Source organism: Prunus avium, chromosome 2 (genome assembly GCF_965620075.1).
Source record: "Prunus avium chromosome 2, drPruAviu1.hap1.1, whole genome shotgun sequence".
Classification (NCBI taxonomy): domain Eukaryota; kingdom Viridiplantae; phylum Streptophyta; class Magnoliopsida; order Rosales; family Rosaceae; genus Prunus; species Prunus avium.
Window position 1 is genome coordinate 25,363,929 of NC_142285.1, and position 72,089 is coordinate 25,436,017.

At 36.0% G+C, this 72,089-nt stretch overlaps 4 protein-coding genes and 1 pseudogene across 7 annotated transcripts; 3 read left to right on the forward strand and 2 right to left on the reverse strand.

Moving 5' to 3' along the window:
• Window positions 1-7,333: 7,333 nt before the first annotated feature.
• LOC110751478 (LEAF RUST 10 DISEASE-RESISTANCE LOCUS RECEPTOR-LIKE PROTEIN KINASE-like 2.2) lies at window positions 7,334-15,551 on the reverse strand. The gene is made up of 6 exons (XM_021951952.2): window positions 14,731-15,551; window positions 9,646-9,678; window positions 9,153-9,182; window positions 8,935-8,967; window positions 8,795-8,824; window positions 7,334-8,645 (listed from the first exon to the last, which is right to left on the reverse strand). The coding sequence occupies exons 1-6, from the start codon at window positions 15,497-15,499 to the stop codon at window positions 7,522-7,524; spliced, it is 2,019 nt and encodes a 672-aa protein (XP_021807644.2). The 5' UTR covers window positions 15,500-15,551; the 3' UTR covers window positions 7,334-7,521.
• A 277-nt stretch (window positions 15,552-15,828) lies between these two features.
• Window positions 15,829-18,311, forward strand: LOC110751477 (rust resistance kinase Lr10-like). Of its 2 annotated transcripts, none has more exons than XM_088247863.1 (3): window positions 15,829-16,752; window positions 16,916-16,942; window positions 17,039-18,311. In XM_088247863.1, exons 1-3 carry the CDS (start codon window positions 16,062-16,064, stop codon window positions 18,142-18,144), a joined length of 1,824 nt encoding a protein of 607 aa, XP_088103989.1. In that variant the 5' UTR covers window positions 15,829-16,061; the 3' UTR covers window positions 18,145-18,311. The 2 variants fall into 2 exon arrangements, with proteins under 2 accessions (XP_088103989.1, XP_088103990.1); XM_088247864.1 differs by having other exon boundaries at window positions 16,615-16,752; window positions 16,861-16,942.
• Window positions 18,312-25,671: 7,360 nt separating this feature from the next.
• On the forward strand, window positions 25,672-26,070 carry LOC110751479 (uncharacterized). The gene has a single exon (XM_021951953.1). The coding sequence runs from the start codon at window positions 25,672-25,674 to the stop codon at window positions 26,068-26,070; it is 399 nt and encodes a 132-aa protein (XP_021807645.1).
• A 16,586-nt stretch (window positions 26,071-42,656) lies between these two features.
• On the forward strand, window positions 42,657-43,572 carry LOC148296722 (zinc finger BED domain-containing protein DAYSLEEPER-like; annotated as a pseudogene).
• A 2,670-nt stretch (window positions 43,573-46,242) lies between these two features.
• On the reverse strand, window positions 46,243-49,818 carry LOC110773273 (uncharacterized). 3 transcript variants are annotated; one of them, XM_021977779.2, is made up of 3 exons: window positions 49,698-49,818; window positions 47,075-47,438; window positions 46,243-46,974 (listed from the first exon to the last, which is right to left on the reverse strand). In XM_021977779.2, the coding sequence occupies exons 2-3, from the start codon at window positions 47,435-47,437 to the stop codon at window positions 46,435-46,437; spliced, it is 903 nt and encodes a 300-aa protein (XP_021833471.1). In that variant the 5' UTR covers window position 47,438; window positions 49,698-49,818; the 3' UTR covers window positions 46,243-46,434. The 3 variants fall into 3 exon arrangements, with proteins under 3 accessions (XP_021833471.1, XP_021833470.1, XP_021833469.1); XM_021977778.2 differs by having other exon boundaries at window positions 49,680-49,813; XM_021977777.2 differs by lacking the exon at window positions 49,698-49,818 and adding an exon at window positions 48,409-48,547.
• Between the last annotated feature and the right edge of the window lie 22,271 nt (window positions 49,819-72,089).

Consider the following 72,089-nt stretch of genomic DNA (forward strand, 5'->3'; position numbering starts at 1 on the left):
TTGATGTTTTTCTCTGAATTTGCAGGAAGAAATGCGAGGTGCTCTTCTACTTCACCGAGATGAGTTTAAATAGACTTATGCAGATGAGGGAGCCGAAAGCACTTCGGATCTCGAGGGTGCTATCCTGTGCTCTTTTCTCTCGGATCCCTTCATTTCTGGCGCAAATTGCGAGCGCGTTTTTTTTAAAGGGAGCATGTCTACACTTTCACTTACTTTTGCCTCCCTGTTTTCTGATTGCTTTGTATTTTTGTCTGTTATTTCCAGTCATTTTGTTTTTCTTTTCTTTTGTTTAAGTTTCGAGAAGTGTGTTTTCCTTTTCTTTTTATTTTATTTTATTTTTCTTTATTCATTGTTTTTCTTTTTAATTTAAAAATAACTTGTTTTCTTCTTGTTTGACAGGTTTCTTAATAATGTAGTTGGAAGAAGAGACAAAATTAAAGATGCGTCTTGGACACCTGGTGCAAGAATCCCAACTCTTCTTTTAAATTCTTGTTTGAATTGCGTGTTTATTTCAGTTTATTTATTTATTTTGTTTTTTATTTAATTAGGTAGTATAATTTAAAACTCATAGGATATTCTTTGAATGAGCTAAATTTTTGGTAACTCCAGTGAGCAACCGCAGTCTACACAGTGTCTAGGAGTTCTTTAAGGCGACACCTTCGGTGTCTAAGAAGTTAGGGTTTTAAGCGGGACCATTGTGACCCCTCCAACCTTCCCGGAACCCCTGGCTGTGTTTTCTGAGGCCCTTAACTGGTCATCCTTAAGTTTTTCTCTTAAAAGAAGAAGCAGTTATTTGTGTATTTACTTAACTAAAAATAAAAAATAAAAAAATCTTGTTTGGGTCTTCGTGTTTTTGTTTGATTGTCGTTCTTTAAATTTAGGGTCAATCGTTTCTTTGAGATAGCTAACGTTTTTATTAAAGAAAAAAAAAAACACAATACACTTTAAAATTAAATAATAAATAAAAACTGAAATCATTTCTTCTTGGCGCTCGGTGTCTCGACCATAGGAGCTTTGAGTTTGGCCCTCTGGCTGTCCTCTTCCGGGGCTTCACGCACAGCCTCTTGGGGCTCATCACTTGAGCTCCCAAAGATCGCAATCTTAGCTTGAGCGTAACTACTCTCGCGATCCGCTTGCTTGCGTTTACCCGGTCGGTCTAGGTCTTCCAGTTGCTTTCTCATGTCGCGAGAGTACAACTCTACCATCTTTGATATATTTTTATTCTCGTCTCGCAATACTTCTAGCTGGTGTCGATTCACCTCCACAATCCTTGACCTCTCCCTTTTCAAGCTTTTTATAGCACTCTGACAGTCTTCAACCATACTTCGCTCCGCCGCTAACTGAGCTTTCAGCACCTCTACCTCATGGGACTTCGCAAGTAGGCGATGACCCAAACTTGCAACACATGCTGTACTCTGCACGCTCAGTGCCAGGGCATCACTCGTGACCCGATTGTCATCCCTTGTCCCAAACACACGTATATCTTTGGGAGTCACTAAATTTCTGCCAACTCCAATAGCAACATCGTTGTCTAGGAGTATTGAGTCATTGACAGACACAGGCCCCCGTGAGGAGCCAAAGTAGGGCATCCATACTGGTGCTACTGCTTGGCCTCGTGTCTGAGTCGGTGGAGCTAGGTTGAGATCTAACGAAAAGGGGTAGGAAGAAGCCATTTGATTTCTCACTTTTTTTTTCTTTTTCTTGCTTCTTTTCTCTTTTGTGTTTCTGAGTTTGTGTATTTTTTGTTTTTTTTTCCCGTCTTTTTCCTTCTTATAGATGTAGTCTTTGACAAACCCTAGCCGTTGCAGCGTCTAAGCGTTTTCTGAATATCCAGCGTTCCTCGAGTCCCACAATCTTCTCACTTTCCAACCGTTTCCAACTCATTTGTCACGACTTGCTTTGTCTGAACGGACGCGTTCAGCAAAGTCGTCGCGCCTTTCCATGGCCCCGTAATTTCTGCTTGTGGAGTCTGCGGCGCCTCTTTGCGTCGACACGTGTCTCGCCCTGTCTGTTGGTCCCTTACACTGAACCGAGACAAAATTAGGACCCATGTTTCAGAATCCAATTTCACGTTTCATCTTAAATTTAAAAAAAAATTATAATTAAAATTTAAACGTGTGGGCTTCAGATTTCATTTTGGGTCGGGTTTTACCGTTGTTGGGTTAATTTCATTTTGGGTTGGGCTTTCAATTGTTTGGGTTTCAGTTTGTGTAAGACTATCTGTTAGGGCTTACTGTTTTGAGTGTTTTACTGTTTCGTGTTTTTTTTTTTTTTTTTTTTTTAAATTTTTATTTTTATTTGATTGTTTGTTTTGTAATTTTTATTTTGTAATTGTTTTATTTTATTTTTGTATGTTTTGTGATTTTTATTTGCTTTAATACCCTTCATTTGTTGTTATGACATTGTTTGTGGCTAATTTTTAAACATTGAGGACAATGTTCATTTCTAGGTTTGGGGGTATTGGAGTTTAGCAAGTAAATTTGGTTTTTCTTAAAATTAAAAAAAAAAATTAAAAATAATAATAATTGAAAAAAAAATTTTTTTTTTTTTTTTTTGCTTGTTTTTATTTTAAGTATTGTTTTGTTTTGTTTTTGTTTTGAGTCACTTTCCGAACACTTATGATGAGATAGTGATAAATGTTTGCATGACTTAAATGAAAATTGGATTTCATTTTATTTTAGTGTTTTTTTTATTTATTAAAAAAAAATTAAAAAAAAAATTGGCATTGTTCTATCATGATATGTTCGAAACCTTTGCACTTGCCATTTGTTTCATAATTTTCCAATTAAAGGATTTGCATGACCCAAAGAATTGTATCAAGCACAAATTAGACTTATATAACCATATAAAGTGAGCTTTTGAGCCTTGTACTTCATTTCATGAGTGTTATATACATACTCTTATTTTCTTGTCATCTAAGTTGTTGTTTGATCTCATTATTCATTGATTTGGTTGAACACTTAAAAGTCATTCATTCTTGTGCAATTTGACTTCATGACATTTAAAGAAATGATATTAAGGCCTTCTTTGGATCGTTTGTGCCTTTCAAGCTAACCTTATGCATGCTTAAGCATGATTTTCCATTGTTAACCATTTTGAGCCTACATGTAAACCTTTTTCTTTCATTTACCAATTATATTTCCTCGCATTAGCCTGAAAAACAAATATTTACCTTTCTAAGGAACTCATGAGCTTTAATTGAGATGTGTTTTTCACACTAAGTTTGGGAAGAGGTGTTACATTTCGAAGAAAAAAAAAAATTCACACAATTGGTGAAAGAAAAGAAAAAAGTTGTGGTTGAATGAAATTTCATTTTTGGGCCTTCAAAATAAATTGGTGTTTGTTGAATTAAAGGAAATGAGTGAATCAATGTAAATGAAGGTATAAGGAGTTTTGATCATGTAAAAGAAAAAAAAATCTAATCGTGATGATTCGAAGTCTTGTAAATAATTATTTTATGCTCTTACATTGCGAGTTCCTTGGACTTTGTATTATCCGTACCTTTCATTTCTTACTCACCTTACACCCTTGGCCCAATTACAACCTATGTTAAAGACCTAAATTGATCTTAAATGTCATATGGTTGAATTGCATTCATTTTTCTACTTTTAAGTGTTTGGCATCCTTCTTGAGATCATATTAATGCAAGTTCTTCATCTTTCTATTTCGAGTTAAGTCCTTATGGTTTAACTCTATTCTCATGTTTATAACTGAGTGATGCATTATAGCCCTCTTCTGAGTGATTCATTTGTGAGAGGACAACTTTGGTGAGATTTGAAGTTGAACTTATGCTTTGTATGATTTTTGAAATTGTGTGAAAACTAAGATTGGGGAATTTGTTGCATTTGGCTATCACACTACTACACTTTGAGCATATTGTGTTTAGAACTTTGCCGCTTTGTAAATAATGTCTAAAAATTGAGCTTTTATTGTTAAAACGTTTAAGTCATGTGCATGAGTCATTTCTCTTCAGAAAATGTTCGGAAAAATTGTTTTAAGTTCTTTGTGTTTTTTGTGTTTGTTTTTGTTTTTAGTTTTGCTTAAGGACTAACAATCTTTAAGTTTTCTAATTACTTTGTTTTACAGAGTCAGTAAAACGTTTGTGGGTATCGTATCTGTTAAACCCTCAGGAGACACAACTCCTCCTACTAGGGATGCCTAGAGGTTTAAAGGCTTGTTGCATATGCTAAATGCAATCGAGTTACCTACGAAAGTGGTTTAGTTAACTTCTAGTTTTGTTTTTAACTTTGTTTTGTGTTGTTTTGCTCGAGGACTAGCAAAATCTAGGTTTGGGGGTATTTGATCGGTTCATAATTGTATATTATTTCTTACCCTTCTAGCTTATGATTTGGTTATGTTTTTGAGTTAAACTTGTGCTTTTAATCCTTTTTGTGTTTATCTTTCAGTTAATTGAGCTTTAGGTAACAATGATGGCTTTGGAGAACATAATTCATGCAATTCAAGCATGTTAAGGCCTAATTTGGATGAATTGATGAAGAGCTTAAAGACAAATTCATTATGGCTACAGCCCCCTGCCAGTCCAGTTCCGTAGGTCATATTGCAAGCTTTGTTTCAGCCACCTACATAGCTCGGATGAGGCCGCATTCTTCATGAAAGTTGTTCCAATGGGTGTGTACTATAACATATCCAAATTTCAGGCCCATTGGATAAATCTGGAGTCCGTTACCTAGCAAACACAGAGCCATGCTCAGGATGGATTGTTTTCAGCGCGGAAAATGAGTTAGCAATTTGTTTTGGCCTTAACTTCTTACTCCGACCTTGGATTGGCCCAAATAACATATGGCTGGAAAGAAGACATTCTGAACTTCAATTTCAAGTGCTTAAAGTCCTAATTTGATTAAGAGAAGCCCAAGTTGTAAGCCCTTGAAGTTGCTGGTCATGCTGATCTCAGCATGTGCTGGTTGGATGCTTGGTCATGGTGAGCTAGGCATGAGCTATCATTTCTGGTTGGAAGCTTGGTCATGGTGACATGAAGATGAGCTAGGGCTGCTGGTGGGATTTATTGGGGAAGTGCATCAACCATTAAAGATTTTCTAATACAAGTGCATCACCCAATTTAGATTTTCTAATACAAGTGCATCAACCATTTCAGATTTTATAAAACAAGTGTTGTATGCATTAGCCATATTGAATTCAGATTTTTACTTCTCCTAGGCCTATAAATAGGGAGGTTCTCTAAGCTTGTAATAACACCCCAAGGGGGGGAGCTCTCAAGCACTTCTCTAGAGCTCCCTTCCCTTCTCTCCCTCAAATTCTCTTAGTTTCCCTTTGTAGTTCTCAATTGTTGTAATGAGATCATTCTACTAAATTTTCTTTCTTCTAAATTCTCAAACACTTCTCCCATCCTTCATCAAATTCTCTAAACTACTCAAACACTTTCTCTTCCAAAATCCACAAAGTTCCCAAACACCACTTTCCTTACTCTTCCAATATTCTCTTCTTCAAGTCTCCATGTTCTTCAAACACTTCTCCACATTCCTTCATCAAATTCTTCAAATTTCTCAAACACATCTCTCTTCTCTTCTCCTAATCCTCAAAGCTCTCAAATACTTTCTTCTCCCTCTCAAAGTTCTCAACACTTTCTTCTCTTCCTCAAAGTTCTCTTAATTTCCTTAATGTTTTCGTAGTTGTAATTTATTTTTCTTGTAATGTACATTCTTTCTTCTTGTTTTGTTTCTTTTGTTTTTATTTATGTTTTGTGTAGGAAAACTGAATTGGATCATTCAATCACCAATCCCTGTGGAATCGACCTCGCACTTACATACGCTAAACTATCAACGGTTCGTGCACTTGCGAGTATCACAAGTTGAGGATGCAGTTGAGCCCATTTTGGTGCAGCTGAATCTACGCAACACACCACTTAACCATTCTATCCACATTCAACCATCTCGATGCACGGTAGACCGTGCTGGCACGCCCGCGCACAACCGCACCGCACCCAAAAGCAGGACGCCGCGTGTCGAAGCATATCCCCTCAGCCCGGCTACCCATGCCGCGAGATCTGCGCGGTAGACAGAGCCTTATGACAAAAATATACCCCTTACACTAGTCGATTCAAAGAGAATGACATCACGGGTAAAACTCATAGCTTTGACTTATGGGCTTTTACGGGCATCCGAGATCGTTTACTAGCCTGAAATTCAGTTTTAAAATTTTTACAGCTTTTGGAAACTCTGTTATTTTCCTATTTTAATTCCTTTGTTATTCCTAGGGTTTCTAGGAGTATTTAAACATACTTTACCCGTGGTTAAGGTTATGTTTTTATTTCCAGTTTATCAAATAAGCCTGAGGTTCTCTCATATTTCTCGATGGATTCTAGAGTTACATTTTTTAGGCTAAGGTTTTAGCTGATCAATTGTCATGATGCGTCAGTACTATGTAGAAGAGATGACGGAAGCAATTAAAGAGAAGTTGAAGAGATGCGCGCACAAAAGCAAATCGAGTAAGCTGCAGATTTGGCCTCCGAGCTCAAAATTGGGCCCATGACCAATCGATTCGAAGAGAATGGCGTCATAAGTAAAACTCATCGCTTTGCCATGATGTATGGGATTTTTTAAGCATCCGAGACGTTTATAAGCTAGAAATTCAATTTTAAAGTTTTTACTGTTTTTGGAAAGTTTGTTATTTTCCTATTTTAATTCCTTTGTTATTGCTAGGGTTTTCTAGGAGTATTTAAACATACTTTACCCTTAGTTAGGGTTATGTTTTTATTTTCAGTTTATCAAATAAACTTGAGGTTCTCTCATATTTCCTTATGGATTCTAGTGTTACATTTTTAGGCTAAGATTTTAGCCGATCAATTGTCACGTTGCGTCAATACTGGTGTATAAGAGATGGCGGAAGCAATTGAAGAGGACCTAGAGTGACACACGTGCAAAGGCAGATCGAGTAAGGTGTAGATTTGGGCTCTGAGCTTAGAATTGGGCCCATGACCAGTCAATTCGAAGAGAACGAAGTCATTAGTAAAACTCATCGCTTTGCCATGATGTATGGGATTTTTCTGGTGTCCGAGATTGTTTACTAGCCTGAAATTCAGTTTTAAAGGTTTTACAGTTTTTAGAAACTTTGTTATTTTCCTGTTTTAATTCGTTTGGTTTCTAGTTGTATTTAAACATACTTTTCCCATAGTTAGGGTTATGTTTTTATTTCCAGTTTATCAAAAAAACCTGAGGTTCACTCATATTTGCTGGTGGATTCTAGGGTTACATGTTTTAGGCTAAGGTTTTAGCCAATCCATTGTCACGCTGTGTCATTAACTTTTATAGTGAGTTAGTTTTTCCTCAAAGAAAAAGAAAAAAGATGCATTTTGTTTAATATTTTCCACGTAATAGTAGGAAGCCAGAGTTTAACAATAAATTATTCCATGCAAAGGAGCCACTAGTGTAGTGGTTTGAAACAATTGCTCCCTTAGGCAAGGTCATTGGGAGTCCTAGCACTGGTGTGTGTAGGTCCTCCCACAAAAAAAACAATAAATGATTGCATTTTCTAAAAATTTGATGATCACCTAGCTGACAAAGTCCATGTTAACTCCCCGTTGGAACCTAATAAGTTCAAATTTTCTTGAACATCACCTACATGCATCTCCTGTGGATACAGAAAAGGTCTGATAGGCATTTTTAGGCATTCAACATCTCCTCTTAGCATTTCTATGACTTTGTTCATGGAAGGCCGATCACTTGGCTTCATTTGAATACACCACAATGCAGTTATAACCATCTTTTTTATGATTTTCTTTTCCTCCTCATTAAAATCTCCCATCTCCAAGTCATTTCCCTTGTCATATTGGTCGTACGCCCATAATGGGAAGTAAGTTTGGCTTGAACGCCCTCCCATTGAACTGAAATTCTTCCTTCGGCTTGCCATTTCCATAAGCAACATTCCAAAACTATAGACATCAGCTTTGTATGAAACATCTCCAATATTTTTGTAGAACAACTCAGGAGCAATATAGCCCATTGTTCCCCTTGCTGCCGTCAAAGAGACAATGCTATTATCTACGGAATATAATTTCGCAAGCCCGAAGTCAGAAATCTTTGGGTTAAAGTTCTCATCAAGAAGAATGTTATGAGGCTTGATATCAAAATGTAGAATTTGCATGTCACAACCTTGATGCAGATATTCAATCCCTCGAGCCACTCCGAGAGAAATCTCATACATTTTCTTGCAACTTAAAGGCATGTTTTCCTCTTTGGAATAAATATATTTATCGAGAGAGCTATTTGGCATGAAGTCATATACTAGAGCACGATTTAATCCCTCAACACTATAACCAACAAGTTGCACCACATTAGCATGGTGAATCCTTCCAATAGTAGCCACCTCACTTGTGAAGTCTTGCCCATTACCTTTGGGCTTGCCCAAGAGTTTAATTGCTACAAAACGGCCACTGCGCAACTTTCCTTTGAATACAGAGCCATAACCACCTTCACCTAACTTGTCCTTAAATTTACCAGTCATCTTTTTAATTTCTGAGTAAGAGTACCTTATTGGCAAGAAGTTGCTATCACTTTGTAGAAAATCTTCTATGATGCTATAACTCGACAAATGTCTTCTTCGCCATTTATAGATCACGAACGCAATCAGACATGGAACCCCAAAAATTAGTCTTGCTGAAAAAAATAAACCTGACAAGAGATATATACCAAAAAGAATCATGAGAAAACAAATTTATTGGTTAGATCAACTAATGCTTTCAACATTTTTCTTGTTGTTTTGTTTCAGAAATATGTATTCTTTGATGTCATTCAAGGGTAATATATACAAAAGCTCTTACCCAAGCAAATGAGTGGCACCCATCCACTTCCTGCAAGAAACATAGCAAAAGTGGGGACAAAATCAAAGACTTGACTATAGGTTTTCGAAAGGTGAACAAAATTCAAGAATTGATTATATGCAATAAATACAAGATCTTACTGATGTTTTTGAACGGAAACCATCGAGGTTTCCCTGCAAGAAATACAACAACGAATGTAAGTAAAAACAAAGACTTGACTGAGTTTGAATTGACCTTTTTTTTTATATTTATTTATCACAAGTTCATTAGTATCTCACAATTGCCGTGATGTAATTGACAAGAAAGAAAACGGAAAAGAAAAAGAAATAAAAGAAACTTTTGGGGAGAAAGTCCTTACCAATGTACACGTGTCCACGAAAAAAGAAAGCTATAGTGACCAAAAAAAAAACCAAAAGGAAAACCAAAAAAGAAACAACATTAGCACATCAAGTCATTACAATTTGAAATACCTCTATTCCAGCCACAAACTGCATCATTGATCATGGAGGAATTGTTTTGTTATGTCTTGTTTTGAGCAATGTTCTCTTCCGAGACAAATATTTATGTTGTTAAATTGTGAATATGAACACTTATGAAAGAGTCAAATTTATGTATGGAATTCACAATCTGACGAGATAAAGCGGTTTATATTGCCATACAATTTAGAAAGAAAATTACATCTTATTTTAAACTTTTAATTGAGGATTTTGTTATAATATTTGGTATCACATTTCCTAGTGGAATCAAGCCTAAATTGAATTGGAACATGGGTAACAAGCTCCTTTTGTAGGTTCATTTTACACTAAAAAAATAAAAAATAATATATTGCCAGATAGAGAGAGTGCCTTTACCATAAATAGCCTCGCATAGAAATCGAAAGAAACCTACACAAACAAAGAAGAAGAAAACATATTAGCACACCAAGTCCTTGAACTTAAGGATCAATTACATTTTCCATTCTTGTGGTTTGATATACGTACAATTTGCCTGCGTCTATTAAAAATTGGCAAAAACAACCTTAAAGTTATGAAAGTGCTCTTATAGCAGTCACTATTACTTACCCTTGCCCTTTACCAAGGCACCATGAATGAAAGTGCTCTTATATGAATATTAGATTGATGTCAAGTGGGCCATTTTTCAATCCTCTTTTTATTTGTTGTCCCAATGACATATGGTGATCCACTAGAATGAACTTGGCTCTACGTAAGCAAAACATAAGCCGCAAGCCAGCAGCTATACCGGAAAAAGCAAAGTTTAACTTGAGGGTGCGTAGTGACTAATGATGTAAGAATTCTTAATTTAGGGTTTTCAATGCTAATTTTTTAAAAGATTGCTGTTCAGCTTTTATTATTTTTCTTGAAATTTGTTACATCTTAACCCAAGGAAAAAAAGTTTACCAAAGACTTCCTCTGTACCTGATAGTTTGATTATCTAGTAGTATCCAATGAGAACTTTATCATGTGCTGTAAGTTTATATATAATCAAAAATTTCGTAACACATTTAATTATGAGGTACATCGAGGAATTGTACCTCAAGTAATTAAAAATATTTAACTACTTGTACCTCAAGTAGTTAAATATTTGAAACATAATATATTAAATAAACTTAAGAAATTAAAAACCTAAACCCTAGCCGCCGCCATCCCAACTCCCTGCCTTCTTCTGGTTCTTCACCCAACAGATCACATCAAACTAAGAAAATCAACTTCCAAGAAATAAAATCAGAAAACCAAACCAAGTAATCAAAAGAATCATATCAAAAATCAACCCTCGAAACCAAATCATACCCAACCATTCTTCAGCCACCCAACTTTCTCTACACACTGGACACCAGTTTCACCACAGCCCCCACCCCCAGTTCAACCGCAACTTCCTTCCAACCACCATCGAGGCCACCCCCATCCAATCCCTCACCCCATCACCCCAAACCGACCCAAGATTAATCTCCCCATCCAAACCCTCACTGTGGTAACTAATCAAAATCAATCAAAAAATTGAAAAACAAACCCACATCTCAAAGAGAGAGACGAAGAGATTTGTGGGTATGTGGATTGGATATTTGGGAGATGGGTGTTGATTCAAAGGTGTGGGTAGTTTGGTTATGGGGTTTGGATCTGGTATCAAATGATGTAAGTTGTTATGGGGTGGGGGTTATGGGGAAGAGAGAGAGAGAGTGGCAGGGCAGGCCTGTTAGAGGTGGTCTGAGAAATTGTTGAACCGAAGTGACAATGCCAGCGGGATTCAGGCGGCCATGGTTGTTGTTTACTGGGGTAACTCAGGGTGGGGGGCCTGGAAAGAGAGAGGACGAGAGATTTTTTTGGTTCTAAATTTTGATTTCTAATGAATTTAATTTAATATGACAAAAAAAATATGAATTAAAATTATAAAATTGAGTTTTTAATTTATAATTAATAGTTTGACTGGAAATTGTTGTCCTCCCTGGAATTCAGACTAACTGTGATAAATATGCGTGACAAAAAAAAAAAGTAAAGTTAGACAAAACGAGTTTCAAAGCAAAGTGTAAAAATTTCAAAACAAAACTCCATTGTTTAAGCCTCAAAATGAATCCCAAGAATCAAAACCCTAAACTAGAATTCAGTTGTTAAACAGTAGTGTTTAGCCACCCCATGAATTTTATAAAAATACCTAGCTTTCCAAAAATTGTGAAATTTCATAAGCATAAGTCAGAGGTCTTAATCTACGTATTTTACAAATATTGAGTCATTTTATTATCGAATACTAGCCCAGTTAAGACTCCCAATCTGTTCCTGACTACAGCTATTAAGACATCCGATCCTGACCCAATCTACTTCATAAAGAATATGTAAAGAGTGTTGCTAAACGAACCCTAAAATTAACTGAGTACACCCTACTGTCAAACTATTTATTGAATTACTAATTTACCCTAATATAAAATGACCAAAAAGGATATATTAAATTGTGTACCCCAATATGTACACCATCCTTAAGACTTGACGCATGTCCATTGTTATAATTATGGTCAACTCTTTAATTTTAATCTTTTAAAGTATTTAAAACCAAAAAATAAAATAAAATTTTAAAAAGAGAAAAAAAGCTCTCTCTCCTTCCCGACCCACCTCACTCTGAGACGAGTTGAGATATGCTGTCCCCAAATTCCCAAACTACCAAATCTCCCTAAATTAGATTGAAAACCCACACATCTCTCGAAAGATTGAAGACAACATATTTAATTAAGAATTAAAATCTTTGTTTTATTGCTTGAGCTTTTGAACCCATGCCTTCAAACAAATTGACTTAATTTTTAACATACAACTCGGAATCCAGGAGAAGTGTATTGATCCCAATTGATTTTTGTATGCATAAAACTTAAACAATCAATAACACAAACCAAGTGGTGGTGGTCGCACAGGAGAGAGATAAAAGAAGATGAAGAAGAAGAAGCAAGAGAGAGAGAGAGAGAGAGAGAGAGTTTTGTTAAAATATTATTTTACTTCATTTGTTTATTTTAAATACTTTAAAAGATTTAAAATTAAAGAGGGTGTACCATGGGTATTTTTGGTAGTTAAATAGAGTGTACTTAGTTAATTTTACATTTTAATTTAAACATTATGGTGTACTTAGATCGTATGGTGTACTCAGTTAATTTTAGAGTTCGTTTAGCAGCACTCATATGTAAACGTCCCCGCAAGATTTTATAGTAGCCTTAACTTTTTACATCATATCAAAATTTGAGGTCAAACGGAAGAATATATTAAAAAAGTAAAAAGTCACTTTTTATCCCTATAATTTGCCACTTTTACAACTTTAATCCATATAGTTTCTATTTTGAACAATTCAAGGATAATCAGGAATTTTTACGAAAGATGTCTAACTTCTGTTACTTTTTGGACGTGCTCCTCAAATGAAGGGGCAATTGGGTCCAACCTTACCATACTCGGGATTAAAACTTGCGATGTGAGGTCGGCAAACCACGTAAATATCCCACCCTAATCAAATACTCCCGCCTATCAAGCATTTTGACTTCTCATTTCCTATTCCCTTCCGTTGTATCTCTCCTGAAAAGCTCCTTTTTTTCTTTTTATATGTTTTCCATCTGAACCTTCACTCCTCCCCACCCCATGATTGACCTCCCTTTAATTCTCACCTACAGTACACTTTTTTTTTTGGCTGGTCTGAATCTTCAGTCTTCCCGCTCCCTTTTTAATCTCAATTCTTTGGGGATTACAAAAGGCTTGGGTTTTTACAACTTTTCAACCCAAATTTGTCTTCCAATACATATTCACAAAATTTAGATAAGGATTTTTTAGAGAGTATTTGGAGGAGGGAGTGGGAGATGTGTTGATATGAGAGAGAGAGAGAGAGAGAGAGAGAGAGAGAGAGAGAGAGAGAGAGAGAGAGAGTACTGGGTAAAGAGAACCGAAGGGAAAAGGAAAAGGAAAGTCAATCATGGGTAGGGAGGATTGAAGTTTCAGACTAGTAAAAAAGAAGATAAAGTTGAGTTGGCGGTGCCTGTGGTGATGGATGATGATGATGATGATGAAGCATGAGAGAGATTGAGGTGGATAGGCTGGTGCTAAGAGCAAGTCCACCCCAAAAGGCAAGGTAAGGGCTGCCACTATTTATGTGAATAGTAGCAGCCTTGCCTTTAGTTGGTTCCACCCCCAAAAGGCTAGGGTAAGGGTAAGGAAAGAAAAAAAAGAAGAATTATGTAACAAAATATAAACAATTTAGAAATGCACAAAATAAAATGATTATGGAAGAAAAAAAATAAATATAGAAGAAAATATAAACAATTTTACAAATGCAAAAAAAAATAAAAAATAAAAAAATTTACAATGTACAAATATTGGAAGGAGAAGAGTTTGTATGAGGATTTGGTGTGGAAAGTGAATAAAATTGTTATGTATTTATAAGGAAAACATCCATAATTTTTTAGTATTTTTTTCAATTTTTTTGCTCGCTGACATCAGCGCCTTCGGGCTGAAGCCCAGTCAAGATCTGCCTGTGGGCTTGCCCAGGCTGGTGGGTCCCATGCCTTGCGGGGGCTGTGTTTTGTGCACTGGAGGTCCAAACCTTGTTGTGTAGCACTGGACTTGCTCTAAGGAGAGCAAGGTCAATAGCAGTAAGTGGTTGGACCAAATTCCCCCTCCATGTGAGAAGTACATGTGCGAAAAGTAACAGAAGTCGGACACATTTGACAGAAATTCCCAATTATTCTTGAATTGCTCGAAATACAAACTATATGGACAAAATTAGAAGACTAAATGATAAAAATGAAACTACAGTGATCAAAAATAACTTTTTACCATTAAAAAGTAAGCCATTTAATTATTTGACAAAAACTATAAAGTTCGTACTTTCTTTATTCTCCTGCTTAAGTGGCTTGCATTGTAGGTGTTCGACGAAACTCCCAAACCAAAGTCACCTTTGTTTACACGCATTGTCTGATGTGTTAATTTATATATGTTGATCGTGGAGTATGAGGTGTTAATTTATTATATGTTGATGGTTGTTGAGAAAATTTCTTGTTGGGTGCAGGTGCCTCAGGTATCTTTTATCAATTGAAAATTTTAAAATTTAAGTTTAGGAGTAAAAGATGCATAAATTCAGAAATTTCAGTTTGTTTCTATCTTGAGTGGTAAAGTTGAAAAGCTGAATTAATTCTAACTGAGAGCTTCAATTTTTGTACTTTAGTTTAAAGTGCATCATTCTCTTGCTAGATTGTCTGACATTATTATTTGATACATTGTTAAATGTGCGAATAAGAATCATTTGTAATGTTTATTCTTTCTTGAATGTGTAGATTAGATTCATGATTTGACAACACAAGTATGTTCTTAATACTTCTAGTCAGGAGAAGTCTGAATTCCCCTAACTTCCTTCTATGCATTCTCATAAACTAAAAGTGCAACAAATTAGACATAGTCAAAAGCCATGGCCTAGAATTCACGTACCTGGGATGGTGTGTGGAAAACATTTAAGATTAGAACTCCATTGGCCATGGCAGATGGGAGGTATTTCATCAGGCCAAAATACTCCAAGCTCAAAGCCATACATGAGGGCGCTGTGTATGGATTCATAAGAGGTATTGTAGCCCTTAGAGTAGTTCAAGAGCGCCAAAGCCGACCACTCTGCACTGCAACCCTCGTTCAAATCCCCCACTTCCATAACCCCAACCTTCACATAACTGTACGTTTTTTGTTGAACCAAAGAAGAAGCATTGATATTCAAGCACGGAGCAGTGTCCACGTACAGAGAAGAATTCACTGGATTCGAACACTTGATGTAAAATACAGGTGTCGAAAGCAGTGCAGGTGTCGAAAGCAGTACACGTGTCGAAAGCAGTAAATCTGATATATTATGTACACTATATGGATCTCTAAAAAAAGGTGGAAAATTTTGAGGCATGGAGGAGCAATTGTTGTTCTGGAGGCCAGGATCTACGAGTCGGATTGTTTGGGTGTGGTAGTTGATTGCCTGGACATAGTACTTTCCTGAAGGAGGTAGGTCTACAACAAGTGTAATGTTGTTCTCACAGGACAGAGTATACATTACATTGCCGCAGTGCTTTGGATCATGTTTTAGTCGGAAAGGATAGCTTATGTGGATATCGCCGCAGGAAGAGGCACACTTAGTCGCGTTACCAGTTTCGCCGGATAACCCAACAACAAGAAGTGCTACTATCAAAACCCACCTAGACAAGGCCAAGAACCTGCTCCCCATGGAGAGAGAGAGAGAGAGAGAGAGAGAGAGAGAGAGAGAGAGAGAGAGAGAGAGAGAGAGAGAGAGGGGAGGGAGGGGGGGGGGGGGGGGGGGGGGGGTGGGTGGTGTGGTGTTGTTTGGCATTCAGACTAGCTTTATATTTAGACAGTTTCTTATAAGATATGGTAAATGTGTGTATGAGCACACTTTCAAATTTCCTATTGGATAACATTTGAAACATATCAAAAGAAAAGTCATGCACCAAGCAAGCAATTTAATTATTAGAAGCCTAGGTAAGCCATGACGTTAGAGAGTCAGTCAAATAGTCGACATAAGTTGACTGAAAATTTTATTGTGCCATTTCAGCCCGGTTTTGTTGACTTCTTGAGTTTGATTTTCCTTCTGTTTTGGTCCAAGTTTTGGCCTTGATTTGTATATTCATTTATTTACTGTAAAAGCGCCAAGCTTGTTTCCGATTTCTTGTGAGTGGTCGATTGAACAAGGTCAATTCATTGCTGTACTCGACATATCTATCCAAATACATCTGCTCAGGAAAAAAATCCAGTGCCACTTTATCTCAGAAATGCAGCGATTCCTCATCTCTTGCCTTTGCATACTATATATGGTTTTCGTCAAAGCGGTTGGAGCAGGACAAGATACGTGCACAGAATCTGAGTGCAGTGATGATCATGGCCTGGCTATCCATTTCCCGCTCCACCTCAGACATCATTGTGGTGGTCCTGGGCTTGAATGCAGTAGCAGACAGGAGAAGGTTCTTGAGGAGCAAGTAGCACTAATAAAATTGTTTGTCAAAAGCATAGATTACAAGCGTGGGCTAATCGAAGTATATAACACAGAGGACTGCCTGCTGTTAAAGCCCTTAGAAACCCCTAACATTCCAATCTCCCCCTTCCACTTATTCGATTTCGGTTCCATCATATTTAACCTTACCTTATTCCATTGTCCTACTCTTGCTGGAAGAGATACACCTAGGTTTCAAGTCCCCTGCCTCAGCGGCGGCCCTGGCTACAGAGTTTACGGCTTTTCTTCTGATTCTAGTTTGTTTTGGACCCTTCCGGCCCTACAGTCTTGTACAAGGATGTATGATGTTTTATCAGTTCCATTCGGGCGTTGGAATGGATATGGCAGCTATATTCTTCGCTTCAAATGGTCTGAACCAAATTGTACCAAATGTGAAGCGGAGGGCAAGAGGTGTAGATTGAACAAGAATGGCATCAAAAGTGAAGTTGAATGTATTCACTTGAGGAAAGCAAGTAAGGATTTGTTTCACATATATTCTGCTCAATTTTGTAGAGTTTCCAAAGTAAATCATATTTGCAAACTTGATGACCAATATAATAATCTGCTACCTGCTGGTTCAGGGTCATTTTCAGAAACATGACAATCTGATTTTGAAATTATGTTTATGTTTTATAGGCAAAACAATGGAATTCGTGGCAACGGGTGAGTTATCTAAGACTGGTCTTTTCTTTTGCTTTGTTTCATGTCGAGAAGACGTTGGAAGATGTGTGTTTGCTCAAGGATTGTATTTACTTGCAGGTGCAACGCTGGGTTCATCCCTTCTTTTAGTATTGCTCATTGCAGTGTATCGTATCTATAGCGCTGATCAAAAGGAGAAAGAGAATCAACTGAAAATCGAAAGGTTTTTAGAGGATTACAAAGCTCTCAAGCCAAGCAGATATTCATATGCAGATATTAAGAGGATCACAAACCAATTTAAGGACAAGTTGGGCCAAGGAGCCTATGGAACTGTTTTTAAAGGAAAGCTTTCTTCTGAATTCTTTGTTGCCGTGAAAGTACTTAACAATTCTAAGGGAAATGGGGAAGAGTTTGTAAACGAAGTGGGAATGATGGGTCATATCCACCACGTCAACGTAGTTCGCTTGGTTGGCTTTTGTGCTGATGGATTTAGACGAGCTCTTGTTTATGAGTTCTTCCCCAATGGTTCGCTGCAGGATTTCATTTCATCAGCGGATGGCAAGCACAGTTTCCTTGGTTGGGAAAAGTTGCATGATATTGCTGTAGGCATAGCCAAAGGAATTGAATATCTTCACCAGGGATGTGATCAACGAATCCTCCATTTTGATATCAAACCCCATAATGTTTTGCTAGACCACAACTTCACTCCAAAAATTTCTGATTTTGGTTTGGCCAAATTATGTTCCAAGGATCAAAGTATAGTGTCAATGACTACAGCTAGAGGCACCATGGGATACATTGCGCCTGAAGTGTTCTCTAGGAATTTTGGAATTGTGTCTTACAAGTCAGATGTCTATAGTTTTGGAATGTTGTTGCTAGAGATGGTAGGAGGAAGGAAGAACATTGGTTCAAGCACAAAGAACACAAATGAAATTTACTACCCAGAATGGATCTATAATCTTCTAGAAGGAGGAGATGACCTACGAATCCATATAGGAGATGACGGAGATGGTAAAATCCCGAAGACACTTGCAATTGTAGGGCTTTGGTGCATCCAATGGCACCCGGTGGATCGTCCATCTATGCAAATAGTGGTTCATATGTTAGAAGGAGGAGATAACTTGGTCATGCCTCCTAATCCTTTTGTCTCTGCAGGTCCTACAACAACACATGCAAGCATCCCAGCAAGACGGCTAGAGTTAGAAGCAATTCCTGAATTAGAGTAAAATGTATAAGTATATGTATACGCACCAATGTAAGTAATATTAAGGCTGCCTAATATTGACTACATATGTGCTCGAACTTGTTGAACATGTAATAATTCTAGCCTAAATTGAGGGAGTTGGATATTAGATATTTTATTCAAGAGACATAAGTTTTATTTTTTTGTTTTTTTTGTTGAGAATTTGGGAATCCTATCATTCAATAGAAAGGTGGTCCCCATAATTCTTATACTCTTTAAGATACCCGAAAAGGTCACTAGAGCATTCCCATTGGAGAAAAACTTCATTAGGGAGAGCCAAGCCATGTAGCAGATTGACTGGCAGGTTATACCAAGTTTTTAGAAAGTGTATATGTCACTAATCAGGCGATAAGCTAAGGAATTCCCTACCCAAGTTTTTCTCTCCAATTGATTTTGAGATATCGAAAACTTTCCAAACAACTAGCACTCCAACAACATCAATGGAGACCAAACTAATTATTCGGCAAAACTTTCTTTCAAATTTTAATTGAAAAAACAACACAAATCTTTGTTTTTCAAAGAAAGTATACTTTGAGGTTGGAGATCATGAATCTAGATTGATTTGAAAAAGTTAAAAGTCTCACTGTTAAAGAGTTTGGGTTACTCAACACTCCTTCAAAATTAGTCCAGAGCCAATAAAAAAAGATATCATATCAATTGCTTTCCAAAACTTTGGAATTTTGTTTACTTGTTAATGCTCTCTTTTAAGTTCTTAGGAAAATAAGGCGTAAAAGTTGGGATAATGTAATTTCAACGACTTGGAATTTTGGACTTTTCCTTTATACTAAGAGCAAGTCCACCCAAAAAGACTAAGGCAAGGGCTGCTACTATTCAGGTGAATAGTGGCAGCCTTGCCTTCATTGAATGCTTCTATAGTGAGTGGAAAGTTATAAGGGGTGTGTTTGAGGGGTATCTAAGAGCCGTCGGATAAAATCCAAAGGTGAATTTTCAATGTTGTCTTTTTGGTAAAACCGGGTTGAAATTACCCATACCCAAAGAGGCAATCCGAAAGTGCACAGCACGCTCTTTCATTTTGGTTAACCCTCCTTCCCCGCAAGCCACCCACTCTGCAATATGTCACCCACTCTGCAATACTCTCTCTCTCTCTCTCTCTCTCTCTCTCTCTCTCTCTCTCGCCATCTCTGGTTTGTGGTTATCAAAGAACCAAAATCCATTCGGCAAATATCTTGCAACCAACACAGACACAACGGAGGGTTTTGAGTCTTTTTTTATTATTGACACTTTATCACCTCAAAAATTCATTTTCTGACGCCCAAGTTCTCCTAATTCCTATCCAAGCCGCCGCAACTCACGACCTCAGTCGTCGACCTCCACAGCAAAGCCACTATCGCGACTCCACAGCCAAGCCACATTCGTGACCTCCATCGTCGTTCTCCACAGTGGTGAGTTCTGATATTGGTTTTGTACTCTCTATCTGTTATAAATTCGTTGATCCCCCTTTCTTATTATTGCAACAGTAGGGGCATTCATGGCGCCGCTCCAACCTTCTCTCCTTTGCTCTCCAACTGTAAGTCCTCTTCTTCTCCATCTTCAAATTTCAGTACTCCTCCTGACCTGAACCTCCTACTTCTCTGGTTCTCTTCTTCTTCATGTCATTCAATTTCAATTTTTTTTTCCTTTCTAAATTCTACTTTAGGGATTTAGGAATTAGGGATTCAGTTGGGCATTTAGAACTTGGGGGTTAATTTTAGAAATTCTAATTTAGGGATTCATTCAATGCCTAATTTATGAGCTGTGGCTTTATGAATTATCAAGTGGACTACTTGTTTTTAATTGATCATTGATAATGGTATTATTGTATTTTTTAATTGATCTTTGCATATTTCAGATTTTAGCCTTACAATTTTAGTGCCTGGGTGTGTAGACAGGTTATTAAACTCTTCTAGTATTAATGGAAGTTGTGTTACTAAATTACCAGTACCTACGCTCTTGGTTGACATGGTTGTTCTGAATTGTAAGATTAGCTTACTATTCGATGGACCCACTTGCTGATATTAGGAAATAGAGTTATTAATTGAAATGAATGGGAATGTGCTTGTTTCTTATGCTATTAGATTTTGTGTGAGTGTGATGCTAATCATCCATTGAAATACACATCTTTTGGTGTTAATATTTGAAGTATTGGAACATGGGAAAGTTGAAAACAGGCATCTTCATGAGATGCTTGAGCAAAATTTGAAGTATTACAAGAGCATTAAGTAGACCCCCCTTTGTATGGCTTGCTATAAAATGTAACATATGGATCTGCATTCCTTGTTATAAAGGTGCCCCTGTAGATTATTTGTTTCAATTCATGATTCTCTTACACCTATATAGAAACATAGGATTGGTTTGTTTTTATTTTATCAGGAATTGTTTGTTTTTTAGAAAATGGAGAATATTGGACTGCTTCAGAACATTTTGGTTGTTCTGTTCACTATTGCCTTTTTTAGGAAGCTTATATAAAGTGCATGTGGAGCTTCTTGAGTCAGACAATTCCACATTGCCCCATTTTTTGCCAAACCATCTGATGATTTTTTAATGGTTCTTTTTGTTCCTAATCATGTTCCCGTCATATCACTTTGTACAGGAATAGTTACTTTTCTTCAATCTTATCAGATTGGAATGCATCTGTTTTTTAGTTTCATTGTTCTGTGTATTGCTATTATGGATTTTGTAGTTGTATCTGGTTCTGTATTGATGTTATGGATGTTGTTTGGTTATATTGATTATTGGTTGGTTGATTAAGTTCACCCCTTTAATTATTTATTTACGATTTTTTTTATGAAAAAAAACAAAACAAAACAAGGATCAAAATGGACAGTGGTGCAATCACTAGAGGACAGTCAGTCAGCCACACTGATAGCGCCCATTCAGCTTCCGCCATGTGTCATTCCATACCATTTAATAATAATTTCTACGATTTAACTTACAAAATTCATAATAAATTAAATACAAATCCAAAAAATTCACCGAAAATTGGTAGGAACTCCTTGTGACATTCTTTATGCCCCAAAACTCCAAAAATATAATTTTGACTTATAAAATTTGAAAATGATAACAAAAACTCAACTTTGTTTCAAAACAAACCAAAACACTAAATTATGTTCCATAAAAGTAATGTATATTGGTGCGTCTATATTGCATGTCTGTTGCATCTATATTGCTTGTCTATTGCGTGCATATCGTACATTTATTGCGTGTGTATTGATTGTTTGTTGCTTACGAAGGAAATAAACAATAATACACAGGCAACAGACAAGCAATATACACACAACAGACAAGCAATATACACGCAATAGACATACAATATACACGCAATAGACATGCAATATACATCACTCCATAATTACACCAACCATAAGGAAGTCGTATTGATTAGGAAATTCTACTTAACAGTTGTTCTTCCTACTAAAAGAAAGAATAAGGACTGTTTCCCCCTTAAATATAACTCCTTAAATCTTACTTGAGTGGTACTTTTGCCCTCGATAAACATGCAATATTGGAGCAATAACATGCGATATGCATGCAGTAAACAATCAATAAACCTTCAATAAATATTCAATATCGGTTCAATAACATGCGAAATACATGCAGTTAACAATCAATAAACCTTCAATAAACATGTAAACAATCAATAAACCTTCAATAATCATTCAATATCGGTTCAATAAAATGCGAAATACATGCAGTTAACAATCAATAAACCTTCAATAAACATGTAAACAATCAATAAACCTTCAATAAACATTCAATAACATGCGAAATACATGCAGTAAACAATCAATAAACCTTCAATAAACATGTAAACAATCAATAAACCTTCAATAAACATTCAATATCGGAGCAATAACATGCGAAATACATGTAGTAAACAATCAATAAACCTTCAATAAACATTCAATATCATGCGATATACATGTAGTAAACAATCAATAAACTTTAAGTATATGCAAATAAACAATCTATATACACTGAATAATTGTGCAATTTTCAAAAAAATGTATTGTCTTATTATTGCATCGTATTGGCCTTGTATTGTGATTTTATCGTCTTCGTATGACTTTATTTTTTTAAAGTCAGTCTTTGAAAGTTTTTGCTGGGTTTCAGGCAAATAAATGCTTTTGTTTCAAACAATAATTTAAACTCAATGCCAATCCACCTATTTCAAGAACAAAAATTACAAAATGGGTTTGAAAACTCATTGGTGGTGCGTGCAACATGTCTTTTTGGGGAGAACTTTTACAATTCTTGAAACCGTACACTTAATTGGTCATTAAAAGAACAAATAATATGACAATTGATACAAGTAATAAAACTAATACCAAGTCCTTAATGGACTTCATACGTGTCATCTTGTTGTTCTACTTCAGCGGAGGTTACATCAACCCATTCGAATCCATTGCAACTGGTGACTCCCTAATTGCAGGCATCACATATGCAAAATAATTCTGTCAGAGTTAGACCTAGGTTTTTTTTCACCCACATACATATTCTGGAAATGAAAACTTACATAGGAGGTTAGACACTTCCAAAATGGCTTCCCTCGATTTTTATCTGATTTTGAAACCCGAAGCACCATTGCAGCTCCACAATACTAACACCTCTTTGTTTGAGCGGGAGATGAAGACGAAGACATGTTGAATCTTCTCACTTGTACCTCTTCTCACTCAGATCTTCTGTAAGGTTTTTATTTGAACCTTTATTGTATTTTGGCTCTTCTCTTAAACCAACAAAACCCTTGTAATATTAATTAGATTCTAGGTTAGAATCAGTGTGGGTTGAAGGGCTTCCAAGTCTCCTCGTTGCAGTTCAAAAGGTAAAATCATATGCATAGATAACTTGGATTAATACATTCTCACTTGTATTAATCCATTCTGCGTAAGTTTTTAGCTTTGTCTGATTCCTTTATTGCATGGATATTTCTTATCTGACCAAAGTATGGGGTTTATTATATTTATCATTGACTATCTTTACAAAATATTAAACTCCTTCTTTCTAAAAACATCTTGATTTTTATACTTTATCTTTTCTAAAAGGATGTTTTTTATTTCATGTCATACCTTTGAGAATGTCACTTTATGTCAAAGCATGCATGAGTTGTCCGCTCATTCCTTCCTTTGAGCACATATCTAGTTATTTAATATATCTTGCTTTAGACATTGACGTATGGGTTGAATACTTTTATTCAACACCCATGTGAGAAAACTTTCTCCACATTTTAATATAAAGCTGCCGCTCCTTGTTCCTAGTCTTCAAATCATTGTTGGCTTTTTTATTTCTCCTCATCAAAGCATGCGGGTCCTTGATTCCAAATTCATCAACATTGATGACTTATTTTATTAAAAGCATGTAAGATAAACTTTCTCTACTTCTAAGAAACATGCGGCTCCTTGTCCCATAACTTATCAAGTTGATGACTTGTTTTATTTCTTTTATTCTTCTTGAAACTGTTTTCAGAAGAGAGAATATTTTATTCCTTGCAGATGCTTTTATTCCCAACGGTTACATGAGCATGGTTTAATTTATTTAATCTTATCTTGTGCTCATTGTATGGGTAGATCATTTTAAAACCTTCTTTTTTCTCCTTGAGCAGTCCACCTCCATCCTTGTCTGCTGCTGTTTTCTAGTCTATATACTCTCATTTTAAAACCTTCTTTTTTCTCCTTGAGCAGTCCACCTCCATCCTTGTCTGCTGCTGTTTTCTAGTCTATATACTCAAGTCCTTGACTGCAAAGATGGTAACTCATTCATTTTAGAAACTTTTCTGCATCTCACTTTCTCCTTGCCTAGCAGAATTGTTTCAAAGGTTTTTGAAAAAACTTCTTATGTGCATCTAAGCATTCAAGAACCTATTTTACTGGTTCAGCCACTCTTGAACACTTGAGGGCTATGTGGATGATTGCATACACATAAACACTTCCCCGAGTTGATTTATACTCTTTACGGCTGAATGTTTTTCATTGTTTGAGTTCTTTATTATTTGTTCAACTAGTATATGTTACTTGTGAGTATATGATTGATTGTATACATATAGCTTTCTCCAAGTAAACACTTACAAGATTTCGGTTGAACATTTGTTTTGTTTCATTGTTGTTATGTTGAATTAAACTATTTGCTTCAAGTTCATTACTTCTAGTTTAATCATCACAACACTTAGGTTTCATTTGTCTAGCTCAATCATACTTTGTGATTGAGATAGATGAATCTGTGAAACCATAACTCACTTCATACATCAATCTACATGCAACTTGAGCTTGGTGCTCTTGAGAGGATTTGCTGCTAAGAGATAAAGAAAAGGTGCTTGTTGAAAGATTGGATTGTAGCTGCCTATAGGTGATAGATGAGCTAAGTCCTCTTTCGTTTTTCTTGTATTTCTTAATTGAGCAGATTGGATCTCTCCTGGCTTGGTGCCCCCAGTTTTTCACCCTGTTGGGTTTTCTGGGTCAACAATTCTCGTGTGTTATTTACATTCCGCTATACTTGTTTTAATTCATTAACCACGAAATTGTTTGTGTTTGTGCTTATGTGCTTTTGAAGAACTTAAAATTTAAAAAGGGTAGTCTTTTTCTTCTCGCCTACTTCACCCCCCCTCTGTAGGCTTTTAGAGCTTAGGGCCTGGTTTTACATCTTCTCACTGAAACCTCTTCAGACTCATACCTTCTCACTCATAGTTCTTAGTCATACCCCTTCACTCATAACCCTACTTCTCACTCAGCTCTCTCTCATCTCTGCTAAATCTAATTATATCCTTCTTTTCTGTGTGTGGGTGGGTTGGTTACGATCTGGATACCTGTACCGTTAGAATTGTGACACCTTTTACCCCGAAAAGCAATATAATATTTCACTACCAAATATTAATCTGAAAATTGAGAGGACACTGCTTTAAATATATTATTTTATTTATATTTCATTAAGGTAACTAGTTGGATAAGAATTCATCATCATTGGTTCCATTTTAATAACATTACTAGGGGTAGTTTGGTGTGGAAAAATGAAAAAGTATCTGATGGGACCTTCTGTGACTAGTCAGTAATCCATCACATTTGTATCAATGAATTTGATGGCGGGAAAATCCTAAAATGGCTATGCAAATAGGTTATTAATTGACTTTTTGACTGTCTGACTCTCTTTGCATTTCGATGACATTTTTCCTTCTCTTGTCTTGAGTTTTAGGGTGTTGGGTTCAGTTTCTTTAAAAATGGTCAACTTGGAAAAACCCCAAATGGAAACACCTTTTCAAAACACTACAAACAGAGGCTAAAACAAAATCAAAACCCCATATATTCTCATTTCTCCCCTCTTCCACTCCTCAAATCATTCCATTCCAAAAACATTTCAATGAATTCGAAACTGTTTGGGCCTGGTTGAAATTTGACCGGGTCAAGCCCGAGATCCGACAATTAAATTAACATTGAGGGAAACATCTCCATTTGGATATGCCCCAAGCCTTCATCCCGGAGTTAGCTTGGTTTAAAGTGATGTTATACGTGGCAACCCAATGTTCCGTATGGCATCTGTGTGCCCATTGTTCCATACGTTGGCACACACTCCACAAGTGTGGAACACCATTTCAATGGCAGAGTACCCAGATCATCCTAGCTGGTACCATGTCAATCCTGCGGTCCAGCATTTCTTGCAACAATGTAGGGCTTGCGAGAACCCTGAGTTGATATTTAGAGAAGCGTTCGAAGTGTTTTTCATGCAGGGTAATGTGGAAGCATTGTATGGGATGCGCATTGCAGCCACGGCAGGCCATATGGAAGCAGCATATCTAGTTGGACTACTTGGCATGTCCAGAGTTGGTCAGTCAAAAGAGGATGCATTAGAATTCTTGTGTTCTTTGAATCAACGTAACAACATTGATATGAAAGGAACCAGGGATGCTTTGAGACGAAGATTAAGATGAGTTTTCTCTGTTACTATGGGAAGATTAAGTTCAATCACTGCAGCGCTTGTAACAGCAACGAATGATGTTTTGTTATTCAAGGCTGGCCTACTGAAGAAAAGATAAATCCTACCTTCTAGACTTGTTGCAATCGATGCAAATGGCACCGTGAGTATATTGTGCCAGGAAATCCATACCCTTATAATTAGTTGTAGTATGTTTTTACGGTTTTTATGCATTGTGGACTTGCTTCTCTTTAGTTCTAGGTTGGCTGGCTACATTGTACAAATGTTGTTTAAATGTTGGGTTTGAATCTATTTTGTTTGGTGTTTGTGCTGTCATAAACCGTTTTATATATAAATGTATAATATATATTATATAGTGGAATGATTACTGACATCATAGACGGCTACGAATGACATTTTCCTGACACAGATATTTTGCACAACTGCAATCTTGATATTTGGTAAACGAAAAGGCATGCATGGAGTGAGTAGGTGTCTTTTCACCGGTGCTTGGGAATGACATTTTCCCACTTAGCATATCCCAAACGATTTGGTTACACGTTTCTTAAGCAAAACTTGAACAGTGAATGACTTTTAATAATTTTTTCCTGATGTTGTAGAATGGATGGCTTGTATATTTCCATTTTATTTTTCAAAACATCCCTTAACCCTAAAAAAGAAAAAAAATTAACAAATTGAAGAAGAGAGAAACTGATTAGCACCAGAAATGGTCTATTTGCACGCAAAATAAAAATAAAAATAAAAATTTGGAGTAAATATAATTAACAAATGTACAGGCTAAAAAGTAATATAATAATAATAATAATAATTTAGGATAACTAATAATAAAATCCTAATGTACCGTAACCATGAAACATGGAATTCAGTAGGAAGATGAAGTCTCAATGAGTTCGTAGCAATTTTCGGAACATTATTGTGATTTTTGTGTATTTAGTTATGAATTTTCTAAGAAAAAGTAATAAATTCGTTGAGACACACTGATTGCGCCCCATTCAGCTTCCGCCATGTGTCGCCCCATACGATTTAATACTATTTTTCTAGGATTTAACTTATAAAATTGATAATAAATGAAATACAAATAAAAAAAATACATTGAAAATTGATACGAACTTCTTGTGACATTCTCTACGCCCTCAACCTCCAAAAATATAATTTTGACATATAAAATTTGAAAATTATAACAAAAACACAACTTTGTTTCAAAACAAACCAAAACACTAAATTATGTTCTATAACATAACACTCGTGTTCTTTGATTTTAACGCTTACCAAGAACTCAAATATGTAGAATCATGAGTTTAGACCTTTATAATCGAAGATAATGTTATCAGGAGTTTGTAGCAATTTTCGGTGTATTTTTCTGATATTTAATCAACTTGTTATGAATTTTTAAACATAAATTTGATAAAAGTATCAAACCTGACACGTGGCGCATTGACAAGGGGACAGCCATCAGACACACTGACTGCGCCCCATTCAGCTTCCGCCATGTGTCGCCCCACACGATTTAATACTATTTTTCTAGGATTGAACTTATAAAATTGATAATAAATTAAATACAAATCAAACAAATACACCGAAAATTGATACGAACTTCTTGTGACATTCTCTACGCCCTCAACCTCCAAAAATATAATTTTGACATATAAAATTTGAAAATTATAACAAAAACTTAACTTTGTTTCAAAACAAACCAAAACACTAAATTATGTTCTATAACATAACACTCGTGTTCTTTGATTTTAACGCTTACCAAGAACTCAAATATGTAGAATCATGAGTTTAGACCTTTATAATCGAAGATAATGTTATCAGGAGTTTGTAGCAATTTTCGGTGTATTTTTCTGATATTTAATCAAATTGTTATGAATTTTTAAACATAAATTTGATAAAAGTATCAAACCTGACACGTGGCGCATTGACAGGGGGACAGCCATCAGACACACTGACTGCGCCCCATTCAGCTTCCGCCATGTGTCGCCCCACACGATTTAATACTATTTTTCTAGGATTGAACTTATAAAATTGATAATAAATTAAATACAAATCAAACAAATACACCGAAAATTGATACGAACTTCTTGTGACATTCTCTACGCCCTCAACCTCCAAAAATATAATTTTGACATATAAAATTTGAAAATTATAACAAAAACTTAACTTTGTTTCAAAACAAACCAAAACACTAAATTATGTTCTATAACATAACACTCGTGTTCTTTGATTTTAACGCTTACCAAGAACTCAAATATGTAGAATCATGAGTTTAGACCTTTATAATCGAAGATAATGTTATCAGGAGTTTGTAGCAATTTTCGGTGTATTTTTATGATATTTAATCAAATTGTTATGAATTTTTAAACATAAATTTGATAAAAGTATCAAACCTGACACGTGGCGCATTGACAGGGGGACAGCCATCAGACACACTGACTGCGCCCCATTCAGCTTCCTCCATGTGTCGCCCCACACAATTTAATACTATTTTTCTAGGATTGAACTTATAAAATTGATAATAAATTAAATACAAATCAAACAAATACACCGAAAATTGATACGAACTTCTTGTGACATTCTCTACGCCCTCAAACTCCAAAAATATAATTTTGAATTATAAAATTTGAAAATGATAACCAAAACTCAATTTTGTTTCAAAACAAACCGAAACACTAAATTATGTTCTATAACATAACACTCGTGTTCTTTGATTTTAATGCTTACCAAGAACTCAAATATGTGGAATCATGATTTTAGACCTTTATAATCGAAGATAATGTTATCAGGAGTTTGTATCAATTTTCGGTGTATTTTCCTGATATTTAATCAATTTGTTTATGAATTTTTAAACATAAATTTGATAAAAGTATCAAAACTGACACGTGGCGCATTGATAGGAGGACAGCCATCAGACACACTGACTGCGCCCCATTCAACTTCCGCCATGTGTCGCCCCACACAATTTAATACTATTTTTCTAGGATTTAACTTATAAAATTGATAATAAATTAAATACAAATCCAAAAAATACACCGAAAATTGGTACGAACTTCTTGTGACATTCTCTACGCCCTCAAACTCCAAAAATAAAATTTTGAATTATAAAATTAAAAAATGATAACAAAAACTCAACTTTGTTTTAAAACAAACCAAAATACTAAAGTATGTTTTATAACATAACACACATGTTCTTTGATTCGACAATTACCGTGAAGATAAAAATGTGGAATCATGATTTTAGACCCCATAGTCAAAGACAATCTTGTAAGGAGTTTGTATCAATTTTCGGTGTATTTTTCTAATTTTTAATTATTTTTTAATGAATTTTAGAAGTGAAATCCATGAAAAATAATATTAAATTATAGAGAATCACACGTGGTTGCAGCTGAAAGGAAAGCAGTCATTGTTTTCGACAGGTGGCGTCGTACGATTGCGCCACATGTCATTTTGTTTATTTTTTTCCAAGTTTATCTGTAAAAATTAATTAAAAATCAGAAAAATACACCGAAAGTTGTTACAAACTCCTTACGACATTGTCTTTGACTATGGAGGTCTAAACTTATGATTTGACATATTTATGTCCACAGTAAGCCTCGAATCAAAGAACATAAGTGTTATATTATAGAGCATCAACTAGTGTTTTAAATCGTTGAGAAATAAATGTGAGTTTTTGTCATCAATTTATATTTTTCTAAGTGAAATTGTATTTTTGTAGCTTGAGAGTGTAGAGAATATCACAAGGAGTTCGTAGGACTTTCCGGCATATTTTTTGGTTTTTTAATTTATTTGTTATGAATTTTAGAAGTGAAATCCAAAAAAAATAAAACTAAATGAATTATAGAGAATCACACCTGGCTGCAGCTGAAAGGAGAGCAGGCATTGTTTTCGACAGGTGGTATCTTATGATTGCACCACATGTCATTTTGTTTACTTTTTCCAAATTTATTTTGTTTAAATAAAAATAATTAAAAATCAGAAAAATATACCGAAAATTACTACAAACTCCTTATAATTATGGAAGCCTAAATTATTATTATATTATTATTTACCCTAAATTATTATTATATTACTTTTTATCCTAAATTGTTATTATATTGTTATTTACCCTAAAATATTATTATATTACGTTTTACTGTGAATTATTATAATATTATTATTTACCCCAAATGATTATTATATTACCTTTTACCCTAAATTGTTATTATATTGTTATTAATCTTAAATTATTATTATATTATTATTTACCCTAAATTATTATTCTATTACTTTTTATCCTAAATTGTTATTATATTTTTATGTACCCTAAAATATTATTATATTACTTTTTGATAATAATAAATTAAATAAAAATCCATCATGTGTCACTCCATACCATTTAATAATAATTTTCTAGAATTTAACTTACAAAATTCATAATAAATGAAATAAAAATCCAAAAATACACCAAAAATTGGTAGGAACTCATTGTGACATTCTCTACGCTCTAAAAAAATACACTACGTAAATCTAATGTCTAACTTCAACTTTATAATTTCTAAGAAAGAGTTGAAAAAATTGATATGGCAACAGTAACAGAGCAAAGACAATATAACAGCAATCATATGGCAATACGTAAACCTGATATTCATCTTCAACTTTATAATTGCCAATACAGAGATGACAAAATTGATATGATAGCAATAAGGGAGCAATAGGAAGACAATATAACGACAATTAGATGACAATACGTACACCTGATGTCCAACTTCAACTTTATAATTGCCAATACATAGGTGAAAAAAGTAATATGGCAGCAATAAGAGAACAATCGGAAGACAATATAACGGCAATACAGGAGCAGAATACACAATGTATACAATGTTCTCTCTTCAATGTATAATATAAGCAAAAGTATTTTTCCATTGTTCTGTGAAAAAGAAGGATTTTTCTATTGTACACACTTGCGAATATAAAAAGAACAAATTCAAGACTAAAAATTCTCAAGTAAATTGAACTCAATTTCATTGAATGAGGACTAAATTACAAGACTAAAATATATAATTCCTCAGTTACATGTTTTTTTCCATATAATTACAGCACACTTCCTGTGACAGAATGGAATGTTGTCCCACGCCAAATTGATGCTAGTTCTCAATGACAACAATCTTCCATAACTCAAAAATCTAGGTCCAACTGTCATTAAAAAAAAAATAAAGAAGCCTGCAAAAGAGATGGCAAAACAAGAAATTAGCGAAAAGGAGAAACAAAGACCAAAAAAACAAAATAGAAACTGAGACAAGGAAAACGCAATCACTAAAAGACCTAAGAAACTCATACTAATTGGCAAAGAGCTTCCTAACCTAGAACACAAGAAGAGAAAATCGGAAAATGTGGAACACATGAAGCACAAAGAAACTGTTAAACTAAATAAGAGGGACATAACCAAACATCAAAACACCTCAAGGGGTGAACTTAATCAACCAACCAATAATCAATATATCCAAACAACATCCATAACATCAATACAGAACCAGATACAACTACAATAATTGCGTGTATATTGCATGTTTATTGCGTGTATATTGCTTGTCTGTTGTGTGTATATTGCTTGTCTATTGCTTGTGTATTGTTGTTTATTTCCTTCGTAAGCAATAAACAATCAATACACACGCAATAAATGTGCAATATGCATGCAATAGACAAACAATATAGATGCAAAAGACATGCAATATAGACGCACCAATATACATTACTTTTATGGAACATAATTTAGTGTTTTGGTTTGTTTTGAAACAAAGTTGAGTTTTTGTTATCATTTTCAAATTTTATAAGTCAAAATTATATTTTTGGAGTTTTGGGGCGTAAAGAATGTCACAAGGAGTTCCTACCAATTTTCGGTGAATTTTTTGGATTTGTATTTAATTTATTATGAATTTTGTAAGTTAAATCGTAGAAATTATTATTAAATGGTATGGAGTGACACATGGCGGAACCTGAATGGGCGCGGTCAGTGTGGCTGACTGACTGTCCTCTAGTGATTGCACCACTGTCCATTTTGATCCTTGTTTTGTTTTTGTTTTTTATAAAAAAAAATTGTAAATAAATAATTAAAAATCAGAAAAATACATTGAAAATTGTTACAAACTCCTTATGGCATTATCTTCAATTACAAAGGCAATTGGGGCAATACAAAGACAATTAAGGGCAATACAATGACAATACAAAGGTAATTAGGGCAATACAATGGCAATATGAAGGCAATTGGAGGCTATATAATGGGAATACTAGGGCAATAGGAGGCTATACATTCGCAATACGAATATTCCAATAATCCATCCTAGAGAGAGAGAGAGAGAGAGAGAGAGAGAGAGAGAGAGAGGAGGCGGGAATACAGGGACATAATACACAACGTATACAATGTTTTCTCTTCAATGTATAATATAAGTAAAAGTAATTTTCCATTGTTCTTTGAAAAAAAAAAGTATGTTTCTATTGCACACACTTGCGAATATAAAAAGAACATATTCAAGACTGAACTTTCTCAAGTAAATTGAACTCAATTTCATTGAATGAGGACTAAACTACATGACTAAAATATAGTTCCTCAATTACATATTTTTTTTTCCGTATAATTACAGCACACTTCCTGTGACAGAATGGAATGTTGTCCCACGCCAAATTGATGATGGTTCTCAATAACAACAATCTTCCATAAGTCAAAAATCTAGGTCCAACTGTCATTAAAAAAAAAAAAACCTGCAGAAGAGATGGCAAAACAAGAAATTAGCAAAAAGGAGAAACAAAGACCAAAAAAAAAATAATAGAAACTGAGACAAGAAAACCGCAATCAGAAACTAAAAGACCTAAGAAACTCATACTAATAGGCAAACAGCTTCCTAACCTAGAACACCAGCAAGAGAAAATCGGAAAAAGTGGAACACATAAAGCACAAAGAAAATGTTAAACTAAATAAGAGGGACAAAACCAAACATCAAAACACCTCAAGGGGTGAACTTAATCAACCAACCAATAATCAATATAACCAAACAACATCCATAACATCAATACAGAACCAGATACAACTACAACATCCATAATAGCAATACACAGAACAATGAAACTAAAAAACAGATGCATTCCAATCCGATAAGATTGAAGAAAAGTAACTATTCCTGTACAAAGTGATATTACGGGAACATGATTAGGAACAAAAAGAACCATTAAAAAATCATCAGATGGTTTGGCAAAAAATGGGGCAATGTGGAATTGTCTCACTCAAAAAGCTCCACATGTACTTTATATAAGCTTCCTAAAGATGGCAATAGTGAACAGAACAACCAAAATTTTCTGAGGCAGTTTAATATTCTCCATTTTCTAAAAAAACAAACAATTCCTGATAAAATAAAAACAAACCAATCCTATGTTTCTATATAGGTGTAAGAGAATCATGAATTGAAACAAATAATCTACAGGGGCACCTTTAGAACAAGGGATGCAGATCCATATGTTACATTTTATAGCAAGCCATACAAAGGGGGGGTCTACTTAATGCTCTTGCAATACTTCAAATTTTGCTCAAGCATCTCATGAAGATGCCTATTTTCAACTTTCCCATGTTCCAATACTTCAAATATTAACATGAAAAGATGTGTATTTCAATGGCTGATTAGCATCACACTCACACAAAATCTAATAGCATAAGAAACAAGCACATTCCCATTCATTTCAATTAATAACTCTATTTCCTAATATCAGCAAGTGGGTCCATCGAATAGTAAGCTAATCTTACAATTCAGAACAACCATATCAACCAAGAGCGTAGGTATTGGTAATTTAGTAACACAACTTCCATTAATACTAGAAGAATTTAATAACCTGTCTACACACCCAGGCACTAAAATTGTAAGGCTAAAATCAGAAATATGCAAAGATCAATTAAAAACTACAATAATACCATTATCAATGATCAATTAAAAACAAGTAGTCCACTTGATAATTCATAAAGCCACAGATCATAAATTAGGCATTGAATGAATCCCTAAATTAGAATTTCTAAAATTAACCCCTAAGTTCTAAATGCCCAACTGAATCCCTAATTCCTAAATCCCTAAAGTAGAATTTAGAAAGGAAAAAAAATTGAAATTGAATGACCTGAAGAAGAAGAGAGCCAGAGAAGTAGGTGTTTCAGGTCAGTGGTACGGAGGATTACTGAAATTTGAAGAGGGAGAAGAAGAGGACTTATAGAGAAGGAGAGGGAGAGAGAGAGGACCGTAGCCAAAAATGGAGCCCATGAATGCCCCTACTGTTGCAATAATAAGAAAAGGGGATCAATGAATTCATAACAGACAGAAAGTACAAAACCAATATCAGAACTCACCGCTGTGGAGAACAACGACGGAGGTCGCAACTGTGGCTTGGCTGTGGAGTCGCGATAGTGGCTTCGCGGTGGAGGTCGACAACGAAGGTCGTGAGTTGCGGCGGCTTGGCTAGGTCAAACTAGGGTTCCGAATTTGAGTAGAGCTGGGTTATGATGATGGATGGGTGCAGAATTGGATTGGACAGTAGGGAGATGGCTGGCGAGCTGGAGTTCGGCGTCAGAAAATAAACTTTTGGGGTGATAAAGTGTCAAGAATAAAAAAAGACTCAAAACCCTCTGTCTGTGTTGGTTGCAAGATATTTGCCGAATGGAGTTTGGTTCTTTGATAACCTCAAACCAGAGATGGCGAGAGAGAGAGAGACAAGAAGAACATTCTGCAGAGTGGGTGGCTTTCGAGGAAGGAGGGTCAACCAGGATGAGAGAGCGTGCTTTGCACTTTCGGATTGCATCTTTTGGTATGGGTAATTTCAACTCAATTGTAGCATAACAGTTCAACCATGAGATTGATCTGATGGCTATAAAGTGAACCCCTTATAACTTACCCCTTATAACTTACCACTCATTATAGTCTGAGCTGCCTTTATTGGTTCCACCCCAAAAGGCTAGGGCAAGGGCAAATACTATTCATTTTACTTTATTTCTTTTTTTTTTTAATACTTTAAATCATTAATTTTGATAAGCTTTTCAGATAATATTTTCGATTCCCACATGTCACTATTTATTATAAAATTATCACCTCAAATTTCAGATAACATTTTAGGATAAAATTTTCAAACTAAATTTTTCGGATAAGATTTTTGGTTGCCACGTATCCATCATTTTTCAAAAAAGATTTTCGGATGAGATTCTCAGTTGCCACGTGTCTTATTTTAGATAAATTTTTTGGATATTTATTATAAAAAAAATTATAATCTCATATTTTAGATGAGATTTTCACCCTCTAAAATTGCGCCACGTGTCCCATGTTAGATAAAATTTTCAGATTTAAAAAAGAAAATTATAATCTCAAATTTCATATGAGATTTTTACCCTCTAAAATTACGCCACGTGTCCCATGTCAGATAATATTTATAGATTTTTTTAAAAAAATTATAATCTCATATTTCAGATAAGATTTTCACCCTATAAAATTGCGCCACGTATCTGATAGACAATTCAATATACATAATTTTATGCCTATAATATTTATTGTTTTGCTAAGATTCTGAGTATTGTATGATTTTTAGTTTGTTTTAGTTACTTTAGAGTTAATTTTTGCTTGTTGAAGGAGAAGAGTGAATAAAGACTGCAAATGGCCATGTGGTGAGGAATAAAGAAGTGATTATGCAAGATGCCACCATCTTTGGAGAAAAAGAAGAGAGAAAACAGATCATGGAGTTGCTGTACCACTACGAACAAATGATTAAAGAAGACAAAAAGTGTTGTACCCATACTTGAAGCAAGGAACAAGAAGAAGTGGATCCAGCAATGAAGAATAAACAAATGCAGTGGGTTGGAGCAAAGCAACAGCAACTCATTTATAAATAGAGAGGTATTCCAGCTTGAAAAAAACCACCCTAGAGCTCTCAAGTAATCTCAGAGTTCTCCCTCTTCTCCCTCTCATCATGGACGGAACCAAGGCAACGGCTGCTCTTGGCTGTAGCCCAGGGAAGGTTTGGGAAAAAAAAGAAATTAAATATACATATAGCCTAATAGTTTAACTAAAAATAAATAAAAATATATACAATTTCAACACCAATAGGCATAGTTAGAGGTCTTCCACATTTGTATTTGGTGTCAAAGTTTGTCCCAACATCAATTTTAAAAAATTTCTATTAATTTGTCTCCAAAAGAGAATCATTTTTCTAAATAAAATTCATCCTTTTGTGAATAATATGGCTCTAATTTCATTTTTTTTTCTTGTGTTTACAAGTAGCATGATTTATACGATTTAATATATACTTTTATTTCTAGAAAAACTATAGAAAATGTAAGTGCAAAAAAAATTATCATTAGATTTTAAGCTACTAACTTTAGCTAGCCCACCGATTGAAAAATTTCTAGTTCCGCCCTTGATGACTCATGTATACCTCAGTTTTCCATATCTTTTTGAGTTGCACAAACATTATGTGCAACTAACTTTCAAGTCGATGTAACCCTAGTAAGAATATTTCATGTTATTTAGTTATTTAAATCTAAATTTCAGATTATATGCTTGAGTTCTTATTCACTGTTTTAATATGCCTATATTCAAAAGTTTATGATTGATCACCATAGAATTTGTCTATAGGATATTTGATGCAGGTTTGGAGCAGATACCATGCTGGAACTTGACAGTTGCTCTGTGAATAAGAAGTGTGAATGCCAATGCAGATACCATGCCTAGAGTTTGCATGATCATTTAGTCTCTTTTGCTCTTAATGGGTTTCTAATTAGTTGATCTAAGTTGGATACCACAACTAGGTTGCATGTTAGAAATACTTGATTAACCAGATAACATGGACAATCATACTAAAGTAAGAACTGATCTTCAATGCATGTATAACAATCTGGAAATAAATAACTAATGACTGGAATAGTACTACTAGTGGTGAAATCGTATCCTTAGTGTTTTCTATCTTTGATTCTTCAGCAAATTCACATCAGTCTTATTTATTCTTATATATGCAAGTCTTCAATACAGTTTTACATCAAATCTTCACCCTTGCTTATTTTGATTGTTTTAGTATTTAAGTTCTTTAAGTTTAGAGTTAACTAGTATTAGAAATTAACTGAGTTAAACAAATAGAGTAGATTAGAAACTGTCCTTGTGGGTTTGACCTCATATTTATTACTATACTATCTTATAGTTTTTGTATTCGAGTATTGGTTAAGTTTAGGATTCAAAGTATTTAGGTTGAGTCTAGAATTAAAACTTACAATAACAGTGTCCCATGTCAGATAAGATTTCAGTTTTTTTTAAAAAAAAAAAAAAATCATAATATCATATTTTAGATAAGATTTTCACCCTCTAAAATTGCGCCACGTGTCATCTCTATCTTCTGAATCCCTCTATAAAACTACACCATCAACTTCTTCTCTTCTCACACCATATCTGATCTATTCCTTCAATTCTCAGATTTTACAAAACACATTCTACTCTCAATGTCAAACTTGAGGAGGGTGTTGGAGAGGCAAAAGAGAGAAGAGGAAGAAATCCAGCGGAGACGTGCTGAGGAAGATTGGGAGGCCGATAAGAAGAGAAGGAAATGCTTGTAGCCTTTTCTATGCTTAATGAATCAATGCAACACCACCGTCGTCGTGCCCTGAATGTAGACAGAAATGCAAGAAATATAATTATTATGCAAGAAAAAAATAAATAATATAATGATTATACGTGTCATCTCTATCTTCTGAATCCCTCTATAAAACTACACCATCAACTTCTTCTCTTCTCACACCATATCTGATCTATTCCTTCAATTCTCAGATTTTACAAAACACATTCTACTCTCAATGTCAAACTTGAGGAGGGTGTTGGAGAGGCAAAAGAGAGAAGAGGAAGAAATCCAGCGGAGACGTGCTGAGGAAGATTGGGAGGCCGATAAGAAGAGAAGGAAATGCTTGTAGCCTTTTCTATGCTTAATGAATCAATGCAACACCACCGTCGTCGTGCCCTGAATGTAGACAGAAATGCAAGAAATATAATTATTATGCAAGAAAAAAATAAATAATATAATGATTATGCAAGAAAAAAATGAATATGGAAGAAAATATAAACAATAGAGAAATGCAAGAAATATAATAATTATGCAAGAAAAAAATAAATATGGAAGAAAATATAAACAATTAACAAATGCAAGAAAAAAATGATTATGCAACAAAATATAAACAATAAAGAAATGCAAGAAATATAATGATTATGCAAGAAAAAAATAAATATGGAAGGAAATATAAAGAATTTACAAATGCAACAAAAAAAAAATTATTATGCAACAAAAAAAAATTTAATATGCAAGAAAAAAAAAGTTACATTAAATTGAATAAAACGATAATTATAAATATTTTACTTCATCCGCAAGATTTTGACCACTTCGAACGTTCTCCCTGGCTTTTGCCAATGCATCCCTCCATTTCCCTAACTCTTTATTCAAAATTTTCCACCTTGAGGCCAAGGCCATTTCCGTCCGAGCTGAACCCGCTCTTACAGAAAATTCTCCATGAATTTTTCTCCACATATGAGAAAACTTTATCTCATTGCCTGTGATAGGGCAATGACTAATTTTCACCCAAGACTCACACAACACAATATCTTCGTGAGTACTCCAAGCGCTTCCTGCTTCAACAGAAGAGGCCATTTTGTTTTTTATACAAAAATGGAAAGTAGTAGAAAGATTTTGAGTGGAAGGGAAAAGATATATTGGAAGGAGAAGAGTTGGTATGAAGAGTTGGTGTGGAAAGTGAATAAAATTGATAGGTATTTATAGGGAAAAAATCCAGAATTTTTTGTTTTTTTTTTTGCAATTTTTTTGGCTAAGAAAATGAGGACCGTTGGATTTCTTCAAAAAAGGCATCGGATAGCTGGGGAATTGCCATGTGGCTTTTTCTCGTTGGGGCTGGCAGGCGCCGATGTCAGCGATGACCTCAGCGGGCGGAAGTCAAATTTTTTTACCGTTGGCGCGTTACGCTCACTGATGTTAGCGCCTTCGGGCTTCAGCCCAGGTTGGATTTGCTCGTGGGCTTGCCTGGGTTGGTGGGACCCACCGCTTGCCCGGGCTCCTTCTCTCGGCTGAAGGCCTGCTGGGCTCGCCTGGAAGGCATTTTTCCCGGTTTTGAAGCAGGGGTGGACTTGCTCTAAAAACCTAGCCCTTTGATGTGGTTGCCCCACAGATTGGAATGATTGTTTCGGAACCCACCCTTGCAATAACGGTTGAATGGGAATTGGGGACGCCACATGCACTGAAATTTCAACAATTGAAAAACTATAAATAAATAAATAAAGAAGAAAAAAAAAAATTCACCTCATAGATGCTAAGAATTTCTCTAGGAGAAAAATATGGAGTCTACTTTTCAAGTCTTCAGTGGGAAAGTTCAAATTGACCATTGATGCAAGTAGGCCTCATCATTTGGCATGCGGGCTCATGGGCTGACGGGGGCCCGCCCGGCCCATCGAAAAAAACCCCGACCTGGCCTGTTATGGGCTTTGAGATGGCCCAGTCTGCCTTGGGCTGGGCTAGACTTGGGCTTGGGTGTCTGAAGCCCGGCCTGGCTCGGTTAGGCCCAAGAAAGCCCAGCCCGCCTGCCCACAAAAGCCCGGCCCGTTAGGCCTGCATACATATATAATTATGTATAAATAAAAGTTTAGGATTATGATTATATCACTTAAATCACATATATAATTTGTTTAATTTCATTTACTTTTCTTTACTCATTCCTAGTTTATAATTGGATGATTAGCACATTAATTTGTGTCAATTATATATATATATATATATAAGATGAACAACATATCATGTCACCAAATATAATCATATCATGAAACATAATCGTACCACCAAATATAATCATGCTTTTCTTGAACACATCACCAAACATTTGCATATTTATTCATACCATCCTTTAAAAGAAAATATTTTTTTGATACTTATTAATTTTTTAAATTATTTCTTAAAACGTATTACAATCTAATTATGTAATAACCTAAAAAATAATACTTGATTTTATTATTTTTGTGGAAAGTCTTATTAAGTTGTGTGACTTTATTGGATGTTTTATAAATTTGGTTTGATGTGAAAATATTGGAATTAAGTGAGTTTAATCTCAAATTTGGACTAAAATGCCCTTACGGTTAAGTTTATAATTTTTTTTCGAATGAAGTAGGCCCGTTTCAGCCCGGCCCGTTGGCCTTAGCCCGGCTCGGCCCGATATTGTTATTGCACTCAACAATATTTTTGTAAAATAAAAGGATGCACGATTTAGTTCAGTGGTCTTATGATTTCAATAAAAATAATAAGGGTATCCGGATTGACGCATGACTCAATGATCCTCAGATTGCGCGATCCAAACTTTTTTTGAAACAAATAATATATTGTAAATTGATCAACACAGTGTGGGAATTGCTCAATTAGTTTTTATAACCCAAGACATGTGACCCTACAAAATTTTACTTAATTAGAATAGTAAAAATTTAGGGTTATTTGATAACGTTTTCAATTTTTATTTTTATTTATTTAGCAGAGTCAAGGGTACAATCACATCGTTCTCTACAACAGATTCCATCTAGGAAGGAACATCTTCATCCTAAATAAGGTCATCTCCAATCGGGAGGGCCAAATGTCCAAATTTTAGCAATATAGCCTGAATGGAGGCCCCAAGTGAAATATCAATCCAGTCCATATATTAGGTGGAATAGCATTCCACCTTTTGTCTGGACTGAAAATTGGTGTTGCCTAATCAAACAAGCCAATTGCTCTCGTATGCAAAGTCAAATTTGTGGACCATTGTGTTAGCCACACCTAGGGGCATGTGGATGTCAATATTAATATTGTCGTTGGAATCAGATGGCCACAATTCAAACTTGTTCCCAATGGCTATACGATCAAAGGCCATGCTTAATTCTTAACAATTTCGATGGAAAAATTGGCTCAGCCGCGCACACTCATCCAACACAAAATAGGATGACCTATGTTGGTGCATACAACAAGAAGTAGATCTAATCTAAGTGTTGTGGTTAGTACCCATTTTATTCGAGCTTTAAATTTGTGATTGTAATTTTATTAAAGTCTTAACTTATTCATTCTTTTAACTCGTGCATAGGACGTCCATGCAAAAACAATTTTTTGAATGATAACAAGGGTTTGAACAGGCCTTTCAAGTTATACCATGCTTGTAAAATATTGAAGATTGCCTATCAAGTTATAAACAAAAATTAGCTCAAGAAAAATTAAACACAAAAAAAAGAAAAAGAAAAAAAGAGTTAAACTATTTTTTAACAATTTAATAAGGCTATGGACTCAAAATTTGAGCTTGGAGGGTTGAGTGAAAAATTTGTTTGAGGCTAGGCAATACATGAATAGTGTATTTTGAAGGATCTGGGTTTAGGCCCTTTAGACCATCTCCAACCATGTTGGGGCTAAGCTCAAATTTCCACCATCCAAAATACAACTATTCATGTATTACCCGAACTCAAACTATTTTTCCTTCAACCTTGTAGATTTATAATTTGAGTTCGCATGTGTTATTAAATTGTTTAAGAATGGTTTAACCTCTTTTTTTTTTGTTTTTTTTAAAGTTAATTTTTCTTGATAATATTTTTGTTTCAACATCCGTAATTTATTTTTCCAAACATTTTGACCTAAAAATTAAAATTTCACATACATAATTTAAAATCATTTTGACCTCTTCTGCATGTGAAAATTGAAAATGGTTTTGGGGCCATCTTCAACAAAAATGGATGAATATTGAACAAAATTAACAAAGTGAGGCATGAAAAATATATTTGTGTGAATTATTTAACAAATATAAAAAAATACTTTGAGATTGGAAATCATGAATCTTGAATGATTTGGAAAAGGTGAAGACTCACTGTTAAGGAGTTTGGGGTACTCAACACTCCTTCAAAATTCAGAGCCAATGAAAAAAGATATCATATCAATTGCTTTCCAAAATTTTGGAATTTTGTTTACTCGTTAATGCTCTCTTTCAAGTTCTTAGGGGATGAGGCGTAAAAGTTGGGACAATGTAATTTCAACGAATTGGAATTTTGTAGTTTTCCTTAAAACAAAGAAAAAGAAATCTCACCTCATAGATGCTACATGTCAATGATTTTGGAAAAGAAATAAAAAAAAAATCAACGTGGTGGGGTACTCATTGATGCAAGGAAATTGATTTGTCAGTGATAAAGATTCGTGAGTGCATCAAATATATAAAGGGTTCTTAGGGGAGGAAACAAAAGTTCTATGAATGGTTGCACAAGTGGGGATAATGGGTAGTAAGAGAGGATTGAGACAAGATGTCTAGACTAGATGGAACTCAACGTATACCATGCTTGAGAGTGCACTTTTCTATCGTCGTGCTTTTATTAATTTAGGATTGATTGATTCTAATTTAGTAGTTGTCCTTCTCCTCGAGAGTGGATTAAAGTAGAGAAGATTTCCAAGTTTTTGGATTACTTTTATGATGTTACATGCTTATTTTTTGGGACAAAGTACCCCACATCAAATTTATTCTTTCCTAAGGTGTTCATAATACAACACCAAATCAAGGCAACCATGGAAGACAATGATGGTTTCATGAACAAGATGGGAACTAATATGAACATGAAGTTTGAGATGTATTGGTTAGAGTACAGTTTAATTCTTGCAATTGCAATTATTTTGGATCCTCGTTATAAGTTGCATTTTGTAGAGTGGGCTTATACCAAGCTTCATGGTAAGGATTTTAAAGAGTTCAAGTATGTTAGAGACACTTTGACATCTCTTTTTGATGTGTACTCGGAAAATTTATCTCATCTTGTTACTTCAAATTATGGAATGAATGAGACGGCTAGTCACATGGAAGATGGAGACACCATTTTTGAGGTAGCCTAAACTTATTTTCTTTTTTATATTTATTGTTGCATATCATATATCACAATGATGCATAATTCTAATATTTGCATGTTTCATTTTGTATGATGGAGGATTTTGACAATAGTTACAAAAATGGTCCAAGTACAAGTAGGAAAAATGAATTGCATAAGTATTTGGATGAGGAAAGACTAGATAGAAAGCAAGACATAGATGTTCTTTCTTGGTGGCAAATGGAGCATTTTCATTATCTGATACTTTCAAATTTAGCTCGTGATGTGTTAACAATTCCTATTTCTACGGTTGCATCGGAATCCGCTTTTAGTATTCGTGGTAAAGTACTAGATCAATACTGTAGTTTATTATTGCCTGAAATTGTTCAAGCTTTGTTGTGTGCTTGAGATTGGCTTTGTGGCAAGGGAGGTAAATGTTATATAACTTAAAACTAGTGTTTTATTTTCTTCATTATGTGAATGTTTTGTAACTTTTGGGTTTCCAATGCTTAGCTACGGAGGAAGAGAGTGCTGCTGTGGAAAGCCTTATTGAAGATATCTTCAAACTTACTTGTCAAGATACTAGATCAGGACAAAGCTCCAATAATATTTCTCTTGAAGATTGATGAGAGGTATTGATGAGTAATTGATATTTTATCAATATAATATTTATCAATAATTGCATACTTTTCTCATAGTTGTTTTTTTTTCTTCAGGAAAATTGCAATTGGTGAAATGTTGAAGTTTGGATCATCTTCATGGATGTTACTTCATATTTGTTTTGCCTTTCCTTTTGTTATCATGTTCACGGATGTTGAAGTTTGAATTAAATTCAAGAATATTAGCTTTCGTTGGAATGATTTTGATTTTTGGGACATGTATTTTCTGGGATGTATTGTTTGCATTTAAAATTTGTTCAAAAATATAGGTTTTTTAAATTTTTATTAAAAAGTTTATTTTTTTAACGGGTGAAACGGGTCGTGTCGTATGATTCATGAATTGAAGCAGGTCGTGTTCGTGTTTGATATTTTCCACTCATTTTCTTATCGTGTCATGTCGTGTCAACCCATAAAAAGAAAAAACGAGTTGACACGAACACAATACGAACACTGATAACACGACACGAATGCCATGTCTACTTTCATTGGGAAGAAAAACTTGGAGTTTACTCCTGAAGTCTTTAGTGGTAAAGTTCAAATGCTCCATCTTTTCACCAAAAAAAAAAAAATGCTCCATCGATGTAAGAAAGTCAGTCAACGGACTTGAAATACTAATTCCACATGCATTTGTCCATTTTCCATCTGCATCTAACAAGTGTTGAGTGGGAAAGTTCAAATGTTCCATCAATGTCAGAAAGTCAGTCAACGAACTTGTAATACTAATTCCACATGCATTTCCACATGCATTTGTCCATTTTCCATCTGCATGTTTAAATGTTCCATCAATGTCAGAAAGTAAGTCAACAGACTTGTAATACTAATTCCACATGCATTTGTCCATTTTCCATCTGCATTTAACAAGTCTACAGTGGGAAAGTTCCAAATGTTCCATCAATGTAAGAAAGTCAGTCAACGCACTTGTAATACTAATTCCACAAGCATTTTTCCATTTTCCTTCTGCATCTGAGAAGTTCATTATCCACCATTGGTGGGGTCCTATCTGTTAAATTCAAAGTAAATTTAGGTTTTAGCCACACAAAAAAATCTCTCAATTTTCAAACTAAAAACATGCAAATGTAAAGGATTCTTTAGGAAATCCAAAAATAAATAAGAACATTTTTGTCCATTTCTGTTTCTTTTAAAAATATTTCTCTCTCCTTTGATTTTTTCCGAAATGTCCCTAAATTCAATCCAAGAACAGTGCCATTGGCTTGATGATATGTGGGGTTCTTGCATAACCTATTTAAGTCCTCTCAACCTCATTATTAAGGACGAGAGTTTTATCAATTTGATTAAGTTACAATACATTCTCAACCCATAATAACTTATAAATAAACCTACCAATTGTAGGTACGGCAATGATAATATATGTCCAATGTTTTACATGCATGGTAAAAACGTTTGTACTCTTACTCAAACAATATTTTTGTAAAATAAAAGTTCATGGCTGGGCTAGTGCCTCTTACATCACAAGGTAGGTCAATGCAAGCCATCCAAGTGTCTACACATGGAATTTTCGACCCTTAGCCTAATGAGGGTTGATGACGTACCTAGAGCCTAGAGGCTAGAATCTTGGCTCAAGCTCAGACCCAACAGACAAGCTTGACCCCAGCAGAGAAGCTTAGCTTAACGGACGAGCCTGACCTACCAAGACAGGTTTTGAGGTCAAAATTAGCCAGGGCCGAATCTTCAACCAATGAGCTCGGTCACAGTCCAACTCGCAGTCAATTTTTCAGCTAAGAGATAACGACATGACGTGGCCACAATCTTGGAGAACACAAAAGGTGACACCAGTGGCGGATCCAGGATTCAAAAATCAAGTAGGCGAAATTTACCTTTAAAACTCGACGGTACCAGTGAATTGCTTTTCAGAGGAAATTATCAAAAACTTCAACGAAACTGTCTGGAATTGCACAGTCAAAAGCTATTTGGCTGCTTATAAGTTGTGTTCCCCCTTTTTTTAAAGTTTGACTGGGCCATCCCATAACAGTGGGCTGGTTATAATCGTTTCCCTTTTTTTTTAATAATAAGTTTGAGTGGGCTATAACACATGTGGGTAGTTTTACATGGGCTAGGTAAGCAAAGGTTTACACTATCACATGTGATGGCTAGAAATAACCTTGTTTATATATAGGTTTTTTTTTTAAGTGAAAAAAATTGGGGTAGGCAGCTGCCTACCCTGCCCTGGCTGTAGAACCGCCACTGGGTGACACAATGATGAAAACTTGGAGTGGGGATTCTGAAAAGCAGCGCACTAAGGCCCCGTTTGGTTCACGGAATGAATTTGATGGGAAATCATTTCCCATGTCATTTCCCAAGGAATGGGAAATGTTGATTCCTTTCCCATGTTTGGTAATGCCGGGAAAGTGATCCGGAAATATCACTTTATTTCCTTTCCCATGTTTGTTTTGAGTAGGAATGGAAAACAAATTTTGTTTAGTTTCCCAATTGTACCCCTATTAAAAATATGAAAAATCTGTTAATTTTATTAAACTTTCCAATTTAATTATTAAACATTGCACCAATGTCCTATTGATAGTCCGAATATACAAAACCAATGACAACATCATCAACATTTTAACAGCAAATATGAATTAATCACAAAGCAATTTCTCAAACTGCATATGCATTTCATGAAACTGTTTTTCAAAATCCATATGCAACTAAACCACAATCACATGATTCAAAAAACAAAACCAACTATAGCACCATCAAAATTCTAAAAACAAGCCTTTGTATCACCTACATTCCAAATATTGCACTAAAGCATTTCAAAAAGATAGTTTCTAACATGAGATTCATTCAAATTGCAGAACTGAAAACCATTTTCTAATACTGGTGAAGAAGTTTCTTAACCCATTGTATCTTTAAATTATCTGGTAAAGTGAACAAGAGGTCAATTTTTGCATCATCACTGATAATTGCAGCAGCAGCATCAATGACATCCATATCACTCAAACCTTGAATTTTCTGAAGCTCATCAACAATTTTGCCTCTTCGCTCTGATGTTGCATTCTCACTCATTAGAACACATTTCACAGTCTCCAAATGAGTCTTGGTCACATCCACAAAAGATCGAAGTGTACTAGCCATATCTGCCATACTTTGCGACCAATTGTCATTTCGTGCCCGTTTATTGGGACGAGTTGAAGGAGGGCATATAGGGGTTTGGGTAGTAGGGGAAGAAAAATTGATGTCATCTAGGCCATCTCCTTCAAAGTTAAAAGTACTATTATCAGTAAGATCTTCAATCACTTCAGCAGGACCTTCAGCTCCTTTGCCATTTGCTCGATCTTTCCCAAAAACTTCCACTAGAGTATCATAATGAGGAAATGGTTTGTTTCTTAATCCTTTTGCAGAATTATGGACCTAATTTTTTTTTCATGAAATTAGATGCCAAAATATATGTATAATAATAATAATAATAATAATAATTGATGATGACAATTCTGAATACAGTTTGGCTTACCTTAACCCAATCATCAAAGACTTGTTTCTCGCATACCACCATTTTTTCTTCATCATTCCATGCAAAACCACTTGAGTTGGTGAGCATGTCAGAGATGGCTAGTGTTTGTTTCTTCAATGTCTTCACTCGAGACTCAATGTGAGGAACTGCTTTTAATCCACATCCAGGTAACTTCTGTTCCATAGCCTTTTCTAATTGTCCCAAATATCCAGATCTAAACCCATTGTCAACCTTCCAATAGCCACCAACACATAATTCATTTAAAGCCTCAACTAGAGATGCATCTTCAATAGGGGTCCAAACGTGCTTATCCTTTTTATTCCTTCCAGCAGTAGTAGGTGTTGAGTTCATACCCAAATCCATCCTATATACACAAGAAAAATTTGAACATAAACATGTAAAATTAACGTACAACTAACAAACAAAGTCTTATGTTGTAAACAAGTTCTATAGAAGATTTCTAGAAGAGCTCATTGATATAGAAGTATGTAGAAAGGGTGCAATAACTGAACAAGCCAAAAAAGAAAAAGAAAAAAACTTGAATGAACGTTGGGAAATCAATATGACAAATACATGATCACACAGCTTGCAAGCACATCACACAATTCACATCTTACACATAATCTTGTAAGATATAACATTCAACATTCCAAAGTTTAATGTCTGCACATATCCATCAAAATCTAATTTTCAAGATATAACATTCAACCAACCTAAAGCCCTTATCCCCATTCCAAAATCGACCTAGAAAAGGTTCTTCTCCATTTCAATTGCTCATCTTGGGTTCCTATTTTCTCTCCATTCATTGAACATATTATTGGCTAAGTTTGCCCTCCAAACAGCCCATTCTTCCGATGAGTCAATGCTAGTGATAACATCATCTTCTTCTTGGTTGTAGATATTTTCGTTCAACTCATTTTCTTCGGGATCAATAGTCATTTCTCTTCTTATAAGGTTGTGAAGAAGACAACAAGCTATGATAATCCGGCATTGTGTCTTCACTGGAAAAAATGAAGGACTCCTCAGTATTGCCCAACGTGACTTAAGTAATCCAAAACACCTCTCTATTACATTCCTAGCCGAAGAATGCTTCATGTTAAAAAATTCTTTAGGAGTGGTAGGTTGATATCCATCTCTCCAATCATTTAAATGATATCGTTGCCCTCTGTACGGGGCAAGAAATCCTTCTCCATTTGGATATCCAGCATCAACAAGGTAATAATTTCATGTTGAATAAAATTATAATTGTAACTATTATTGTTGATAAAAATATAAACAAATATTAAATACCAAGAACTTTAATAATTTAGTTAATTCACTCAATCATCTCTTACCATGAGGGACCCTTAACCCATGTCTTCTACTAATTGCATCACGAAGTATTCGAGAATCTGCAGCAGAACCCTCCCAACCAGGTAATACATATATGAATTGCATATCTTGGGAGCATACTCCCAAGACATTTGTAGCAATCTCATTCTTCCTAGTTCGGTACCTAGGCTTGTCAGCTTCTGGTACATGTAATCTAATATATGTCCCATCTAGCGCTCCAAGACAATTCTACAAGATTAAACAGATTAAACAATTTATAAGCAAACTTTATTTCTTATTTTTCATATAAGAATAAAGACTTTTGGCATATTCATGATTTACCTTAAACCATTTCCACCTCTCATCTGTAGAGTTCTCATGCACCGGTAACAACTCATTTTGTAGACATAAAACTGACCCTAAAACTGCATTAAAATATCTACTAATGGTTTCCCCAGAACGGTAAAAATCATTTTGTATGACTCTGTTCTTCTTGTGATGTGCCAATACATTCAAAAAGACAGCTACCATTTCATCTACAGAAACATTTCTTGTATCATGGAGTCTACCAGTGGCTCTTAGCATAGAGCATAACTTGGAGAATGTATGTAAATCCATGCGGAGTTCGTCTACACATCTTCTATCAGTCTCATATATCATGCGATTCATATTTCCAAATCTCTGAAAATCATTATTTCTAGGTCTTGATCTCAAGAGATGCTTTCTATAATGTCTTTCCATAATGATATACATTATAATGTAGAATATTATCATGATATTAGACAAACACCTAATAGAGTCCAACATTAGAAGAGTCCTTTTCCTCTTTGACAATTTTATACGCACCATAACTGCATAATATATCATTAATAAAATAACCAATTATAACATAATCAATTATAGCAAGAAAAGAAGACCATCAATTAATAAGAAACCTAAATAACAAAACTAATGTAAAAACATCAATCCATAATTAAGCATAGTTTATTAGTGTGATTTGGGTAATTGGCATCATAATCCACCACCCACAGACACCAAATAAAGAAAAATTCCTCTATCAACGTATTGTCTTACCTACACCAAAATTTCAGACTACATATTAGAGCAAAATACATATTAAACCCAGAAAAAGAATAAGAAAACGTAGAAGGACATCAAATAATCCAACTATTAAACCCAAAACTCAAGTCAATTAATATAATGAAAATTTGGGTGCTCAGGTGGGGAAAAAGGAAAGAAGAAAAATAAACATGGAACTAGAACGTGAAAACTTGGGGAAGTAGAACGTGAAAACCTGCGAAGAAAAATCCACCTTGTTTGAAACTGCTCTGCGGATGAGAATGTGAAAACCTAGGTGAGGTTGAAATTCTGGCTTCCTTGTGTAAACAGAGTTGCTGAGAAATATCTGGGAAAATAGAACGATGCTGGGATTTTAAGAAATATGTATTAAAAAAAAATATATATACCAATACTTGTTGGATAAAAGCTGTAATTATGAATTGTTAGTAAGGACAAATTAGTCAGAAAAAGTGTATTTAATGCTAGTTTTACTTTCCCATGGGAAGGGAAAGTGAAACCCAAGGAGGAAGGAAGGATTCACTTTCCCTCCTACTTTCCCATGTGCTAGGAATCGCTTTTCTATGCCTGGCTTACCAAACATGGGAAATGAATTGATTTCCCATGCCCAAGATTCCTTTCCCATGAACCAAACGCAGTCTAGGAGAAAATCATAACATGATTTCTTGAAAAAGAGAAGACTATCCGCATGAGGACAAGGTGTATGTGTTGGGATTCGTCAGTGGAGCTATAGTAATTCGCCACTAGCAATAAACGACAAAGGATGCTCATTCTGACATCTGTCTAAATTTCCTGACGTCCTCCAATTAGGACGAGAGCTTTGAAGTCAACCTCAGCCATGAATAGTCCTAGGCCGAGGATAAGGTTCCTGATGTGTCAATTATCTCTAGAAGTACGCTGGTTAGCAACCACTAAAGCCATTAAGAATTAACAAATCCGGAGCCAGCTGGCCAAGGGATCCACGGCCAAAAGTGAAAAGTAGATGCAGCCCCCAAGTTCTTGCCTTCACCAACCCATGCCTCACTCTCTTCCTATAAATACTAGCCTAGTATTACTAGGGGTGGGTAGGGGTGGTCATTGAAACTGGCGAACTGGAAATTCGAGCCGAATTGCACTGAACCAAATCGGAAAAAAATAGAGTTGACCAAAAAGTCAACAATCAGTCAAAAACCAAACTGAACCAGATTGGACCTTTTTGGTTCCGATTCTATGCCTTCAAAAATCAAACCGGGCCGAACCGAATTGGTAAAATTTAAAAAAATATAATTTCAATATTTATTTATATTCAAGGCTATATTTTTAATTTCATAACTAATATTTATCAAAGTTCAATTTCAAAATATCTCTCTTTTCTAGTTTTAATATTTATTTTTATATGAGGTTGAATAATTTGTTAACTTTCAAGTTTAAAAAAAAAAAATTCACTTGAAAATTGTATTAAAAAAATAATATCATAAAAATAATTTTTATAATCCGGTTCAAAATCGAACCAGACCGGAACCAAACCGGATGGTTTTTGAAATTTTTTATATTAAAATTGAACCGAACCAAATCGAATGAATAGTATCGGATCGGTTCTAATTTGAGGCAAAAATCGGTCCAAACCAAACCGTGCCCACCCCTATGGGTGGGCATGGTATGGTACGGTACCGTATTGAGCTCGTACTGCTACAAATACTGGAAATTAAAACCAGTATGGTATGATATGGGATTATCATTTGCCGAATTTGGTACCGTACCATACCGTGCCAAATCAGTATAGGTACCATTTCGGTACCAAAATGACACAACTAAAAAGTGAACCAATTCAATATTCAACATATTCACTCACCAAAATAAGTGATGCCTAAGTTACAGATTCAAAGATTCAACATACTCAATATCCAAATCCTAATCAACATATTCAATATCCAAATCAACCAAATTAATATTCATCAACAGATTCAACAGATTCATCAAATCCAAATGGTTAAAACTCATGCCTTATGACTTACAAACCAAAATAACTAAAATTATGCCTTATGCCTTATGGCTTACATACCCAATAACAAAGCTCAGTCAAATTTTAACAAAAGATTCTTTTTATTATTATTGTTTTTTATATGCTAATACAGTGATGATGCCAAAACCTCACGTCCGACTAGTCAATGAAAGAAACCATATAGATGATGCATACATGGAAATTTAAGAACAAAATAATGAAGACACTGGTCTTCAAACTAACAGAACCCAGAGGCCACTCTGAAAACTATTCTAGGGTAGAATAACACTGTTTTGAAATTAATACAGGAGGTTCTTGTTTGTATCCCACTGTTGAGGGCCAAAAAATCCAAGGTTGGGCCCAAATAAATTCATGGCCCAGTGCGACACCTCATTAAGAAAAGACCCAGTTCGGAGCACACGAAAATTGTCATGCACGCTTGCACGGGCCACGACCACGTGCCATGCCAAATAAATATGCAATCTGTCACGCTATAGCCTATAAAATGCACTGGCTCTACGAGCCCAAGCTAATTATCCAGTCAAGCATCATATCCCTTTTCAAAGACGATAAGATTAAAGCACACCAATCGACATGCCATGCCGAGCAGGAAATCATTATTTCACACCCAACAACTCTACAAGCTTAAGTGGGCCCAAGCCACACAAATGCCAGGGGCTTGCTGAGTGGGTTGTGGCATGGATGGTAACGAATTTTCATAAGGCCCATTGATGAGCCAAGAAACGGAAGTTTTGGGCAGCTTGGGAGCCCCAAAACTCAAGCCCGTTTTCTTGAGCCCAAATATGTGGGTAAGCATAAAGGAGAGAAAAAAGCCCAATACTCTAGAAGAGATAGCCCAATACTTTATGAAAAATTAGCTCATCATCTCAATAAAATAGCCTATCAAATTAGCCCGTTCCCTTAGTAGGCTTACCCATCACCTTAAGAAAGCCCAAGCAAACCAAGAAAATATCTACAAGCCTCCAGCACATGGCTGGATACAAAAACAACAACAGAGACCAAAGTTGTCCATGTATGCAAGCTGTTGGGAGCCTCCAGCACATGGCCAAAGACAAATCCCAACACAAGCCATCCAAAAAACCAAAGGATACTTGAGCAAAACACCCTTCAGACTAGCCAAAGTTACTTATCTCCTTCCTTTACCCGATCTGGCCATGGAAGAAGGAAGAAAATAAGGAAGGGAAATGGCTGGAAATAAAAAGTTCTTCACTGTGGCAGCCGCGGGAAGAGCATTGAGCTCCTAAAAATCCCTGATTTTGTGGGATTGGGCAGAGAAGATTTTGCCAAAATAAGATAGGAGGAGAAAGGAAGGAAAAAGCTTGGCCAAAATTGGGTAGAAACCATTAGGGTTTCTTGGGAAAGGCCAGCTTCCAGCGGCTATAAAAGGAGCCATCTTCTACCCCTCAAAAAGAGCAAGCACTATCTCTCTTCCTTGAAGCTCTGCAATTTTGTGCCCTATTCATTCATCTCCTCCCATTTTCTCTCCTGTTAGACTGTTCCAAAGTTTGACAGAGCTCTCGTCGAGCTGCCGGAAACTACTCAACACACCCATTATTCCCCATCTCTCTCTCTCTCTTCAACAAACCCTCTTAGAATCCATTCCCCCTTGTCTTAAAACCTTTGTTTCTCATAGGAATTCATAGCCCTCTCTCTGTTTACGCTAAACTCATGATGGTTTTGCTCCCATGCCATAAGCTTCTTATGCCAAGCTAAGAATCTACTTGAAGCAGCCATTGTTTTTGTTGGTGAAGGTAACCAGGGTGTTTCCTAAGGCTTCAATATCCTTTTGAAGCATTCTTGGGGTCTGATCTTTGAACTCAGACACAGGGGCTGTTTCATCCATTTTGCTCTTTACGGTAGCCCAGCCCATTTGTGGCTGCCGGAACGAAAAAGCCCCTACACCCACATGAAAAGGTTAATGGAATTCAGGTCCTGGTTACAAAAAGGCTTTTATATGTTCCTATTTGAAACAGCTTTTAATTATCAAATGAATCAAAGAAAAAGGCTTTATAAACATACACACAAAGTCTATCAAAATATAGTGTTGCGTAGATACAGCTGCACCAAAATGGATTCAGTTGCATCCTCAACTTGTGATACTCGCAAGTGCACGAGCCGTTCGGTAGTATAGCGTATGTAAGTGCAAGGTCGATCCCATGAGGATTGGTGATTGAATGATCCCATTCATTTCTCCTACACAAAACAGAAATGAAAAAAAAGAAATAAATAAAACAAGAAAAAGGAAATACCTCAAGCAAATAAGTTCACAAGTTCAATTAGATTAATGGATTGATTCTAGCTAAAGTATGATTAAGCCATGGTGTGTGGTCATAACCTTGTGTTCCTAATTCCCTAATTTGATCATTTGTTGTCTAACCTAAAATTAAGCATTAGGAACCCATTAAGCATAGAAGAACAATTTAAACAACCAAGCATGTATCTAATCCCTGTTGTCGAATGTCCATACATACTCTTCCTATTCATAGTTCAATTCGAATTAAAGCATGGTGTATACTCTTAATTCAAACCAAGATAGCTAACATGCAAGCCTAAATGGTGATCAATCATTCAAACTAGCATATTAACTTATAAGCATAATGAATAAGAATATGAACCATAATTGAAACTTGGAAACTAATCAAACTTGAAAAACTAAAGAAAAGAATTTACATAATGAAAAGTAAAGTGGAACTAAGAAAAACTTAAGGAGAATTTTAGCACAAACATTTCATTACAACAATTGAAAACTAGAAAATGAAACTAAGAGAATTTGAGGGAGAGAAGGGAAGGGAGCTCTAGAGAAGTGTTTGAGAGCTCCCCCCCTTGGGGTGTGTTTACAAGCTTAGAGAACATCCCTATTTATAGGCCTAGGGGAAGTGAAAATCTGAATTTGATATGGCTAATGCATACAACACTTGTATTAGAAAATATGAATTGGTTGATGCACTTCACCCATAAATCCCACCAGCAGCCCTAGCTCATCTTCATGTCACCATGACCAAGCTTCCAACCAGCTACAATAGCTCATGCCTAGCTCACCATGACCAAGCTTCCAACCAGAAACAATAGCTCATCCTGAGGTCAGCATGACTAGCAACTTCAAGGGCTTACAAATTGGGCTTCACTTAAGCAAATGACGACTTTAAGATGTCTATTGTGAAGTTCAGAATGTGTCAGATCCAACCACACAAGTATTGGCCCAATCCAAGCTCGGATGAAGAAGTTAAGGCCAAAACAAATTGCTAACTCGTTTTTGCTCGCTGACAAAATCCATCCTGAGCATGGGTCTGTGTTTGCTAGGTAACGGACTCCAGAGTTCTCCAATGAGGCTGAAATTTGGATATGTAATAGTACACACCCATTGGAACAACGTTCATGAAGGATGCTGCCTCATCCAATCTGTGTAGGTTGCTGAAACAAAGCTTGCAATATGACCTACGGAACTGGACTGGCAGGGGGCTGTAGCCAAAAATGAGTTTGTCTTTAAGCTCTTCTTCCCTTCATCCAAATTAGGCCTTAACATGCTTGAATTGCATGAATTATGCTCTCATGCTCCTTTGGCCTACAAAACACACAAAGGGAGGCAAATAACATAGAAATCTAGAAAACTAAGCAAAAGAAGTAAGTAAATAGGGCATGTATATTTATGAAATTATGAGCTTAACATATAGAAAAAGCAAGAAATCAACAACACAGCGCAAATGGCATAATCCAGAATCAACAGCACAACACAAATACTTATATTTCAGTATGAAAAAAAATTGTATTTCAGTATTCGGTACGGTACGGTATTGACTGGTACCAAATACTTGATACCGCTACCATACCATACCCTATTGGTACGGTACGGTACGGTACTGAATATCTCCCCATCCTAAATGAAACGGTATGGTATCGTATGGTTAGTGTACGATTTCGGTATTTCAGCTTTAGATGCCCACCCCTAATAAATACAAGACCCCAGCAACGTCCCAAGAGCCCGTGAGCAACCAAAGCGTCCCACGGAGCACACTTATCTTTTCCTGACATTTATCTTCTAGTCATACATTTTCAATATCTTTAAATGCTTTCCTAGGAGTAGAGGTAAAATTAATCCTTTCATTCATTACTATATCAACCGACCCTTGATTTCAAGTAGGGGTGGGCATCTCATTCGAATTATCCGCGCACCGACAGTTTGGTTTGGTTTGGTTAAATATTTATTTTTTAATTTTAATTATTTCGATCCGATCCGTTCCGAAATGTTTGGTTTGGTTAACGGAAACAAAATTCCTAACCCAACGGAAACCCTTACCGATCCGATATTTGTACTTATTTTATTATTTAAATACAAAATAAGAAACCAAAGGTAAATACAATCAGCATTTTGTATCACTCCTTTATCACCACTGTATCACTACTTTATCACCATGTTATCACAGCTTTATCACCACTGTATCATTTCTTTATCACCATTGTATCACTTACCCAGTACTGTAGCACTGTTTGGTCAGAGAGGAATTTATGAACTTCCTATATTTTCCAGTTTCGACCTTTGTCCTGTATTTGACCTGTAACTTTCCAACTGCTTATCCAAATTTTATGTTCTTTATATGGTTGGATTCAGCATGAAAACCTAAAGAACCCTACGTGGAACAATTGTCAAAATCATATACATAAATGTAGAGAATTCAATAAAACGAACACTCAAAGGTTCAAACAATACACACAAGTGGCTCCTAGTACATCTTGAGTACATGCTGAATGATATAGTGACTAAGTTTGACAGTTTGACATCTTAAATCCATACAACGGCGGTAGACTTACAAAATTTGATGTTGTATACGTAAACAACGGCGGCAACTACGTTAGAAAGGATGTTGTAAATACAACCCACGTCGGTTATTCAGAACATATTGATGTTGTAACTTATGAACAATGTCGGTGCTTGAATTCTCGACGTCTAACATGATCTAGGATGGCGTTCGACGTTGTTTACCGTTGTTATAAATAGATGCAACGTCGGTTATGTACATTTGTCATCATTTCATTTTAATATGACTTTTATATTTTATTTAATTGCTAATATTCATAATAAATTCAAAACAAATTCCAAAAAATAAATGAAATAATCTGAAAATAAACAACGTGGAAAATATGTTAGGGTCATTACTTATGACACATTTATTTATACAGACGACGTTGTGTTTGATGGACAACGTCGTCATCATATAAAAGACAGCCGTGTTTCGAAATTTATACGTCATCTTTACCAAAATGACAGTCGTCTAATACCTCTGAGACGGCAAAGTTTGTCACCCAATCGCCGTGTAAAATACTTTTAACGACATAAGAATAAATAAAAAAAGACGCGGACATTCTCATATAACGTTGTTTTTGTAAAAGAACGACGTCCAAATATCTCTTTACGTCGACAAATTTACCTATGGATTTCAAATACCGTCGTGAATTATTCTGTTTCCACTTCGTTTATGAGATAACAAGCGACGTGGTAAAATTTAAGACGACGATTTTTGAGTTGATACGGACGAGTTCATAATCTAAGACGTCGTCTTTTGTAACGTTCATGTTAGATGTCGTCTTTTAGACGTCGGTATTATGGGATTTGAGTCGTGTTATTTGTAACTACATGTCGGCTCTTTAGGCTTCTCCGACGTGATATCGTTAATAACTGTTTCACAATATCGTAGTGGTTCTTCATTTTTTTACGTTGCTTTTAGACGTCGGTAAATACATTGCGGTCGTTGAATGCTCCAAAACGTCATTTTTTAATGACAATTTTATTAAAACAGACATCTGTTTTTCACATTTTTATCAGGCCCGTTGTTTTTGTAATCTTGAACCAGTATTTTTTGTACTGATTGTTTTGTGGCCAAAACCTGCATAATGAAAGTGAAGAAAACACATTACAATTTATTACAAAATTAATGTCATACACTGCCGTTTAGGGCATAAGTAATTTCATAAATTACAAGAGCATCATTCAATCCATATATCTTCACACCATCTCGAATATTTTGACTCCCAAACTCACCCACCAATTCATCAAATGCGTCAACATTTGGCATCCCTCTAGTAAATGGCTCACACTCAATTCTCACATCACCTAAGACATCATCACTAATAACATCATTATATTCTCTATTAGGCATTGATAACACTACCGACCAACCACGATGCATCGGGTCGTCAACAAAAAATACTTGTTTGACTTGAGAAGCCAAAACAAATTGGTCATTCCTATGTCCAATTTTACTCAAATCTACAAGGGTAAATCCAAGTTCGTAGACTAGAAGACCAGAAGTACTATCTATCCAATCACACCTAAAGACTGGGATTGTAAACTTTTGGTAGTCAAGGTCCCAAATTTCTTGAATGACACCATAAAAACCCATATTTGAGAGAATTGGGTTTTTATCCTTGGCATTAGCAACTTGCATGGTATGTGCAAGTAAATAAACTCTACTATTTTGAATTGTCCGCACATCATCTTGTGCCTTGATGTTAAATTTAACACCTTTAATAAGATAGCTCCTATATGATGGCAATGCCATGTTTGGACCAGCTGCTAGCCACCTTAAATTTTCTGATACGCCATGATTGTCTTCCTCATTAAGTTCACTTTGAACCTGCAAATTAATCATATCATAATTCAATCTAACATAGAAAGAAGAAAATTAAAAGTCCAATATGTTATTCAATAACATATACCTTGAAGCGTAGCCATTGAATAAAAGTGCTATTGTGCTTATCTTGCAGCCACTTTGTTTTCTTTCTAAATTTTGGATAAGGGGTCTTGATGTGGATCATATGTTCCCTACATGACACGAAAAATTCAAGCATTACGGCCCCAAACATATAAGATAAACGTAAGGAATAATTTAAAATGGAAACTTAAAGAATAAAACTCATACTCGATATAAGGTAGGACTTCCTCCGTATTCTCCAAGACATATAAATGTGCTTGGTTCAACAGGTCCCAATCAACTTAGCTCACTGTGCAACCTAATAATGGCTTTGAAATTCAAGCAAACACAAAGTAACTACTACATCTTCTTCCAACTTATCTAGCTTGGAAACATCAACCGTCTTTGCACATAGAGCATTGAAGAAGAAGCACAAACGAGTTATTGCATACCTTGCAGGCTTCTCCAAAACAGAACGAATTGCCACAGGGAGCAATTGTTGCATTAAGGTATGACAATCATGTGATTTAAGGCCAAGAAGTCTTGAATCTTGTAAAGATACAATATTTTTTATATTTGAAGAATAACCTTCAGGGACCTTCATACCATAGAAAGAATTGCAAACCACTCTCTTCTCTGCTCTTGAAAAATTCCAAGGCCCTGGAGCCAAACGAGTACGTCTTTCTCCATACTCGGGTTGCAAATCAGTTTTGAACCCCATGTTCAATAAAGCTAACCGAGCAGCAATCCCATCTTTATTTTTTCTAGGGATCTCCAGCAATGTACCAATGATACTATCGCAAACATTCACATATATAAATGAGTTTCAAAAAGAAAGTGTAGCCGATTACTGCAATATACAGAAGGCTGTCTTATCGGAAAGCAAAGCACAAGTGTGTGTGCTCCATGAAGAGCTTGATAGGTTGAGGAAAGGAAGAAACCACAAGAGCAATGAAGGTAGTTATTGTTCGGTTCATTTTTACACATGATTTTTCATGTTATTCACCCACTATTTTGAGTTAGTTCTTGACATTTTATAGCTTTTTACTTCCTTTTTGTGTTTTCTTAGATTTTACCTTGGTTGGAATGAAAATGAGCTAAAAGTGCACTATTTGTTATAATTTCTGTTTTTGTTCATTTTCGTAGGTCAACTTCTTGGCCTGGGATCAACATGCTCCGGTGCTCGGATGAGGTCATGATCTTCACGAGACTTGTTCCAATGGATGTTAACTACAACATATCCAAATTTGAGCTCCATTGGACAAGTATTGCCCATCCAACCAATCCAGCATGTTACCACAGCTCTGAAAATCCGAACTTGGCCAGCTTTTACCTCCTTTGTGTTATTTTGATTTTCTTGTTACCATAACTCTTGGTAACAAGAAGTTACCTTAGCTTTGAGATAATTTCTGAAGCAATTGGCATCTTTGTGAGGACAAAGCTTCATGATGGCAAGGGGACAATGGGCTAAGGCTTTATCAAAGGTGGTAGTTTTATATTAAAAGGTAAAAGCTGGAAAGGAGGAGAGAGGGAGAAGAAGTCAAAGGGCAATCTGATTTTGGGGAGCTTTGCAACGGGAGAGAGAGGCTATTCCATCAGTCTACACATTGAGAGCAGATTTTGGAGAGTTGGAGCTAAGAGAAAGCCAAGGTGCAGCCAAGAAAAGTGGAGAAGAAGACTTCCACCATTGATGATCTTGAAGCTTTCATCATTTTCTGAAAATCTGTAAACTCTTTCTAATTTTATTTTGAGTTTGTATTTGGAATAAGTATGAGCAACTAAACTCCATAGCTAGGGCTTAGGTTGAAGCCCTAAACATGGTTACCTTATTGTTTTGATGCTTGAGTGTATGAATTTCTAAATATTGTTGATGAATTCCAATTCACCAAATTAATCTATCCTTGATGTGTGTTTTTCCTTGGTTGGCCATCTTTGAAAGCATGTCTCTTGAGATTGTTGGGATTATGTGTATCTTCATGTTTTCCTAAGCAATAGATGGATGGAGTAAGAACCATCCATGTGAATTGGTTTCTTGAATACCTAATGTAAACACCATGCTATTAGGATTCTTGTGATGTTCATATTCTCTTTGAACTTAATGGGTTTTCCTTGTAATCGAATCGAAGTACGAACCATATCTAGGTTCGGTTATGAGGAGAGCACAAGTATTGTAGCACGAACCATGCACTTTACGTATATTAGAGAGAATCAATGCGTCTTGAGCCACGACCCATGGTCTTGATTGCGAACATCTTCATCAACACGTTTAGAGTTCATCACTTGAGTATTCATGAACTTTGGTAGAATTGCTTAGCGTGGATTCCGAAACCCTAGTGTGTGTTACATTTTAATTTCACATCTTGATAATTCATCTCTGCCATTCTTGTTAAATTTAGAGTTCATTTACATTCATGCAATAGAAATAGGTCACTTGAAATAAATCAAAACCCCCCCCCCCCCAAAATGTGTGTGTGAGTTGCGTGTTTGACACGTTTTGTGTCTTTGTTACTGAATTTTATTTGTTTCTGTAATTGTTTTGGACTTGTGGTTCGCGTTGTGTTCTTGCATGTTCTGTGCTGAATCCAACCGTATAAAGAACTTGAATTTTGGACATACGGTTGGAAAGTTATAGGTCAAAAACTGGACAGAGGTCGAAACTGAAAAACAGAGAAAACAAATCTGCCGAAAGCGACCGGTCGTCACTGTTCACGCGACCGGTCGCTCATCACACGTTTATTGAAATTTCGACTCTGCTTCTAATTACCGGTCGTCACTGTTCACGCGACCGGTCGCACTGTTCACTGTTCATGGCACTGTTCATGGCACTGTTCACAGGTGATAAACAGGTGATAAAATGGCGATAGAAAATGCTGTTTGTGTTTTTCTTTAGTTTTCTTGTGTTGTTTCATTTCTTTTGCACTTCTTTACTTATTTTTAGTTTCCATTTTGCATTTGCGTATTTGTGGTGTGTCAATTAAGTGTTCTTTACGTACTCAAACTAGAACTTATAGGAAACCGACAAGTTCTTCGTGGGATCAACCTCGTACTTACATAATCTATACTTCGATAGATTCGTGCACTTGCGGGTATTTTTAATTGGTTGTTTGCACATTAATTTGTGTCCTTTTAGGAATGCAACAATTTTTGGCGCCGTTGCCGGGGAACTGGCACGGTTGCTTATCTGTTTTGTTTGAGTATGTTTAGAGTACTTAGTTTTATTTTTGTTTATTGATTGTTGTTTCATTTTATCTTGATTTGTTTTTGTTTCTTTTTCTTACAGGAACATCCGAGGAGTCATCTCCACCATCTCCAATGGCAGCCGCAACTGAAATTGTGGAACTTACTATGTAAGAATACTCCAATAAATTTGTGATGGAGGAAGCAAATGTTTTTGGCTCATTTCATAATGAGTTGCCTATGAATGAATATTTCCGACAAACATACAATCCGGAGTGGAGAAATCATTCAAACTTCTGGTGGACCGACAATCCAAATTTTCAACAAGTGTCATATCAACCATATCAAGGCCAACATAATACTTGTCCACCTTATGGTCAACCCCAATATTATAATCCACCACCACTTAGTCAATCTCACCAACCACCTCAAGGACCAACTTTGGAAGAAATTGTTGCTTCAATGGTTAGAAACACAGAGAGTTTCATCATGCAGAGGAATGACACTCACATGCAGAGGAATGATACTCACATGCAGAAAATGGATAAGGCCATTGCCAATCTAGAAAATCAAGTGGGGCAAATTGTCACAGCTTTGAGTCAAAGGGAAGCTAGGATGATGCCTAGGCAAACAATGATACCAAATGGGCGTGAGCATGTTCAAGCAGTTACCTTGAGAACTGGTAAGGTAATTGGTGAAATTGATGGTTCTAAAAATTTGATTCACAATGTTGATGAAATGCAGGTTGAGCAAGTGATTGGGCCTAAGGAAAAGGATGAAATCAACAAGGGGGAAGATAAACAAGCAGCATCTTCACCTGAGTGGATCCCAAAGCATGAACTTGCAAGAAGGGCAAGAAAGGAGAAGGTAAGTCGTGAACCTACTGATGAAGATATCTTACATGCTCCTTTTCCTCACAGGCTTATGAGTTCCAAAAAAATTCAACACGCCAAGGACATATTGGAAATCTCCGAAAAAGTGCAAATCAACATTCCTCTCTTGGATGCAAACAAGCTCAAGGAATACGAAACTGTTGCATTAACGGAAGAGGTTTCTGCTGTTTTGCAAAGGAAGCTTCCTCCCAATTTACAAGATCCAGGAAGTTTCACAATTCCTTGTATAATTGATGATAAATTGTTTGAGAAACCTTTAATTGATTTAGGTGCTTCAATTAATCTAATGTCTTATTCTATTTTTGAAGTACTAGAGGAAGACAAGCTGAGCATCCATGTTCCAAGTACCAATCATATGTTCAATGTCATTCCTTCTACTCAAATGAGAAGGCCACCCGATCCTAAATATGTGCCTCCTCCATCTAATCCACGTATTGAAAAGCGCTTAAAATTGCTTTTGAAATCTACTCATGCGCATAAAAAGAAAAGAATACGAAATGGGTTGATTAGATGGCAAAGAGATTTGAAGAAACTTCATATTCGGCACAAGGAGGCGATTGAGCCAAAACCCCCTAAGTGACCATGGTATGTTGGAAGTCCGGCAAAAGACTTTAAACTTAGCGCTTCTTGGGAGGCAACCCAAGGTGAATAGAAGAAGTTTGTTGTCGTCCTAATCGCTTCAAAGTGGAGTTTCTCTAGACTCAAACTTTCTTTTATTTAATTTAATTTATTTTATTTTTGTGTTAGGGTTACAATTTTCCAACCAAGGTAATTTCGAATTTCTTGTTGTTTCTCTTTGTTTTTCTTACTCTTTCTTTCTTTTATTTGTTTGTGTTTCTATTTTGTTAGTAAGTTTGGGAAGTAGATTGCTTCATGATTGCACACTCTGAACTTTGGCTCAAATGCTTATTCCATTTCATAACATGTGATTACATTTATAAACTTGAAAATGCATACATAAAATTCCTAATCACACGTTCATTGTTGCATTCTGCGCCACCTGAGGCTTCTGCTAATTGCCTCTATCTGTTCTTGCTTGTAGAATCTGCAGCAGCTCTACATGATCATCATTCCTTTTTTGCAGCATCTCTACATGCTGGTTGGCACTGTAGAGCCGCTTCTGCAGGTCCGCCACCAGAGCTTTCAGGGCCGCCACCTCCTCACTCAGTGCCCCGCACTCTCGTGTTCTTGCCAGTAGGCGCATGCCCAAATTTGTGGCCGAGACCGCGTTGAGCACGGTTAGATTGTGGGACTCGTCCACTGCCATCTGGTCAGACCTCTGCGCCACATGCAGATGATCTGCAACTGTCAGTCTGCTGACAGTCATGCCCTCCGGCATTACTGCCCTACGCGGCACCACCTCAGAGAAGTTCGAGGCCGAACCATGATGGTATGAGGAGTTTGGGAAGATAAGGTTTGGAGGAGCCCGTATCTGGGCATTTGGTGGTGCAAGTGACAACTCAAGGTTAAGGTCATCAACAAGCATATCTGGGGATGCCATTGATTTTTCTGTCTGGGCTTTTTGATGGTTTTTCTTGAGTTTGCAGGATGAAATGCAGGGTACTCCTCCTTTCAACCAAGAAGTGGTTTAAATAGACTTATTCTCATAGGGGAGCCGACACCACTTTGTATTTCCGGAGCAATTTGCGGATGAGTCAAGTTAAACAGGGAAGCATTTCTGCTTTCACTTTACTTTCTTTCCCTCCCTGTTTTCTGGTGCATTGTGTTTTGATTTCTTTTTAGTTTGTCGTCTTTGTTTTATTTCCATTGGGGAAGTGTGCTTTGTTTCTTTTTAGTTTGTCGCATTCCCTTTATTCAAGTTTGGGAAGTGCGTTTTGTTTTTCTTCTTTGTCTTTTGCAACTTTCTTTTCTTTTATTTCCGAAAACGAGAAATTAAAAAAAAAAAAAAAAAAAAATTTCACCGAAAGGCAAAGACAAACAGGCACACCAATAATACACTAGAATCACTTTTTTCCAGTGCTCGGTGTCTCGACCATAGGACCCTTGAGTCTACCCTTTGGCTATCCACTTCCGGGGCTTCACGCACAGCCTCTTGGGGCTCATCACTCGAGCTCCCAAAGATTGCATTCTTAGCTTGAGCGTAACCACTCTCGCGGGCTGTTTTCTTGCGTTTTCCCGGTCGGTCTATGTCCTCCAGCTGCTTTCTCATGTCATGGGCGTAAACACTTACCATCTTTGAGAGATTTTTGTTCTTTTCCCGCAACGCCTCCAGCTGGTGTCGATTCACCTCTAGTATCCTTGCCCTTTCTGTTTTTAAACTTTTAATAATACTCTGGCACTCTTCAACCATACTTCGCTCTGCCGCCAACTTACCTCTTAGCACCTCCACCTCATGGGACTTCGCAATTAGGCGATGACCCACACTTGCGACTGTTGCTGTGCTTTGCACCCTTAGTGCCAGAGCATCGCTCACGACCCGGTTGTCATCCCTTGATCCCAGCACCCGTATATCCTTGGGAGTCACTAGATTTCTAGCAACTCCAAGGGCAACATCGTTGTCCAGCAGTATCGAGTCATTCACTGTCACGTGCCCCCGTGCTGAGGCAAAGTAGGGCATCCACACTGGTGCCACTGCTTGGCCTTGAGTCTGAGTTGGTTGAGCTAGGTTGAGATCCAACGAGAATGGGTAGGAAGAGGCCATTTGAACTTTCTTTTCTTTTGTTCTTGCTTTTCTCTTTTGTGTGTTTCTGAGTTTTGTGTGTTTTCCCCCAACTCTTTCTCTTCTTCTTTTATAGAGTTAGTTTCTACGTAACCCTAGCCACTGCGCTTCTGGTTTGGCGCGGCCCTTGCGGCCTATCCCCCTCTATCGCCTCACCTGTCCCCCAACCCCTTTAATTGCATTTCCGCCTTTCAGCGCTTTCAAGAAACGAAAGTCGTCACGCCTTCCTATGAAGGCAATAATTCTGGCTTGTCGACACGTCTCTCACTTTGTATCCCGTGACTCACAATAGCCGAGACATCAGGGCCCACTATTTCTATTTTTCTGAGTTCTCGCTCTTTGTGCTTCTGACTTGGTTTCTTTGTTTTATATACTTTCTTCGCTCTTGGGCTTTCATTTGGGTTGGGCTTTCATTTTGGTTTGTGCGTTTCTTTGGGTTGGATTTCTGCATGTCTGAGACTGTTGTTAGGGCTTACTGTTTTATTTATTTATTTATTTTTTATTTGGTTTCGTTTTTGTTTTTGTTTTTGCAGCTTTGTTGTAATTTTATTTCATGTTTGTTCTTGTTTTTAATTGCTTTATCCCTTTATTTCTTGTTATAACATTGTTGATGCCTAAGTTCTTTAACATTGAGGACAATGTTTATTTCTAAGTTTGGGAAGGGATAGCAAGTCTTTTTCGTTTCACTTAAACTCTTACTTTCTTTTATTTTGTTTTCTTTTCTGTTTTGAGTCTTTTTGTTTTCAAGTCACTTTCCGGACATATACGATGAGATTGTGATGAATGTTTACATGACTTGATTGAAAATGCTAAAAAATAAAAAAATAAAAAAAAATAAAAAAATAAAAAAAAATTGAAAATCTTAAGCGTGATGTTTCAAAGTCTTTTAGTCAACGATTATATGCTCTTACATTGTGAGTTCCTTGGACTTTGTTGTATCCATATCCTTCATTTCTTACTCACCTTGCACCCTTAGCCCCATTACAACCTATAATAAAGACCTAAATTGATCCTAAATGTCATGTGGTTGATTTGCACACATTTTTCAGCTTTTGAGTGTTTAGCATCCTTCTTGAGATCATATTCATGCATGTTTTTCAGCTTGCTAATTTTGAGTTAAGTCCCTTATGGTTTAACTCTATTCTCATGTCTATTATTGAGTGATGCATTGTAACCCTCTCCCGAGTGATTCATTTGTGAGAGGACAACTTTGGTGAGATTTGAAGTTACATTTGTGCTTGGTATGATTTTTTGAAGTTGTGTGAAAACTGAAATTGGAGAATGAGTTTCATTTGGCCATCACACTACTACACTTGAGCATGTTGTGTTCTGAACTTTGCCGCCTTGTGACTAATGTCTAAACTAAGTTTTTCTTGTGAAAATTTTTGAGTCATTTGCATAAGTCACTCTCTCTTTGGAAAGTGTTCGGAAAGTTTTGTTTCGAGTCTTGTTTTAGTTTCTGTTTTGCTCGAGGACTAGCAAAAGATAAGTTTGGGAAGTTTGTTCGGTTCATTTTTACACATGATTTTTCATGTTATTCACCCACTATTTTGAGTTAGTTCTTGACATTTTATAGCTTTTTACTTCCTTTTTGTGTTTTCTTAGATTTTACCTTGGTTGGAATGAAAATGAGCTAAAAGTGCACTATTTGTTATAATTTCTGTTTTTGTTCATTTTCGTAGGTCAACTTCTTGGCCTGGGATCAACATGCTCCGGTGCTCGGATGAGGTCATGATCTTCACGAGACTTGTTCCAATGGATGTTAACTACAACGTATCCAAATTTGAGCTCCATTGGACAAGTATTGCCCATCCAACCAATCCTGCATGTTACCACAGCTCTGAAAATCCGAACTTGGCCAGCTTTTACCTCCTTTGTGTTATTTTGATTTTCTTGTTACCATAACTCTTGGTAACAAGAAGTTACCTTAGCTTTGAGATAATTTCTGAAGCAATTGGCATCTTTGTGAGGACAAAGCTTCATGATGGCAAGGGGACAATGGGCTAAGGCTTTATCAAAGGTGGTAGTTTTATATTAAAAGGTAAAAGCTGGAAAGGAGGAGAGAGGGAGAAGAAGTCAAAGGGCAATCTGATTTGGGGGAGCTTTGCAACGGGAGAGAGAGGCTATTCCATCAGTCTACACATTGAGAGCAGATTTTGGAGAGTTGGAGCTAAGAGAAAGCCAAGGTGCAGCCAAGAAAAGTGGAGAAGAAGACTTCCACCATTGATGATCTTGAAGCTTTCATCATTTTCTGAAAATCTGTAAACTCTTTCTAATTTTATTTTGAGTTTGTATTTGGAATAAGTATAAGCAACTAAACTCCATAGCTAGGGCTTAGGTTGAAGCCCTAAACATGATTACCTTATTGTTTTGATGCTTGAGTGTATGAATTTCTAAATATTTTTGATGAATTCCAATTCACCAAATTAATCTATCCTTGATGTGTGTTTTTCCTTGGTTGGCCATCTTTGAAAGCATGCCTCTTGAGATTGTTGGGATTATGTGTATCTTCATGTTTTCCTAAGCAATAGATGGATGGAGTAAGAACCATCCATGTGAATTGGTTTCTTGAATACCTAATGTAAACACCATGCTATTAGGATTCTTGCGATGTTCATATTCTCTTTGAACTTAATGGGTTTTCCTTGTAATCGAATCGAAGTACGAACCATACCTAGGTTCGGTTATGAGGAGAGCACAAGTATTGTAGCACGAACCATGCACTTTACGTATATTAGAGAGAATCAATGCGTCTTGAGCCACGACCCATGGTCTTGATTGCGAACATCTTCATCAACACGTTTAGAGTTCATCACTTGAGTATTCATGAACTTTGGTAGAATTGTTTAGGGTGGATTCTGAAACCCTAGTGTGTGTTACATTTTAATTTCACATCTTGATAATTCATCTCTGCCATTCTTGTTAAATTTAGAGTTCATTTACATTCATGCAATAGAAATAGGTCACTTGAAATAAATCAAAACCCCCCCCAAAATGTGTGTGTGAGTTGCGTGTTTGACACGTTTTGTGTCTTTGTTACTGAATTGTATTTGTTTCTGTAATTGTTTTGGAATTTTGGTTCGCGTTGTGTTCTTGCATTTGCTGTGCTGAACCAACCGTATAAAGAACTTGAATTTTGGACATACGGTTGGAAAGTTATAGGTCAAAAACTGGACAGAGGTCGAAACTGAAAAACAGAGAAAACAAATCTGCCGAAAGCGACCGGTCGTCACTGTTCACGCGACCGGTCGCTCATCACACGTTTATTGAAATTTCGACTCTGCTTCTAACGACCGGTCGTCACTGTTCACGCGACCGGTCGCACTGTTCACTATTCACGACACTGTTCATGGCAATGTTCACAGGTGATAAACAGGTGATAAAATGGCGATAGAAAATGCTGTTTGTGTTTTTCTTTAGTTTTCTTGTGTTGTTTCATTTCTTTTGCACTTCTTTACTTATTTTTAGTTTCCATTTTGCATTTGCGTATTTGTGGTGTGTCAATTAAGTGTTCTTTACGTACTCAAACTAGAACTTATAGGAAACCGACAAGTTCTTCGTGGGATCGACCCCGTACTTACATAATCTATACTTCGATAGATTCGTGCACTTGCGGGTATTTTTAATTGGTTGTTTGCACATTAATTTGTGTCCTTTTAGGAATGCAACAGTTATGTTTCACCACTTTTAACCCGGGATGATCCAAAGAACGAAATGGAAAACCACGTCTTGATTTGTCACTTGCACCAACAGAGTGCCTGTTGCTCTCCAAAAAGATCACTTTCTGCCAGTGAGGCAGCTGTTGCATTCCTAAAAGGACACAAATTAATGTGCAAACAACCAATTAAAAATACCCGCAAGTGCACGAATCTAATGAGGTATAGATTATGTAAGTACGGGGTCGATCCCACGAAGAACTTGTCGGCTTCCTATAAGTTTTAGTTTTAGTACGTAAAGAACACTAATTTAACACACCACAAATGCACAAATGCAAATTGGAAACTAAAAATGAGTAAAGAAATGTAAAAGAAATGAAACAACAAAAGAAACCAAAGAAAAACAGAAACAACACTTTCTATCACCCTTTTATCACCCATTTATCACCTGTGAACAGTACCGTGAAAAGTGAAAAGTGACGACCGGTCGTTTTTGGGCAGATTCATGTGCGACCGGTCGCTGAACAGTAACGACCGGTCGTTTTTGGGCAGATTCGTTTCTCTGTTTTTCCAGTTTCGACCTCTGTCCAGTGTTTTTCCTATAACTTTCCAACCGTTTATCCAAATTTCACGTTCTTTATACGGTTGGATTCAGCACAGAAAATGGAAGAACACAACGCGGACCAAAAGTCCAAAACAATTACAGAAACAAATAAAATTCAATAACAAAGACACACCATGTGTCGAACACACAACTCACACACACATTTGGGGGGGGGGGGGGGTTTGATTTGTTTCAAGTGACCTATTTCTATAGCATGAAAGTAAATGGACTTTGAATTTAAATGAGAATGGCAGAGATGAAATATCAAAGAGTGGAATTAAAAATGTAACAAACACTAGGGTTTCGGAATCCACCCTAAACAATTCTACCCATGTTCATGAATACTCAAATGATGAACTCTAAACATGTTGATGAAAATGTTCGCAATCAAGACCATGGGTCGTGGCTCAAGACGCATTGATCCTCTCTAATATACGTAAAGTGCATGGTTCGTGCTACAATACTTGTGCCCTCCCCATAACCGAACCTAGGTATGGTTCGTACTTCGATTCAATTACAAGGAGAACCCATTAAGTTCAAAGAGAATATGAACATCACAAGAATCCTAATAGCATGGTGTTTACATTAGGTATTCAAGAAACCAATTCACATGGATGATTCTTACTTCATCCATTTATTGCTTAGGATAACATGAAGATACACATAATCCCAACAATCTCAAGAAGCATGCTTTCAAAGATGGCCAACCAAGGAAAAACACACATCAAGGATAGATTAATTTGGTGAATTGGAATTCATCAACAATATCTAGAAATTCATACACTCAAGCATCAAAACAATAAGGTAATCATGTTTAGGGCTTCAACCTAAGCCCTAGCTATGGAGTTTAGTTGCTCATACTTATTCCAAATACAAATTCAAAATAAAATTAGAAAGAGTTTACAGATTTTGAGAAAATGATGAAAGCTTCAAGGTCATCAATGGTGGAAGCTTTCTTCTCCACTTTGCTTGGCTGCACCTTGGCTTCTCCTAGCTCCAAACTCTCCAAAATCTGCTCTCAATTGTGTAGAATGATAGAATGAATTCCTTTCCCACGTTCAAAACCTCTCCCACTTCAGATTGCACTCCCTTTGCCTCCCTCTCTCCTCCTTTCCAGCTTTACTTTTATTATTCTAATGCAAAGTCTTCACCCATTGTCTTCTTGTCCCCTTGCAAATGATGAAGGCTTGTCCTCACAAAGATGCCAAATGCTTCAGAAAATATCTCATCTACTAAAGTAAATTCTTGTTACCAAGTGTTATGGTAACAAGAATAATCAAGATGACACAATGGAGGTAAAAGCTGGCCAATTCCGGATTTCCAGAGCTGTGGTAACATGTTGGATTGGTTGGATAGGCAATACTTGTCCAATGGAGCTCAAATTTGGATATGTTGTAGTTAACATCCATTGGAACAAGTCTCATGAAGATCATGACCTCATCCGAGCATCAGAGCATGCTGATCCCAGGCCAAGAAGTTGACCTACGAAAATGAACAAAAACAAAGTTTATAACCAATAATGCACTTTTAGCTCATTTTCATTCCAACCAAGGTAAAATCTAAGAAAACACAAAAAGGAAGTAAAAAGCTATAAAATGTCAAGAACTAACTCAAAATAGTGGGTGAATAACATGAAAAATCATGTGTAAAAATGAACCGAACAAACTTCCCAAACTTATCTTTTGCTAGTCCTCGAGCAAAACAGAAACTAAAACAAGATTCGAAACAAACTTTCCGAACACTTTCCAAAGAGAGAGCGACTCATGCAAACGACTCAAAAGTTTTCACAAGAAAAACTCAGTTTAGACATTAGTCACAAGGCGGCAAAGTTCAGAACACAATATGCTCAAGTGTAGTAGTGTGATGGCCAAATGAAACTCATTCTCCAATTTCAGTTTTCACACAACTTCAAAAATCATACCAAGCACAAATGTAACTTCAAATCTCACCAAAGTTGTCCTCTCACAAATGAATCACTCGGAAGAGGGTTACAATGCATCACTCAATAGTAAATATGAGAATAGAGTTAAACCATAAGGGACTTAACTCAAAATTAGCAAGATGAAAAACATGCATGAATATGATCTCAAGAAGGATGCTAAACACTTAAAAGTTGAAAAATGTGTGCAAATCAACCACATGACATTTAGGATCAATTTAGGTCTTTATTATAGGTTGTAATGGGGCTAAGGGTGTAAGATGAGTAAGAAATGAAGGATATGGATACAACAAAGTCCAAGGAACTCACAATGTAAGAGCATACAATCGTTGACTCAAAGACTTTGAAACATCACGCTTGAGATTTTCACTCTTTTTTTTTTTTGGTGATCAAATAGACCACAAAGCCTTATACCTCCACTAATTATGATTCACACTCCTTCCTTCCATTCGAACAACCAAGAAACATGGAATTGCATTTGAAACCATTGCCACTTAACCACAACTTTTCTCTTTTCTTTCACCCTTTTAGTGAAGTACTTTTTTTTTTTTTTTTTTTTTTTTTTTTTTCAATTTGGTGTAATAACCCTTCCCAAACTTAGCATGAAAAACACATCTAAATTAAAGCTCACGAGTTCCTTAGAAAGGTAAATTCTTGTTTTTCAGGCTAAGGCTAGAAGTAATAATTGGTTACTTGAAAGAAAAGGCATACATGTAGGCTCAAAGTGGTTACAATGGAAAATCATGCTTAAGCATGCATAAGGTTAGCTTGAAAGGCACAAACGGTCCAAAGAGGGCCTTAATATCATTTCTCAAATGTCATGTAATCAAATTGCACAAGAATGAGTGACTTTTAAGTGCTCAACCAAATCAATGAATAATGAGATCAAACAACAACTCATATGACAAGAAAAGTAAGAATATGTGTATAACACTCATGAATTAAAGCACAAGGCTCAAAGCTCACATTATATGGTTATACAAGTCTAAT

Excerpts from the sequence above, each read along its gene's own strand:
- LOC110751477 (XM_088247863.1), top strand. The coding sequence starts at position 16,062 with ATGCAGCGATTCCTCATCTCTTGCCTTTGCATACTATATATGGTTTTC. Across the intron at positions 16,753-16,915 it reads TATTCACTTGAGGAAAGCAA|GCAAAACAATGGAATTCGTG; the intron begins GTAAGGATTTGT and ends TATGTTTTATAG. Across the intron at positions 16,943-17,038 it reads AATGGAATTCGTGGCAACGG|GTGCAACGCTGGGTTCATCC; the intron begins GTGAGTTATCTA and ends ATTTACTTGCAG.
- LOC110751478 (XM_021951952.2), bottom strand. The coding sequence starts at position 15,499 with ATGGGGAGCAGGTTCTTGGCCTTGTCTAGGTGGGTTTTGATAGTAGCA. Across the intron at positions 9,679-14,730 it reads TTTTCCACACACCATCCCAG|GTTTCTTTCGATTTCTATGC; the intron begins GTACGTGAATTC and ends TTGTTTGTGTAG. Across the intron at positions 8,968-9,152 it reads TCGTGGACACGTGTACATTG|GGAAACCTCGATGGTTTCCG; the intron begins GTAAGGACTTTC and ends TATTTCTTGCAG.
- LOC110751479 (XM_021951953.1), top strand. The coding sequence starts at position 25,672 with ATGGCATCTGTGTGCCCATTGTTCCATACGTTGGCACACACTCCACAA.
- LOC110773273 (XM_021977779.2), bottom strand. The coding sequence starts at position 47,437 with ATGGATTTGGGTATGAACTCAACACCTACTACTGCTGGAAGGAATAAA. Across the intron at positions 46,975-47,074 it reads TCTTTGATGATTGGGTTAAG|GTCCATAATTCTGCAAAAGG; the intron begins GTAAGCCAAACT and ends AAAAAAAATTAG.